The 72,089-nt window shown below is 40.6% G+C and overlaps 1 protein-coding gene across 1 annotated transcript; it reads right to left on the bottom strand.

The window, feature by feature from the left end:
* Window positions 1-34,481: 34,481 nt before the first annotated feature.
* Window positions 34,482-69,597, bottom strand: LOC134354251 (coiled-coil domain-containing protein 34-like). Its single transcript, XM_063063152.1, has 8 exons — window positions 69,524-69,597; window positions 62,850-63,180; window positions 60,546-60,788; window positions 58,499-58,640; window positions 57,113-57,220; window positions 39,518-39,676; window positions 39,000-39,141; window positions 34,482-34,850 (listed from the first exon to the last, which is right to left on the bottom strand). Exons 2-8 carry the CDS (start codon window positions 63,161-63,163, stop codon window positions 34,633-34,635), a joined length of 1,326 nt encoding a protein of 441 aa, XP_062919222.1. The 5' UTR covers window positions 63,164-63,180; window positions 69,524-69,597; the 3' UTR covers window positions 34,482-34,632.
* Between the last annotated feature and the right edge of the window lie 2,492 nt (window positions 69,598-72,089).

Raw genomic sequence — 72,089 nt, 5'->3', positions numbered from 1 at the left:
ATACTGGTTAGTAGGTTAATTGACTATTGTCTATTGTTCCACAATTAGGCTAAGCTTAAATCAGTGGGTTGATGGTGGCACAGTTCTATGTGCTGGAAGGGACTGTTCCATACTGTGTCTCTAAATAAAATAAAATAAAACTAAGTAAATAAATACTCCCTTCAGAATAGTTCTTCGTTTTTGGGACGTATCCATCCTCCTGAACTTCAGAACTGCTTCCAGAAACTCCAGTCATTGCTGTTCTGCAGTGATCCGTGCTACTGCTATGTTGTGTATTTAATATTTCAGTAACATTTGAGTAATATTGTAAACATATTGTTTGATTAAGCATTCTTTGTTGTTTACATCATTCATTAAAGGTTATATGTAAAAGTATGTGAATGGCATACGTCACCATGCCACCACATCATATATGTGTGTCACTGCACCACCATGTCATAAGGGCATGCTAAAAGTAAAACTAAACTAAGAGTGGACACGTTATTCCCAGCTCCTTGTTTTTCTTTCAATTAGTTTATGTTCTGGAGTCACAAATGCTAATGAGTTTCAAAGGTTTCAAAGGTGCATTCAGAATAGAGAGCTGTCCTTTTAGAACGAAGATGAGGAGGAATTTCTCTAGCCAGAGGGTGGGGAATCTGTGAAATTCTTTGCCACAGGCAGCTGTGGAAGCCAAGTCTTTATATGTATTTAAAGCAGAGGTTGATAGATTGTTGACTGGTCAGGGCTCGAAAGGTTATGGGGAGAAGGAGGAAATTGGGGCTGCGAGAATAACTGGATTAGCCATGATGAAATGGTGGAGCAGACTCGATGGGCCAAATGGCCTAATTCTGCTCTTAAATCTTATGGTTTTATGGTCTTATGGTCCCAGTAGTCAAGAAGAATTGGTCTGTCAGGATCTGTGGTGACTTTAAAGTCATCATCTGCCCAAAACTGAAAGTAGTTCAATATCCTCTGCCCAGGATAGAGGATATCTTTACAAACTATTCTTGAGGCAAGATGGAGTTGGAAGAAGAGTCCAAAGTGTTTCTCATTCTAAACACTCACAAAGTGTGTTATTGCTTTCACTGACTTATTCTTGAAGTGGCATCTGTACCTGCACTGTCGGCGGGAGGAGAAGATGGCGGCGTGACGCAGCTCGCAGCGGCCACTCCGGTGGTGATGTCTGTAATCTGTCAAGTAGGGTGCCGTGCACAATCCTGATTTGATGGAGACAGACGTGAGAGCACGGAGGAACATCTGGTGAAACTTCTGAAATGCCTGCTTCGCTGCTGCTGCTACTGTGTGGTCCAGAATCTCCAGAGGGGAAGGCCCCGAATCCTCGGCTTTGCTTGTCGCTCGGCGGCCGGGGCGGAGTCGAAGCGCTTGGCAGAGGATGGTGCTCAGTGTTGGAGGGCTGGTCGGAGACTCGAAGTTTTCAGACGGACTCAGGGTCCACTGCAGTCGGGTGCTTCCAATGGTGCGGCATCGGCAAGTTTGCGGTGCTGGAGATTCATGGCAGGGAGAGTTTCTCCCTTCTACCGTCCGCGTGAGATGATGGGGCTATCAGAACTTGGTGACTTTTTTTTTTACCGTGCCAATGGTCTGCTCTTTAGCAAATTACGGTAATTGCTTTGCACTGTTGTAACTATATGATATAATTATGTGGTTTTGTCAGTTTTAGTCTTGGTTTGTCTTGTGTTTCTTGTGATATCATTCTGGAGGAACACTGTATCATTTTTTAATGCATGCATTTCTAAATGACAATAAACGAGGACTGAGTGTCCTCATAATCTAAAATATGGACCAGGTGGTGCAAGGCTGCCCAGGAACTCAGTGTTACCTGGATGACATCATTGTTACCAGTGAGGATAACAAGGAACATCTCCAAAAACTCAAGACAGTGCTATAAAGATTAGAAGATTATGGGCTCAGAGCATGAATGCAGCAAGTGCAAATTCTTCAAATCAAGTATTACTTACAGTAGTCACACCATTGATGCACAAATTACACAAATGTGCGAAGAACATTCAAGCAGTGGTAGATGCCCCAAGGCCAAAGGATGTGTAGGAGTTGTGGTCCCTTTTTTGGATTTGTCGATTACTATATCAGGTTCTTGCCAAATCCATCTACTGTCCTCCACCCATTGAACACATTACTGCAGATCAGGAAGAAATGGCAATGGACAAGGCAGTGTGAGGTGGCTTTCCAAAGTGTAAAAAAAATGATAATGTTAAACACTGTACTCACACATTTTGATCCACATTGTCCAGTGAATTTTACCTGTGGTGTGTTGCCTTATAGTATAGATACAAGTGTTGGAGCTACATGCCTGTCATCTGGGCACGGCCAAAATGAAATTGCTGGCTCGAAGCTTTGTCTGGTGGCCTGGAATGGAGCAGCAGATAGGGCAGCTTGCCATGCAATGTTCAGGATGCCAACACGTGCAGAGGGTGCCAAGAACAGCACCTCTACATCTCTGGGAATAGTCTGCATTGCCCTGAGAGAAGATTCATGTGGATGCTGCCAGACCAAATTTCTTGGTAGTAGTGGATGCAGCTACAAAGTGGCCAGACGTGTTTCCAATAGCCCCCACTACTGCCTTGCACACTGTTGATGTGTTGAGAAGCCTCTTTTCAAGGACTGGTGTTCCAGAATACTTAGTGACAATGTGGAACAGTTCAAGTCATTCCTGAAAATGAATGGAATAAGATATATTACACCTGCACTGTATCACCCAGCAACAAATGCCTTGGAGGAAAGGTTTGTCCAGAGTCTAAAGAATGCACTGTCAACAATGTCAGCAGAAAACTCTACACAAATGCTGAATAAGAAGCCCAATTTCCTCCTTGCACATCACACAGCTGCACACTCCTTAATCTACACCTCATCAGCTACACTGTTCCTGGGTCGTCCCTTGCTTGGATCTGCTCAAACCCAGTTTCGGAAGGAATATACAGGACAAACAGCTAAGACAATTTGAGAGCTCCTCAAACAGGGAGGTTCGATGCTTCACTCCTGGAGAAGCAGTCCTGGTGATGGACTGTAGAGGTGGTCAAAAGTGGGTACTTGGAAAGATTAAGGACAGAGCTGGACCACTCTCCTACACAGTGGAGATTGCATCCGATGTCATCTGGAGTTGACACATTGGTTAGTTGGAGAGAGCAGAGTCCATTGTCAGAGAAGAAATGTGTCCAGAGCTGTCAGAATCACATCCTACAGAACCAGAGTCAACTCCTACAACCACCATGGACAAAGCCCTAAAAAGTGAGATTGCTTCAGGACCATATGTCTCAGCTGCCACGCAAAGTGAACCCCCTTGTCAGCGAAGATATTATCCCACAAGAACAAGAAATCATCACAGCAATTAAATCTTCAGACCTGAATGGGACAATTTAAAGCTTACTATTCTTCAGATGTCTGTATAGTAGTTGAATTATATAGTATACTGTGTATATAGGTGAGATGCATCCTGTATTGAGTTGGAGTTTATATTTAAGCGGGGGGGGGTGTTATGTATTTAATATTTCAGTAATATTAGAGTAATATGGTAAATATATTATTTAATTAAACTCTCTTTGTTGTTTACACAATTCATTACAGGTTATATGTAAAAGTATGTGAATGTCATACATTATTACACCAACACATCATAAGTACGTGCCTTGCCAAAAGTAAAATTACACTAAGTGTAGATATGTAATTTCCAGCTCCATGTTTTTCTTTCAGTTAGTTTATGTTTTCAAAACATAACATGCTAGTGAACCCTTCCAATCATCTTTGGCCAGGTCCTCTCTCATGCCTCTATAACTCCCTCTACTCCATTGTTAGTCAGATACATCTGATTTTGGCTTCTCTCTCTCTAACTGCAGGGTGAATTCTATTATATTATGATCACTCTTCTAAAGGTTCCTTTACTTCAGCTCTTTAATCATATCTGTTTCATTACATAAGAACCTAAGAACATAAGAAATAGGAGCAGGAGTAGGCCATCCAGCCCATCGAGCCTGCCCTGCCATTCAATAAGATCATAGCTGATCTGTCCGTAAACTCAGCTCCATCTACCTGCGTTTTCCCCATAACCCTTAATTCCCTTACTATGTAAAAACTTTTCTAACTGTTTCTTAAGTATATTTAGTGAAGAAGCCTCAACTGCTTCCCTGGGCAGAGAATTCCACAGATTCACCACTCTCTGGGAAAAACAGTTTCTCCTCATCTCCGTCCTAAATCTTCTCTCCCAAATCTTGAGGCAATGTCCCCTATTTCTAGTCTCACCTACCAATACCTAAAACAGAATTGCCTTTCCTCCAGTAGGCTCAACCACAAGTTGCTCTAAAAAAGCCATCTTGTAGGCATTCTATAAATTCTCTCTTGAGATCCGGCACCAACCTAATTTTCCCATTCTACCTGGATATTGAAATGTCCTATGACTATTGTAACATAGAAACATAGAAAATAGGTGCAGGAGTAGGCCATTCGGCCCTTCGAGCCTGCACCGCCATTTATTATGATCATGGCTGATCATCCAACTCAGAACCCCGCCCCAGCCTTCCCTCCATACCCCCTGATCCCCGTAGCCACAAGGGCCATATCTAACTCCCTCTTAAATATAGCCAATGAACTGGCCTCAACTGTTTCCTGTGGCAGAGAATTCCACAGATTCACCACTCTCTGTGTGAAGAAGTTTCTCCTAATCTCGGTCCTAAAAGGCTTCCCCTTTATCCTCAAACTGTGACCCCTTGTTCTGGACTTCCCCAACATCGGGAACAATCTTTCTGCATCTAGCCTGTCCAATCCCTTTAGGATTTTATACGTTTCAATCAGATCCTCCCTCAATCTTCTAAATTCCAACGAGTACAATCCCAGTTCATCCAATCTTTCTTCATATGAAAGTCCTGCCATCCCAGGAATCAATCTGGTGAACCTTCTTTGTACTCCCTGTATGGCAAGGATGTCTTTCCTCAGATTAGGGGACCAAAACTGCACACAATACTCCAGGTGTGGTCTCACCAAGGCCTTGTACAACTGCAGTAGTACCTCCCTGCTCCTGTACTCGAATCCTCTCACTATAAATGCCAGCATACCATTCGCCTTTTTCACCGCCTGCTGTACCTGCATGCCCACTTTCAATGACTGGTGTATAATGACACCCAGGTCTCGTTGCACCTCCCCTTTTCCTAATCGGCCACCATTCAGATAATAATCTGTTTTCCTATTTTTGCCACCAAAGTGGATAACTTCACATTTATCCACATTAAATTGCATCTGCCATGAAGTTGCCCACTCACCCAACCTATCCAAGTCACTCTGCATCCTCTTAGCATCCTCCTCACAGCTAACACTGCCACCCAGCTTCGTGTCATCTGCAAACTTGGAGATGCTGCATTTAATTCCCTCATCCAAGTCATTAATATATATTGTAAACAACTGGGGTCCCAGCACTGAGCCTTGCGGTACCCCACTAGTCACCACCTGCCATTTTGAAAAGGTCCCGTTTATTCCCACTCTTTGCTTCCTGTCTGCTAACCAATTCTCTATCCACATCAATACCTTACCCCCAATACCGTGTGCTTTAAGTTTGCACACTAATCTCCTGTGTAGGACCTTGTCAAAAGCCTTTTGAAAATCCAAATATACCACATCCACTGGTTCTCCCCTATCCACTCTACTAGTTACATCCTCAAAAAATTCTATGAGATTCATCAGACATGATTTTCCTTTCACAAATCCATGCTGACTTTGTCCGATGATTTCACCGCCTTCCAAATGTGCTGTTATCACATCTTTGATAACTGACTCCAGCAGTTTCCCCACCACTGACGTTAGGCTAACCGCTCTATAATTCCCCGGTTTCTCTCTCCCTCCTTTTTTAAAAAGTGGGGTTACATTAGCCACCCTCCAATCCTCAGGAACTAGTCCAGAATCTAACGAGTCTTGAAAAATTATCACTAATGCATCCACTACTTCTTGGGCTACTTCCTTAAGCACTCTAGGATGAAGACCATCTGGCCCTGGGGATTTATCTGCCTTCAATCCCTTCAATTTACCTAACACCACTTCCCTACTAACATGTATTTTGCTCAGTTCCTCCATCTCACTGGACCTTCTGTCCCCTACTATCTCTGGAAGATTATTTATGTCCTCCTTAGTGAAGACAGAACCAAAGTAATTATTCAATTGGTCTGCCATATCCTCGTTCCCCATAATCAATTCACCTGTTTCTGTCTGAAGGGGACCTACATTTGGCTTTACCAGTCTTTTCCTTTTTACATATCTATAAAAGCTTTTACAGTCAGTTTTTATGTTCCCTGCCAGTTTTCTCTCATAATCTTTTTTCCCCTTCCTAATTAAGCCCTTTGTCCTCCTCTGCTGAACTCTGAATTTCTCCCAGTCCTCAGGTGAGCCACTTTCTCTGGCTAATTTGTATGCTTCTTCTTTGGAATTGATACTATCCCTAATTTCTCTTGTCAGCCACGGGTGCACTACCTTCCTTGATTTATTCTTTTGCCAAACTGGGATGAACAATTGTTGTAGTTCATCCATGCAACCTTTAAATGCTTGCCATTGCATATCCACCGTCAATCCTTTAAGTGTCATTTGCCAGTCTATCTTAGCTAATTCACGTCTCATACCTTCAAAGTTACCCCTCTTTAAGTTCAGAACCTTTGTTTCTGAATTAACTATGTCACTCTCCATCTTAATGAAGAATTCCACCATATTATGGTCACTCTTACCCAAGGGGCCTCTCACGACAAGATTGCTAATTAACCTTTCCTCATTGCTCAAAACCCAGTCCAGAATAGCCTGCTCTCTAGTTGGTTCCTCGACATGTTGGTTCAAAAAACCATCCTGCATACATTCCAAGAAATCCTCTTCCTCAGCACCTTTACCAATTTGGTTCACCCAATCTACATGTAGATTGAAGTCACCCATTATAACCGCTGTTCCTTTATTGCACACTTTTCTAATTTCCTGTTTAATACCATCTCCAACCTCACTACTACTGTTAGGTGGCCTGTACACAACTCCCACCATCGTCTTCTGTCCCTTAGTGTTACGCAGCTCTACCCATATTGATTCCACATCTTCCCGGCTTATGTCCTTCCTTTCTATTGCGTTAATCTCTTCTTTAACCAGCAACGCCACCCCACCTCCCCTTCCTTCATGTCTATCCCTCCTGAATATTGAATATCCCTGAACGTTGAGCTCCCATCCTTGGTCACCCTGGAGCCATGTCTCTGTGATCCCAACTATATCATAATCATTAATAACAATCTGCACTTTCAATTCATCCACCTTATTATGAATGCTCCTTGCATTGACACACAAAGCCTTCAGGTACTCTTTTACAACTCTCTTAGCCCTTATACAATTATGTTGAAAAGTGGCCCTTTTTAATGCTTGCCCTGGATTTGTCGGCCTGCCACTTTTACTTTTCTCCTTAGTACTTTTTGCTTCTTCCCTCACTTTACACCCCTCTGTCTCTCTGCACTGGTTCCCATCCCCCTGTTGTGAACTAACCTCCTCATGCCTAGCCTCTTTAATTTGATTCCCACCCCCCAACCATTCTAGTTTAAAGTCACCTCAGTAGCCCTCACTAATCTCCCTGCCAGGATATTGGTCCCCCTAGGAGTCAAGTGTAACCCATCCTTTTTGTACAGGTCACGCCTGCGCCAAAGGTGGTCCCAATGATCCAAAAACTTGAATCCCTGCCCCCTGCTCCAATCCCTCAGTCACGCATTTATCCTCCACCTCATCGCATTCCTACTCTCACTGTCGCGTGGCACACAGTGCCCTATTTACATGCCTTTTCTATCTCCCATTGTAATTTGTATCCCACATCCTAGATATTGCTCACAATCCTGAATATAACTCGCAACAGGCTGTTTACATCCTTGTGGTTTCTGAACTCTACCTACAAGGACTCTACATCTCCTGATCCTATGTCACTTCATTCTAAGGATTTGATTTCATTTTTTACCAACAGAGCCACACCACCCCCTATGCCTATCTGCCTGTTCTTTCAATACAATGTGTATCCTTGGGTGTTAAGCTCCCAACTATAATCTTTCAAATATACCAACTTCATTTATGTATTCAATACCCTTTTCAATTTTGTCCCCATGTTACACTTCAATTCATACCACTGACTGTAATTTTGCCCTATCATCTGCCTGTCCTTCCTCACAGTCTCACTACGCACTGCAACCACTTGTATACCAGCAGTACCTTTGTACAAAAATTGCCATATTTCCTGGAAACAAAAAACCCAACCATTCTAGATTAGAATGGCACCAGCAAATGTTTGGTTCTTGGCCCAATGATTACTTTTGATTACAATTTTACACACAAATATTAGGAGGAAACTCCAAAGTAATCAGTAGCTGCTTTTGTGAACTGCATGTTAACTTGACATGGAACTTTTTTTTCGGGTTTTTGAAACTTGTAACAGTTTACTTAAAGTTATTTACTTAAACTGTGCTTATTTACAAGGATTGCAAAATAGTTCTAAACTTCCTTTAATTTTGTCCAGTATGGGGAAACGGTGATTAAATTATTGCACTGCCATCCAGAAATCTGTAGGATTAACCGGAGATTCAAATTCAAGTCTCCTGAGAGCAGCTGGGAACTTAGCTAAGAACATCTGGAAAGATGACGCAGCATGGCGATGGAGAAACTACTAGACTGTTGCAAAAATATATATCTTGTCAACCAACTTCCTTCTGTATTCAACCTGGCCTTTGCATGACTGCATTGTGGTTGACATTTAACAGCTCCCCAGAATGGTTTAGGGAATCATGATGTTTGAGAGCACTTAAACAAGGACAGTAAATTAACTTGGCATAATATTCAACTAGCAAATTCCTTGCCAACAACATCGATGCATCATGAATAAATTAAATTTTAAAACTGTCTAAGGTGGTTTTCCAGCCTTGCTGTGGCCCTTTTACATTATTTTTACCGGCCAGGTTTTGACCCGAGTACCCCACATGGATGCTCCTTTAGATACTAGCTCAGGAGCACTGAAAGTGTTTCTTTGCCGTACTGGAGGTCTCTAGGATGCTTCAAGTTAATAACTCCTCCTCGTCCATACCAGAGAAATGTACACTCAGTGGCCACTTTATTAGGTACACTTGTACAACTGCTTGTTAATGCAAATATCTAATCAGCCAATCATGTGGCAGCAGCTCAGTACATAAAAGCATGCTAACATTGTCAATATGTTCAGTTATTTTTCACACCAAATATCATAATGGGGGAAGAAATGTGATCTCAGTCGCTTTGACCATGGAATAATGGTGCTAGTCAGAATGGATTATGTATCTCAGAAACTACTGATCTTCTGGGATTTTCATGCACAGCAGTCTCTAGAGTTTACAGAAAATGGCATGAAAGCAAAAAAAATTGAGTGGCAGTTCTGTGGGTGAAAACACTTGGTTAATGAGGGAGGTCAGTGGAGAACAGCTAGAATAGAATAGTTAAAGGTGACAGTAACTCAAATAATCACACATTACAACAGGGGTGTGCAAAAGAGCATCTCTGAATGCACAACACGCCAAATCTTGAGGTGGATATCTTACAGCAGCTGAAGACCACAAGCATAAACTCAGTAGCCACTTTATTAGGTGCTTTTGATAACATTAGGCGGAGATTTGGGAGGGACCTACAGAGGCTGCCCTCACTTTCTTACATGGAAACTAAAGGCTTTCCTTTCATGGGTGTCAGTTCTGCTGCTGGATTCAGCAATGAACTGTATTAACTGATATGGTGCCAAAGGCTGTTCAGTAAGTTCAGAACTTCCCTGTTTGTCAATCGATATGCAAAGGTCCTCGGCTTGCTGTCGTTTATAAAGCTAACTGCTGGCAGTTCCATTCAGATCCACCAGCAGTTGGCAGTGAGACCTAGCCCATTGTGAAAGGGGTAGATTCTAAGCTGAAGAAATCAAGAAGGGGTGAAAACCCAAAGATTATAGCCCAACAGCTGAAGGCATGGCCTTTGATGGTGGGCTAAGGTTACTGGAAATTGCACAGGACACTAGATTCTATACCCTGAGAAAATAAATAATTTCACAAAATATAATGCAGGAAACTGTTAGCGGAGTTTCTTTAGCCGGAGAATGGTGATCTGTGGAATTCATTACCACAGGCAGCTGTGGATGTCAAGTCATCGGGGTATATCTAAAGTGGAGATTGATTGATTCTTGATTAGCGAGGGCATCAAAGTTACGGGGAGAAAGCAAGAGAATGGGGCTAGAGGGAAAGTAAACCATTCATGATCAAATAGTGGAGCAGAGTTGATGGGCCAAATGGCCAAATTCTGCTCCTGTGTCTCATAGTCTTCATGTAGACCACCCATTAGCTCTCTCCATACTCTGTACTCTATTCGGAAAAATGGTAAATGACCCAGCAGAATCCTCTTGACACATTAGTTGCTTTTAATTTAATTTAAAAAACATACCCAAGACCAAAGGCTAAGAAAGGTTATTTCTGCAGAATCTTTTAGAAAATGCTCCCTTTGTATGCTCACTCTGAGCTTTACATTAATGACATGCAGAAATCACACACTTTAAAAAGTTTAATGATTTACAAGATAGGCAATGAATAAGTTAAGTAACCTTCCCTGTTTAGCCATTCCTTCCCCGGTTTCAAAGCAGATTTTAGTTCAAGTTTAATGCATCAGACTTCTGACTATTCATAAGAATGGTTTAAAATTGAAGCCAAAAATAACTTGGGGCTTGATTTGTAAGAGCTATAGATATAAAGAGCAATTTGCTGGAACTAGTAGTTACTCACCTACCAACATGCTTAAAAAAGGAAGTTACATTCCAAATCACATTTCTGATATAATATTTAATCCAGCCAAAAGCAAAATAACAGAAATCATTCATCTTTGGATTTCAAAGTACAAAAATAAGACACTTGTCCTTTCTAATTGAACAAAAGATGTCATAGTTTGACAGTGAGGTCACAAAACAGGAAGCCCAAGGCTATACTACGTGAATTATTTGCAGTTTATTTGATCTGAAGAAAGGTTTCAGATTGCATCTCTACACTACCAAGAAAAAGTTGATTTCCACCTGCTATACCTGACTCCACACTTGCCTCACCAAACCTGCTGCTGAAACCTTTATGTTTTCGACACTGACAAATCCAGCGATAAAAGCTTTCTTTTCATTTGCACCTTTCGATCTTTATCAGTCATCAAACCTCTTAGACTAAAATATTTAATTAAGGCACAGTGAATTTACTACTGTTATCATATCCTAACCAAACCCAGCAATAAATTGCTTATTAGCAACCTATAAACAAACTAGAGTGATTAGGAGGACCAATAAATGTTGGCATTGATAGTGACACCCCTACACTGAGACTTTGTTCTTGGACTAACTTTTCAACTGTATTATGAATAATGTTACACCTTGTTTTTGGTGTTCTATACCTAGAAAACACAGTTAATATTCCATGGTTATGACCATCTTAAAAATATTTTTTCAACACTTTTCCTTTGAAGTAACAAAATTCAAAACCATTAAAACCACACTCCGTCAATCATGCTTTACGATCAACATTCTTAGAAATATATGTTGTATAGGTCATATAGGGTGACATACTGTATATGTACTTTGATAATAAATTTACTTTGAACTTTGAAAAGAGATCCAACACATTTTTGAAAATTGTGGGGACAGGTAGATTTTGGGTGCTGTAATCTGATGGTTGGAGCCTCATTTATATTCAATGTTCAGACTCTGAACAAGGGTGGAATTCATTACTTATCTCGAATTGCCCTCGCAGAGATTGTGATGAACCACTTTCTTCAACAGCTGTAGGCCTTCCAGTGGAGATACTATCACCAAGTCATTGGGTAGGGAGTTCCAGATTTTAGATTTGGCAATGATGAAAGAGCATTTCCAAATTAGACTGGTGCATCACTTGGAAGGGAACTGGTGGTGTTATTGTATGTGTAGTGCATTCTTCCTTCTTGGTGATAGAGGTTGTGAATTTGGGAAGAGGAATTGGAGTAGCCTAGGGGAGTAAGTGCAGTAAAGTTTGCAGACAGCACACACTGTAGCCATGACGTACCAGTGAGAGAAAGAATGGATATTTTTACTTGTAGATATAGTTGCAATCAAAAAGGCAAAACCAAAACATTGGCATTATGGAGAGATGATTGTAGAGTAAATCTAGTTTGATGACACCTTCTAACACTTTCTAATGATAAGGAGTAGTTTGGTCAGTAATTGTCTTGCTTCTTGTGAATGGGATATACTTGGGGAAATCTCCACATTGTCAGTGCTGCCATTGTACCAGAGAAATTTAACTACATTAGGTCTGGTCCTTTGCTGCATTGGTACTCTCAAACTTTTCTTAGTTCACATGGAGTATATTGAATTGGCTTAAGGCTGTTGGACTCAGAGAAGGAAGCCAAGTTGGATTACTTACACAATTCTTCTGACTGAACACTTCAGTGGATGCTTCTGCAGGAACATATTGGGCCTGCCTATAATTGAAAATAGAAAGTTCTGGGATCCTCCTTGTCAAGTTAGCTGTTTAATTGTCCACTATCAGTTTCGAACCAATGCAGGACTGCAGAGCTTTGATTGGATCTATTCTGGTGTGCTTGTTTGTTCCTGAATTGCAGTTTCATGAGATTAACCCCTTTTTAAATTTACGTATGCAAAAAATATTTCTGACATACCCTTCTGACTCCTCATTGGGGCAATGTTGATATACAGGATTGATAGTAATGGTAGCAAGAATAAACAGCATTGGCCATAGAAGCCAACGATGGACTTAAATGGCCATTTAGTTATCAACTAGACAGTATCTCAGATGAGTATCTCAGAAGCTGCTGATCTCCTGGGATTTTCGTGCTCAACAGTCTTTAGAGTTCACTGAGAATGGTGTGAAAAACAAAAATAAGATACTAATGAGTGGCAGTTCTGTGGGCAAAATGCCTTGTTATTGAGAGAGGTCAGAAGCCAGACTGGTTCAAGCTGACAGGAAGGTGGCAGTAACTCAAATTACTATCTATGAATGCACAACACATCAAACCCTGAACTGGATGGGCTACGCAGCAGAAAACCACACTGGGTTCCACTCCTGTACCTCATAAATAGGCCAATGAGTGAGTGTGTGTGTGTGTGTGTGTGTGTGTTTGTGTGTGCGCACGCGCACACGCATATATATAGTCTTACAAACTGTTCATACAGATAAATTAAATGGTGTACTGAGTTAGAATAAGGTAAATAATAATAATGTGGAATAAAGTGTAAATACTGTTAAAAAAGTGCAAAAAGTGCAGTGCAGGCAAACAATAAAGTGCAAGATCATAATGAGGTAGATTATACACACACACGTGCAATCTACCTCATTGTGTATACACACACACACACACACACACATATTTTATTCCGTTTCACTCCTTGTGGCACTTCGGGTGGCAAACTTCCTTTTACTTTAGCATTTTTTGTCTATATTTTATGAGACCGAGTTGTTAACTTAACACTCAGCCCAGCAATGATGGAAAGCATGCAAGGAGCTGGCTGGATTCGAACCCGGAACCACTCACCTCAGAGCTCAGTGCTAATGCCACTATGCCACTACACCACATGCACACATAAATAAATAAAAGAGCTGGTTATTGACTTCAGAAAGGAGGATGGTGCACATACTTCTGTCTACATCAATAGACCTGAGGTTGAGAGGGCTGCAAGCTTCAAGTCCGAGGTGTGAACTTTACCAATAGTCTGTCCTAGATTAACCATGTTGATGTTGCAGCCAGGACAGCTCACCAACACCTCTATTTCCTCAAAAGGCTAAAGAAATTTAGCATGTCTCTATCAACCTTACCGATTTTTATCAATGCACCACAGAAATCATTATCAGGTTCTTGAATGGCTCTTATATGATGAGATTGAATCTTAGCCTCACGATCTACCTCATTATGATCTCACACATTGTTTACCTGCACTGCACTTTTTCTAAAGCATTTACATTTTATGTCACATTGTTATTATTTTACCTTAGTCTAACTCAATACATCATGTAATGATTTGATCTGTATGAACAGCATGCAAGGCAAGTTTTTCATTGAATCTTCATACATGTGACAATAATAAATCAATACCAATATAGCAGCACCATCTCCATGACACTGCACTCTCCAATGTGAAATATCCCAGCAAATGTGTCACTTGACTATTTCTTCAATCAGTCATTCACGCAGTGCTGATGTGTCTTGGCTCCCCTAGAACTGAATTTGCAGAGCCTGGCTGCCACCTTCAGATCCAAATTCTGCAGCAGTAGTTGTTGGTAACCAACACTAACAAACAGCACAGGAAGCAGGTTGAACGCAGCCTGACAAGACACTCAGGCTGTGTAGCAGGGGCATTGTAGGGCTTAGGGAGAATGAGTAGAATGAGAATGTTAGCCAGGGAGCCAGGTTTGTGCAAAAGTAGGGACAGGTCACTGGAAATGCTGCTTATATACAATAGGACTGGTTGTGAGTTACAGAAAGCCCAATGATTTTCCTGGCTTGGAAAAATACTGGCAAAATTCACAAGAGGTCACCCGGAAGATACTTGTGGACAACCTCGACAGAAGATTGGATGCCAAAGACCATAGAGTAGATTAACCAAACAGCTGGTAATCCGTGGTTAGGGGCTCGCGGGCTGTCAAGACCAAGCAGGGCACATTCCTTGCTAGTGTTCCATGAAGAAACAGCATACCCTTAGGTGGGATGTGAGTGGAAAATCAGCCATGTTGTCAACTTTAAGCCTTGTAATTGTTCATGTTTCTAAGCCTTCTTATTGACAGTATTGGGGTGGAGGAAACAAGCTGCTGTTGATAAAAGGTTGCAAAAAAATTCTTTAGAAGAAATTAATTGACAGGCTTTTGATCATTTATTAAATTTTGATTGTCACATATTTGATTTTCACTTTTTTTTCTTATTGGTATTTTGTTTCAACAGCTTTACTTTGATTTATTTGCTCCTGGCATCTTTATATGTGACTCACAGCTGTCCTCTGAATGTCAAATTTTACTTAATCACTGTAATGATACATTATGTATTGTTGAAATATGATAAAGGATGGATTACTTGATAAAGAAAGTACCTCAGATTAAGGTATGAAAATGTTTGTGATAGGGTGGAGACCAAGTAAAACTGAATGATGCAAGAGGCGGTGCTGCTGACTGAGAGAAAAAGAAAAAATGTTGCTAATTGAAGTTGATTTACTTGACAGAAGGACAAATATGAGATGAATGGGAACAAAAGAAAACAATACTGGAACTGTTACATCAGATATGATTGATTCATCTGGAAAAGGTGCACATTTGGCAGATTTGGCAGATTAAATTTACTAATTAATGTATACACATCAGCAAGTGAACAAAGGTGTGGCATTAAAATGGCCACACCTTAGACAGTCACAATCCAATTCCCACACCAAACAGCAATAGCTGCCATGGATATGGTAAGATTTCTGTACTAATTCAAAACATAGCAGCAAGCATTCAACAATAATCAAGCTCTCTGCTGTCATTGTCTGTCACCTTAAGTCTAATCTATTTTTCAGTTGACAATCCTCAAAGTGTTCTCACGTTTACACTTCTCTGTCACTGAATTATGATACTGTACTGGTCAAACTTTGATGCAAATTCAAGAAAAATCTGAAATACAGTAGGTGTGTGTATATATTTGTTTTCAGAAATCTGATGGCAGAGGGAAAGAAGCTGTTTCTGGATTGTTGAGTCCTGCACTTCCTATACAGGCTCCTGTACCTCCTTCCTGATGGTAGCAATGAGAACAGTGCATATCCTGAGTGACGGGGGTCCTTGATGATGGATGCTGCCATTTTGAGGCATTGCTCCTCGAAGATGTCCAGGATACCACTGAGTTTGATCACCTAGTTGTACTTCTAATTCCTGAGTATCTAAATTAAGAACCAAATGTTATCATTTTGCAGAGTGTGATTTGCAGGCCACCTAACTTTTAATAAGAAATAGAGGAGGGGATATACAGGCAAAAAAAAGAGAGATGTGAATAGGGTCTAACATATTAATGCAGTTATGAAAGGATACACTAGAGGCTATATTTCATTAGGAATTTGAGGAGAATTTTCACCAAACACTCCAGCAAATTTCTACAGATGTACCATGGACAGCATTCTCATTGGTTGCATCTTCATACTGGTATGGCAGCACCAATGGACAGAATCAGAAAAAGCTGCAGTGTTGTAAACAGTGTTGTAAAGAATGCATCCATCATTAAGAACCCTCACCATCCAGGACATGTCCTCTTGACATTCCCAACATCACACAGGAGGTACAGGAACCTGAAGACACACACTCAACATTTTAGGACAGTTTCTTCCCTTCTGCCATCAGATTTCTGAACGGACCATGAACTCATGAACACTACCTCGCTATTTTGCTCTACTTATTTTTATATATTCCTTATTGCAACTTAAAGAATATTTTTATAGATTACATTGTACTGATACAGACAACAAATTTCATGACATACACCAATGCTGTTAAACCTAATTCTGATTCTCAATGGGAATATAATACTAGATTTGAATTTTCCAAATGATAACCAAGATTGTCTTAGCATAATGCTCAGAGGAGGCAAGTACCTCAAAATATCCAAAGTTCAAAGCAAATTTAATATCAAAGTACATATATGTTACCATATACTACCCTGAGATTTATTTCCTTGTGGGCATTCACAGTAAATACAAACCCAATAGAATAATATAGTTAACGGAATCGACAAATTTGCAGATAACATGAGTGGGCATGTATAAGGAAAAGTTGAATTGGTTAGAACTTTATTCCTTAGAATATAGAAGATTGAGAGGAGATTTGATAGAGGAATACAAAATTATGAGGGGTATAGATAGGGTAAATGCAAGCAGGCTTTTTCCACAGATGTTGGGTGGGACTACAACCAGAAGTCATGGTTTAAGAGTGAAAGGTGAGAAAGTTAAGGGAAACATGAGGTAAAACTTCTTCACGCAGAACATTGTGAGAGTGTGGAATGAGCTGCCAGCACAAGTGGTGCACGCGAGCTCAAATTCAATGTTTTTGGATAGGTACAGGGATGGTAGGGGTATGGAGGGCTATGCTCCCGTGCAGGTCGATGAGAGTAGGCAGCTTAAATATGGCCTTTTTCTGTGCTGTACTTCTCTATGACTCTGATCAATGACAACAAATAACCAATGTGTGAAGGACAAAAAATTGTGCAAATAATAAAAAGAAAAAAAAACACAAAAATGTAATAATAATGAATAAATAAGCAATAACTATCAACCACATGAGTTGAAGAGTTTTGGAAAGTGAGTCCATAGGTTGTGGTAACAGTTCAGTAAATGAATGAAATTAACCCCTCTGGTTCAAGACCCTCTTGGTTGAGGGTTCATAACTATTCCTGAACCTGGTAGTGTGGGACCTGAGTCTCCTGTACTTCCTTCCTGATGGCAGCAGTGAGGAGAGAGAATGGCCTGGATGGCGGGGGTCTTTGATGATGGACGTTGCTTTCTTGTCACAATACTCCATGTAGATGTGCTCAATGGTGGAAAGTGCTTTATCCATGAAGGAATGTGCCGTATCCATTACTTTTTGTAGGATTTTCCTTTCAAAGACTTGGGTGTTTTCATACCAGGCTGTGATGCAACCAGTCAGTGTACTCTCCACCACACAGCTATAGAAGTTTGACATGCTGAATCTTTGCAAACCTCTGAGAAAGTAGAGGTGACAACCAAGCCTCCTATGTAATGGCACTTACATGCTAAACCCAGGACAGATCCTCTGAAATGATAACACCTAGGAGTTTTAAGTGTTGACCCTTTCCACGTCTGATCTCCTCATGAGAACTGGCTGATGGACCTCTGGATTCCTCCTTCTGAAGTCATAATCAGCTCTTTGCTTTTGCTGACATTGAGTGAAAGGTAGTTGTTGTAACACTATTCAGCCAGATTTTCATTCTCCCTCCTATATGCTGATTCTTCACCACCTTTGATTCAGCCCAACAACGGTGGTGATGTCTGCAAACTTAAATGCAGCATTGGAGCTGCTCTTGGCCGCACAGTCATAAGTATAATGCGAGCATAGTAGGGGGCTAAGCACACAGCCTTGTATGGCAACTGTGCTGATGGTGATCACGGTGAAGATGTTGTTGCCAATCCACATTGACTGGGGTCTGCAAGTGTGGAAATCGAAGATCCAGTTGCACAAGGAGCTGTTGAGGTCTAGGTCTTGGAGCTTATTGATTAATTTGAGAGAATAAAAGTGCTGGATGTAGAACAGTTCTGAATAAAGAACATCCTGATGTATGAATCATCGCTGTCCAAATGTTCCAGGGTTGATTAAGAGCAAATAAAATAGCATCCTGTTGTGAAGGTAGGCAGGAGAGCTATTTTATACTGTAATTAGTTAAAACCCTCATCGGGACTTGACCAAAAATGTTGACAATCTATTTCCCTCCACAGATGCTGCCTGGCCCATGGAGTTCCTACGACAATGCAATTTTTACTCCAGATTCCAGTACCTGCAGTCACTTGTGAATGCAAAAGACATTGATGGTTGGATAAAGGAAAGAAAGGAAGCCTAACAGCAGCTATAGACAACCAAAGCTGGGGGAAGCCCATCAAGAATATAAAAAGTGCGGAGTGATGCTTAAAAGGGAAATTAGAGCAAAGACTGATCACAAATTATCACTGGCAGACAGGACAAAGTCAAATCTTGATTTAGGATACTAAGGACAATAGTATAACCATGGATTAGACACAAAGTTTGTGAAGGAAATGGAAAGGAAGAAAGATGGACTTCTGGAAAATAAACAGGAAGAAACCATTTCTTATTTAAACTGTAAAGGACTTAAAACATGCATACATGAATATACAATCAGTGGCCCCTTTTTCAGGTACACCTGTACACCTGCTTACCTGCTTGTTAATGCAGATATCTATCAGCCCATCAAGTAGCAGCAACTCAATGCATAACCAGAGAAGAACGGCCACACTGGTTCAATCTGACTGGAAGGCAACAGTAACTCAGAAACCACATGTTACAACAGTGGTGTGTTGAAGAGCATCTCTGAAAGCACAACATGTCAAATCTTGAAGTGAATGGGCTATCGCAGCAGAAGGCCATACTCCTGTACCTAATAAAGTGCCCACTCTGTGTATATAAATGAAGGGTGATCAAACTGAGATGCCTGGATCAATAAGCATTGAAAACAAGGAGACATAATCTTAGGACTACAACCATGTCATTGAGGAGTAAAATCCACATGTGCTCCTGCACACAAAAGTATGTGTGAAGTTTGGTACCAGCTGCATTGCGGGAGTTGCCTGTCAGTGTTGAGCTCCATGTAGGACTGCATGAGGATTTTTCCCTCGGGGTTTGCTCCTGAAACCTTCCCCATGAGTGGGTATAGCCGCAAGGCAGTGAAGGTTTGAGATCAAAGTTTTCCTTCTCCTAAGTGAGTTGCCAATCACAGTTGACAGGCCCCATCTGTCCAAAGTGACTGGTTTTAAGGGACCAGTAACCTGTCTTTGCCCTTCTCCTGTCAGTAGGAATGGTTCCAATAGGCTTAGTGGCTAAGCCACACATAAAGGCCAGGAACTGGACTTGGTTGTCAGAGGCTATTTGAAGAACACGCCATTGGGAGCATTTAATAAGTAGTGCAAGATTATCCCTACTACCACCCCTGGCTATAACAATCTTAAGAACCAGAGTACACACTACATACAGATTTTACAACACGATGCATACATATATATTTAATATATTTAATTCAAAATGATGAAATAAATCATTATGATAACTTTCTTGGAAATTTCTCTCAATGTTTAAATATTCATCTCTGGGAAAAATGTTTGACTTCAGAAGCATTCAACAACCATCAATGGGTCAGCAGAATGAGCAAGTATACATCAGTGCCAGTCCAGAAGAGGGTCAGCAGGGAGAAATATGCCATTTCTTTTACATTATATAATGCTTTATTATCTTAGCAAGACAAGTATCTTAGTATCTCCACTGGTACTTGGTTTAGCACTCAGAATGCATTCCCAGGAACAGCAGCACATTTGCAAACAGCACTAAAAGAAGTCATTACGGCATTATATAAAGAGATGCATATTACTGCCATGGTACTATGTTGGGAACCTAGCAAGCACTCTTGCCCCACATAATGCTGTGCACTGTGGTGTCAGGGACCAACTGCTAATCCAGCAATGATTTGATGTGGAGAGGCTGCCTGCGATGACTGGTGCTGAGGGGTCCAGGCTGATGGGTAAGGCCACTCAGTGCTAAAATGTAGAGCTTAGAGCTGCACCTTGACTGGCAGAGTACCAATGCAGTCAGTTGACAGACTGCTGGATCTCATCACCTCCAGTTGCATCTGATAGAAACTGCTGCCTTCCCCTCTTTACTTTACTGCGCAGCTCTCCCGAACATGAAGATTTCTCATTGGTCAGTGATCCAACAGCAGCTTCCAACAGGAAGCGATGTGAATATAGGTTCTGGGCAGTCCGACAACACTTGAGAAGGGACTACCAATCCCCAGCAATGGCCTAGAGTTTAGCAAATAAATTGAAATGAAAGGTGATGTATACACATGTACACAAGGGGAATTCTGCAGATGCTGGAAGTTCAAGCAACACACATCAAAGTTGCTGGTGAACGCAGCAGGCCAGGCAGCATCTCTAGGAAGAGGTACAGTCGACGTTTCAGGCCAAGACCCTTCATCAGGACTAACGAAGGGTCTCGGCCTGAAATGTCGACTGTAGCTCTTCCTAGAGATGCTGCCTGGCCTGCTGCGTTCACCAGCAACTTTGATGTGTGCTGGTTGTATACACATGTATCATTGCTTACTCTACTGATTCTCAGGAAAGCAAACAAACACTTTTTTCCCCCCTTGGTAATGCTTCTGGCTCAAATAATAATAACATATATCTATTTTATGCTGTAATGTTACAATTCCTACAGAACAGTTCCAATTCTGTAAAATATTGTTTTATTGCTTAGCTTTTCCTGGAACACAATCAATATAACGATTAGTTTTCCATAGTTTAAATTATGCCTTTAATTTATATGACCTCTTTTCTCCCAGTTTGTCTCTACATATAGTTCGGAATAATGCAATTTCAAGCGAATACGGGAAAGACAAAAACATGAATTAATGCAATGCTAATTTATAAAACTATGTTAGCTAGTGCATGAACATATTAGAAGCAAATATCTGACTGAAACTATAGAAGACAAAACTGCAAGTTTCTCACAGAAAATTTGCACCACTAGTCACTGGCAACCAATCAGAAAAGGCCCCCTTTATTCTTTGACTCCTGCCAGTCAGCCAATCTTCTATCATTTCTAGTATCTTTGCTTTAATACCACGGGCTCCTGTTCTTTCAAATCTTTTTATTGTTATATTATACAGAAAAATAACATGATTACATTGAAGTAACAACACTTACAATGTCTCAAAAAAGACATTATCTTAAAGATTGAAAAAAAAATTTTGTGATAACAAAAAAAACCTACTAAGCAGAAAAGTGAGAAAAAAAACCATTAGGTGTACAACCCCAGAGTCATGCGTCATACAAAAAGCTTCTAAAATATACTAAAAAATTTACAATTAGATCGTGGAAAAATTATATCAATTAACTCAAATGATAACGGGCTCTTGTTAAACAGTCTCATGTGTAACACCTTGTCAAAGGCCTTCTGAAAATCCAAGTATACAACATCCACTGATTCTTCTTTGTCTATCCTACTGTTATTTCTTCTAAGAATTCCAATGGATTTGTCAGGCAAGATTTTCCCTTAAGGAAACCATGCTGACTTTGGACTATTTTGTCATGTGCCTTGCAGTACCCCGAAACCTCATCATTACTAATTCATTCCAACAACTTCCCAACCAGGCTAATTGGTCTATAATTTCCTTTCTTCTACCTCCTTTCCTTCTTAATGAGTGGAGTAACATCTGCAATTTTCCAGTCCTCTATATCCATTCCGATTCTGGTGATTCTTGAAAGATCATTACTAATGTCTCCACAATTTATTCTGCCACCTCTTTCAGAACCCTGCGGTGTACACCATCTGGTCCAGGTGACGTAACTACCTTCAGGCATTTCAGCTTCCCAAACACCTTCTTTTTAATAATTGCCTCTACACTCACTTCTGCCCTGACACTCTCAAGCTTCTGGCATACTGCTAGTGTCTTCCACAGCGAACACTTACACAAAATACTTATTACACTCATTTGTCATTTTTTGTTCCCCATTACTACCTCTCAAGTGTCAATTTCCAGTCTTCCAATATCCACTCTTAACCTCTATTTTACTTTTTATAGTATTAGCTTCATATTTTATCTTCTCTCTCCTTATGGATTTTTTAGTTGCCTTCTGTTGTTTTTTAAAGCCCAATCCTCTAACATTCCACTAATTTTTGCTATGTTATATGCCCTCTCTTTTGCCTTTATGCTTTCTTTGACTTCCCCTGTCATCCATGGTTGCCTAATCCTCCTTTTAGAATACTTCTTCACCTTTAGAATCTATCTATCCAGCACTTTCCAAATTGCCCCCAAGATCTCCAGCCATTGCTGTTCTGCTGTCATCCCTGATAGTGTCCCCTTCCAGTTAGCTTACGTCCACTCCTCTCTCATGCCTCTATCACTCCTTTTACTCCACTGTAATACCCATACAGCTGACTTTATCTTGCCTAACACCAATCTGATTTTCCAAATTTATATGCATATTGAAATTATCCCTATCAAAACATGTTTTTTTCCATCTCCCGTTGTAATTTATATCCCACTTTCTGCCTACCATTCAGTAGTCTGTATTTAACTCCCATCAGGGTCTTTTTGCTCTTACAATTTCTTAACTCTACCCAAAGGATTCTACATCTTCCAATCATATGTCACTTCTTTCTAAGGATTTGATTTACTTTTATACCAACAGAGCAACCCCATCCCTTCTGCCTATCTGCTTGATACAATGTGTATCGTCAGACGTTAAGCTCCCAACATCATCTTTCAGCCACAACTCAGGGATGCCCACAACATCATATCTAACTGCGGTACAAGATCATTTACCTTATTCCATATTCTGTGTGCATTCAAATATAACATCTTCAGTCCTGTATTCATCATCATTTTCAATTTTGTCCCCATGTTAATCTTCATCTCATCCCACTGAATGCAATTTTGCCCTCTCATCTGCCTGTCCTTCCTCACAGTCTCACTACACAGTACTGTATATCAACTGCCCCACCAACAGCCCTATCACTCCTGCTCCCATTCCCCTGCCAAATTAGTTTAAAAACGTCACCAACAGTTCTAGCAAACCTGCCCACAAGGAAGTTGGTCCTCCTCAGGTTCAGGTGTAACCTGACCTTTTTGTACAGATCATACCTGAAGCTGAAGTTGGGTGCACTTCCTGAAGATGTAGTCATCAGGAAGACTGCTAAGTACACAGCAATGTCACAGGAGGCACATTCCACTGTCTTACCTACCATTCTGCCTACACTTGTACCTTCGACTCTAACTTCTTAAGCTTAAGTTCTACAATCAACTAGATGATTTCAAATGACTCAGCACCCTTAGCCTCCAACTGATCTCACTGAAGCCTGCTTAGCCAAAGCCTGACCACTCTAACAGTGGCCCATTCACACTATGACCATTCCAACAAAGGCCACTCATCATTGTATATTCTACAGCATCTTCTACATCATCTTCTATATATTGGCGAGATCCGACGCAGACTGGGAGATCATTTTGCTGAACACCTATGCTCTGTCCACCAGAGAAAGCAGGATCTCCCAGTGGCCACACATTTTAATTCCACATTCCATTCCCATTCTGATATGTCTATCCACAGCCTCCACTACTGTCAAGATGAAGCCACACTCAGGTTGGACGAACAACACCTTATATTCCGTCTGGGTAGCCCCCAACCTGATGGCATGAACATTGACTTCTCTGACTTCCGCTAATGCCCCACCTCCCCCTCGTACCCCATCCGTTATTTATTTATATACACACATTCTTTCTCTCTCTCTCCTTTTTCTCCCTCTGTCCCTCTGACTATACCCCTTGCCCATCCACTGGGTTTTTTCCCCCCTCCCCCTTTCCCTTCTCCCTGGGCCTCCTGTCCCATGATCCTCTCATATCCCTTTTGCTAATCACCTGTCCAGCTCTTGGCTCCATCCCTCCCCCTCCTGTCTTCTCCTATCATTTTGGCTCTCCCCCTCCCCCTCCCACTTTCAAATCTCTTACTAGCTCTTCCTTCAGTTAGTCCTGACGAAGGGTCTCGGCCCGAAACGTCGACTGTACCTCTTCCTAGAGATGCTGCCTGGCCTGCTGCGTTCACCAGCAACTTTGATGTGTGTTGCCACCCATCATTTCTCTTTATTGGCCTTTGCTAAGTTACTAATAACCCCAGCAATCTCATGCTTGACGGATAAGTAATGACAGGACTTGGTTGCTTGTTAAACCTGGTGCATAAAGTCCACAAGAAGCTGGTTCGAACTCACTCCACAATATTCCACTGCACAGACTATTCACTTATTTATATCATATAAACTTAGTGGCCACTTCCTGTACCTGATAAAGTATGTTCACGGTCTTCTACTGCTGTAGCCACTTACTTCGAGGTTCGATGTGTTGTGCATTCAGAGATGTTCTTCTCTACACCACTGTTGTAACAGCTTGTCAGCTTGAACCAGTCTGGCAATTCTCCTCCACCTTTCGCCCACAGAACTGCCACTTGCTGGATGTATTTTGTTTTTCGCACCATTCTCTGTAAACTCTGGACACTGCTGTTTGTGATTAGATATTTGCATTAACGAAGTGTACAGATGTATCTAATAAAGTGGCCACAAAGAGAAAGTGTATGCACAAACAGAGCTAAACAAAAAAAAACTTTATTTGCAAAAATTATTAGGCCAATTAAGTTAAAATGATGATCTATAGAAAATGCTGTATCCAATTCAAAAACAAAGTTTCTTTTGTAACCATCCCCATAGTAATATACAAGTTGCCTTCTGGAACAATTAGCTTTAATACCATAAATTAATTCAGAAAGAAAACTCACTGATAGCTTTTCAAGGCATATAACAAGTTTGCCTGCAATGTTTACTTTATGTTATCATGTATTATCATGGCATAGCAAATACTGCACAGGTGTGAGCTGAAGAACAACATTCATTTTTAGTATAATTATTGATACAAATGTGTATATCAACAGTGATATAAACATGCTTTTCTGTATTGCTGTGACAAGGTATATAATTTGCATTATTTTGCCTTCAGTATTGTGAATCAGCACTGAAAGATTTCTACCCAGCAATACTGGCTTACTCTAGACATAAAAATTCTATGTGTAGGAATTCATCTTTCTTTCTTTTGCCGATTACGCTGCTGGTGTTTAGGCCAGTAATAAAGGTCCGTCATCCTTGGCGGTGTTCGTAGCTTCCTTCATCATGCTGGTAGCTTCCTCTTGGATTTTCACTACTGTCAGCCATGCAAGTCCCAGGTGGAGACTCAGGAATACCATTGCAACAGATGTAGAAAGAATTTTCATTGAGGTTTTCGTAACAGTTTTGTTTTACCAATCAGGATTGTTAGCTCTGAGCCGAATTCCCGAACCTGGAAGATCGATGGACCATTTGGCTTGTTCAGCATGGGTGACCCTGTCAAGAGCCAAAGCATAAAGCCCTGACTCCAGCCAGTCTAGCTCTCCGGGACATTGAAGCATGCAAGCCTCCAAACCTCGAAATGGTTGTGGTCATCTTGGAGGCTGGAATTCATGGACTTTAGATAAATCAGGAATTCGCACTTGGAACACAGTGAGAGAATTTGGGTAATTAGGTACAGTTCAGAGGGAATTCCTAACTACATTTGTTATGCAAATCCAGATATGAGATCCAGCATTCCCAACAGTGTTCTGAGCAGGAACATTGTCAAAACCAGTAAACCCTTCACACACAAATTTTCATTCCTGCACTGAGAAAGTAATGTTCAGAATAGGAAAACTGAGGCAACACGTAAGAATTCTTAAGGCCCTTTCACCCAATGCTCTTCAATCATTGATATAAATTCTCTTTTTCCAGATGCTGCCTGACAAGTATTGCCAACACTTTCAAACTACAGGATTTTGCTTTCTTACATCAATGTGAAACTGAAATCACATACGTACACGCGCGACTAGCTAGGAATATAGGCTTCCCTGTCTAAAGAACATTGTTTTATTTTCATTGGCAGCTTTATTGCCATTGCTTTTTTAAAGTATATATATTTTTAAGATTGGCTTGTATTAACCATCCCAAATGGCCCGCAAACGGAATGCCTTGCTGTACTAGTTCAAGACAGCTGGGAGTCAACCATTCTGTTGTGTAGGAAGTCACAGATAATGGCAAATTTCTTTACCAGAGCAACACACCATGGAATTCTCTAAATTTCTTGTGCTTAAAATTTCCTTGCCTCCCTGATGAATTTTTTATAACTATCTATTTCATGGCTACTATTACCAATATTAGCTTTTCCTCCCACATGTTTATTCCATTACTGTAAATTTAAGTTCTCCAGCTACTTAGGATTTGAACTCTGGTTTCTAGATCAATAATCTGGGTGCTCGCCTAATTAAACATCATGATTCTATACATTCATGTTTAATGAATTAGTGATAAATTTGTTTCGGTGAAGAATAAGGACACCTCTGTGGAACGTCCCATGAGAAGGAGAGGACTAGGTGTCCCATAGAGTTTAATTTCAATGAAAGTAACAACGGTTGTTATGCTGAATATTGGTGGACAAATGTTTTAAATGCACTGATGCCTCAGTTAAATTTTCAGCATGTTCTAAACTACTTGTACTTTTTCCAGTGAAGTCAGTGTTAGTCTGAGCAAACATGGCAGCCAAACTTTGCACAGAAAGTTCCTATAAACACCACGAAAATAAATAACCAGTTAATTTCTATTTGTGACATTTGAGACATAAATGTTGGCCATCATATTTAATTTTCAAACAAAAGTAAAATGTATTTAGATTTAACAACACATTTTAGTCCAATTTTTAGTTCAATTCCAAACTTACTACCTGCGATCTACTTCCATATTCAACTAAGTCATTAAAGTAACATAAAATTCTATTGGAAAAAAAATGAATTACTGCCAAAAATTTGCAGTTATCTTTAGTGAACTATTTTCCTGCAATCTAATCAGATGACTTTAAAATTCCAATTTTGGTTCAGAATTTGATGTAGAATGAGTCTCCACAAAAGCTGTTTATAAGATATAAATGTAGCTTTTTGTCTGAAAGTAAATTAAATAAGGAAATGGATAATTGCTGCCTGAGGGCACACAGGAGATGATGTGGCAGAACTAGCTAAAACAGAATTGTTTAGGAGCAATTGGGCTCTAGACCCAGTTCCATACACAGAACAGAGCAATTTTAATTTGTCAGCAGTGTTATTTTAAAAGGAAGTTATAAACCGAGCAAATGTCTCAGTAAATAAACTGAAATAAACCGTGTGGTCCCAGTATGTTCCAGTATCAATCCTCGATGTGTGTTAGCCTGGCTGTTTCCAACTTGCTCACCATTCACCTTCCCAAAGATCACTTTTCCTTGATAGGCAGGAAGCTTATGACTACCTGAACTGGAAATGTAGGGTTTCAACAAATGTTTAAGTAATTAAATTATCATAAATAATAGTACTGCACTAATATTTCAAATAGCCAGCTGTATTGAAATCTGATTCTTCTAGTTACCAAATTCTGCTATTAATCTTTTCTTGATCTCTTAAATCCTCAATAAAATCACAGCCAATTGCTTCCAAGGTTGCTTCAGGCTTAGAGCTTCCATTTTGCAGATCACTATTTATTTTTGCTATTGTGTACAAATGTATCTTACCCTTACTAATATTTAGAAGGTTTTCACTATTTAACACTTGCCATTGTATACTTCCTATGAAACTAGACCTTTGCAACTAATCATAAATTCCTATTGTCATCTGTGCAATCAAACAACACTCTCAATAGACTCTTAATCACAAACACAAGAGATTCTGCAGATGCTGGAAATCACATGCATGAGCTTACGTGTGTGTGTGTCTTAATCACACATCATTTTGTTTATTCCACTTTGAAGACAAATTATTTAACATCTCTCCCAGTTGCTTAACTCCCATGTATAATAATTTGATCTGTATGAACAGTATTCAAGACAAACTTTACATTGTGTCTTGGTACCTGCAACAGTAATAAACCAATAACAATACCAATACCAATTCATCCTTAAGGATTAATTTCACTCTGCATCAGGTATTTGATCCAGGGATGCTAGCACAACAATTGGTATTGACACTCTACTGCAGGACTTTGAGATGAGCCAATAAAACAAGAACCCATGTGCTCCCTCTGAGTGCTTACAAAATCCCATGGCACCATTTGAAAATCAGGTATCCCTGGTGTTGTATTCAGTAGCCTTCAATCAACTTGCCCAAAGTCATTTTCAACCTTATTCGTTGGAGACTTTATGTTGACTTTCACTGATCTCTTAGTTATTTCATCGTTGCAGAAGATGATGAGAGACATTGATCATGTGGATAGTCAGAGGCTTTTTCCCAGAGCTGAAGTGGCTAACACGAGGGGACATAGTTTTAAGGTGCTTGGAAGTAGGTACGAGGGATGTCAGAGGTAAGTTTTTCACAGAGAATGGTGGGAGCGTGGAATGCACTGCCAGCAAAGGTGGTAGAGGCAGATGCAGTTGGGTTTTTTAAGAGACTCTTAGATAGGTACAGGGAGCTTAGAAAAATTGAGGGCTATGTGGAAGGGAAATTCTAGGCAGTTTCTAGAGTAGGTTATATGGTCGGCACAACGTTGTGGACCAAAGGGCCTGTAATGTGCTGTAGATTTCTATGTTTCTCTCACAATCTGCTTTTATGGCTCTAAAATTTGAGATTTCTAAGTATAGTGGTGGAGTGGCAGTTAAGTTATTCAACTAGTAGAGCTCCAGATTAAGGTGCAACATGACAGCTGTAGAATACAAATTTAATTAGTAATCGTACTTAAAGAAACACTACATACTAGATGTTGTATAAACCTACCTGTTTCACTGATGTCCTATACGTGACACTGTCTGTCTGTCTAGGTACCATATCCGATGCGGACTTTGGTGACCATGGTTTTCCATATAGATCTATCCTTTGTTTTTTTGAATGACTTCCATTTCCTCGATGTGTAGCCACCTGGCTATGCTTTTGATGTGCGTAAGCTGAGGTCTTCCTCTAGGTTTGCTCCCCTCAATCTTTCCAGAGAGTGTGAGTTTTTCTAGTTCATCTTTCCGCACGATGTGTCCTAGGAATCTGAGTTGTCTTTCTCTTATTGTTGGTATGAGTCGTCAAACTGCTTGGGCTCTTCTGAGAACTTCTTCATTTGATGTGTGTGTGGTCCATGATATTTTTAACATTCTTCTGGAGAACGATAATTCAGCTGCTTCTAGTCTCTTTTCCATTGCTGGAGAAATGGTCCAGCATTCACTTCCATAAGTCAGGATAGAATAAATGTAGCACTGCAGTATTCTGTTTTTAGTGTACATGCTCATCTTTCTGTCTGTTAATATGGTCTTCATTTTTTGGAAAGCTTCTTTGATACAAAGATAGGTGGAGGAGCGGGTAATGTTGAGGAAACAGAGAGTCCTCAGAGAGACGTAGATAGTTTAGGGAATGGGCAAAGAGGTGGCAAATGAAATAGAATGTTGGAAAATGTATGGTCATGCACTTTGGTGAAGAAATAAACGGGCAAACGATTATTTAGATGGGGAGAGAATTTAAAATGCAGAGGTGCATTTACGTGACTCTAAGGTCCATAACATAGTTGAATCTAGTGCACCTTATAAAATTGCCAAGAAAGCTATTGAGATTCAGGGTAATTAGGAATGGATAATAGATACTAGTTTTGTCATCAAACTCCAGATCTCAAAAACATGAATAAGGAATAAGTGTGTGCATACATGTATACACATGCACACAAGTATGCACATGCACACATAAAGTTTGGGGTGGGCAAATGGCACAGCCAACAGAGTTGCTTCCTCACAACACTGGTCACCTGGACATCAGCTCCTGTCCGTATAGAATTTGCATGTTCTCCCTGTAACCATGTGGGTTTCCCTCAAAAGCACACAAATCAAAGACACTCAGGTTGTTCGATTAATTGGCCACTGGCGTTCAAATGCCCTTAGTGTTGATGTGAATGTCAAATTCTGAGTTTAGTTGATGAAAATGTGCAAAAAAATAAAAGAGCAGCTGGAATTAATATAGGTGGGTGCTTGATGGTCAGTGTAGACTCTGAAGACTGGGGGGCTTGTTTCGGTAATCTGTGCATGACTCTCTGACAAATACAGAAACCAAAGCATACTCATTGAATCAAGTAGTTCCAGAGTGAGGGGCAGCAATTCACCTATAGCAAAAACCTATACTACATCTCTATTCATCTGTGAAAAAAAGCGGCTATGTGGTTGACCATAAGATATAGGAGCAGAAGTGGGCCATTCAGCCCATTGAGTCTGCTTCGCTATTCAATCACGGGCTGATTCAATTCTTCCAGTTATCTCCACTTCCCTGCCTTCTCCCCGTACCCTTTGATGCCCTGGCTAATCAAGAATCTAACTATCTCTGCCTTAAATGCACCCAATGACTTGGCCTCCACAGCCACTCGTGGCAACAAATTTCACAGACTTACCACCATCTGACTAAAGTAATTTCTCCACATCTCTGTTCTAAATGGACGTCCTTCAATCCTGAAGTTGTGCCCTCTTGTACTAGACTCCCCTACCATGGGAAATAACTTTGCCATATCTAATCTGTTCAGGCCTTTTAACAGTGGAATGTTTCTATGAGATTCCCCCTCATTCTGATGAACTCCAGGGAATACGGATGTTCCTCATATGGTAACCCTTTCATTCCTGGAATCATTCTTTGTGAATCTTCTCTGAACCCTCTCCAATGTCAGTATATCCTTTCTAAAATAAGGAGCCCAAAACTGCACACAATACTCCAAATGTGGTCTCACGAGTGCCTTATAGAGCCTTAGCATCACATCCCTGCTCTTATATTCCATACCTCTAGGAATGAATGCCAACATTGCATTCGCTTTCTTCACCACCGACTCAAACTGGAGGTCAACCTTTAGGGTATCCTGCACAAGGACTCCTAAGTCCCTTTGCACCTCTTCATTTTAAATTCTCTAAATAATAGTTTGCCTGTTTATTTCTTCACCAAAGTGCATGACCATACACTTTCCAACATTCTATTTCATTTGCCACCTCTTTGCCCATTCCCTAAACTATCTACATCTCTCTGAGGACTCTCTGCTTCCTCAACATTACCTGCTCCTCCACCTATCTTGGTATCATTGGCAAATTCAGTCGCAAATCCATTCATCCCATAGTCCAAATCATTGACATACATCGTAAAAAGCAGCAGTCCCAGCACCAACCTGTGTAGAACTCCACTAGTAACCAGCAGCCAGCCAGAATAGGGTCCCTTTATTCCCACTCTCTATCTGCCAATGCTCCACCCATGCTAGTAACTTCCCTGTAATTCCACAGGCTCTTATCTTATGGCACCTTGCCAAAGGCCTTCTGAAAATTTAAGTACACCACATCTACTGTATCTCCTTTGTCTAACCAGCCAGTAATTTCCTGAAAAAATTGCAGTAGGTTAGTCAGGCAGGATTTTCCTTTCAGGAAACCATGCTAGCTTTGGCCTATCTTGTCACGTGCCTCCAGGTACACCGTAATCTCATCACTAACAATCTATTTCAACAACTTCCTAACCACTGATGTCAGGCTAACGGGTCTACAGTTTCCTTTCTGCTACCTCCCATCCTTCTTCAATAGCGGAGTACCATTTGCAATTTTCCAGGTATCCAGTATAATGCCAGAATCTATCGATTCTTGAAAAATCACTGTTAATTCCTCTGAAATCTCTCCAACTACTTCCTTCTGAACTTGAGGGTGCATTCCATCAGGTCCAGGAGATTTGTCCACCCTCAGATCATTAAGCTTCCTGAGCACCTTGAGGTTCCAAGTCTTACTTAAACTGCATTTTTACTTATTTGCTTGTACAAAAGTGTAGTTCAATGCTCTTATTATAAAAATACCAATACTAAATATTCTTTTTATAAAAAAATTCTTTTTACTTTTGGACTATTTAAGAGTCTGATTAGTCAGGGACTGTGGCTCAGCAAGATGTCCACTAAATCTTCTTCAGTTTTGCTCTAACCTCTCATATAATGACATATACACATGCAAGTCCTGACTTTATTCTGGGCTTCATGGTTGAGGATCATGTCAATGATTGCAGGAAATTGATTCAACCGATCTGCAAAACCTAAATTCAGACTTACCACCGTAAGGCAACTGCCAAGCATGGGCCACTCGCTGTTGGCAAGGAATACTGGGCCATTATTTCTTGACAGGAAGTAAACAAAATATAAAAATAAATCATCACTTCCTTGTTCATCCTTTACTTATTTCTAAAGTCCTGCCAATTGTACTAATTTGTCTTTTTAGCAAGCCTGTAAGCCTCTTAATTTAACAAACTACTACCTTCAATCTTGCTAATAAGTTACAAATGTACTATTTTTCAAGGAAATTTTCATTCAACATGGGAAATATTTACTCAGAGTAAGTTATTCCTTTAAATATTTTCAGTGCTTAATGACCATCATATCTTTCAATCTAATTTCTCAATCTAACTGGCCAACTCCTGTTCTAAACAGTTCACATCATGCAATTAATCCAACTATCATGTTTAAGCAACAATCTATTTCACTTCACTATCTGCTAAAAGCAAAATAGTAAATGCAAATAACATACATCAAAGTTGCTGGTGAACGCAGCAGGCCAAGCAGCATCTGTAGGAAGAGGTGCAGTCGACGTTTCAGGCTGAGACCCTTCGTCAGGACTAACTGAAGGAAGAGTGAGTAAGGGATTTGAAAGTTGGAGGGGGAGCGGGAGATCCAAAATGATAGGAGAAGACAGGAGGGGGAGGGATAGAGCCGAGAGCTGGACAGGTGATAGGCAAAAGGGGATACGAGAGGATCATGGGACAGGAGGTCCGGGAAGAAAGACGGGGGGGGGGGTGACCCAGAGGATGGGCAAGAGGTATATTCAGAGGGACAGAGGGAGAAAAAAGAGAGTGAGAGAAAGAATGTGTGCGTAAAAATGAGTAACAGATGGGGTACGAGGGGGAGGTGGGGCCTTAGCAGAAGTTAGAGAAGTCGATGTTCATGCCATCAGGTTGGAGGCTACCCACATCGGGAGCACCGGACGCAGTATATCACCCCAGTCGACTCACAGGTGAAGTGATGCGATGTGGCCTTTTATATATTGGCGAGACCCGACGCAGACTGGGAGACCGCTTTGCTGAACATCTACGCTCTGTCCGCCAGAGAAAGCAGGATCTCCCAATGGCCACACATTTTAATTCCACATCCCATTCCCATTCTGACATGTCTATCCACGGCCTCCTCTACTGTAAAGATGAAGCCACACTCAGGTTGGAGGAACAACACCTTATATTCCGTCTGGGTAGCCTCCAACCTGATGGCATGAACATCGACTTCTCTAACTTCCGCTAAGGCCCCACCTCCCCATCGTACCCCATCTGTTACTCATTTTTACGCACACATTCTTTCTCTCACTCTCCTTTTTCTCCCTCTGTCCCTCTGAATATACCTCTTGCCCATCCTCTGGGTCACCCCCCCCTTGTCTTTCTTCCCGGACCTCCTGTCCCATGATCCTCTCGTATCCCCTTTTGCCTATCACCTGTCCAGCTCTTGGCTCTATCCCTCCCCCTCCTGTCTTCTCCTATCATTTTGGATCTCCCCCTCCCCCTCCAACTTTCAAATCTCTTACTCACTCTTCCTTCAGTTAGTCCTGACGAAGGGTCTTGGCCTGAAACGTCGACTGCACCTCTTCCTACAGATGCTGCTTGGCCTGCTGCGTTCACCAGCAACTTTGATGTATGTTGCTTGAATTTCCAGCATCTGCAGAATTCCTGTTGTTAGTAAATGCAAATGATAAGTACATAGAACATGAAAGTTATAGAACGAATTTGCAACCATAAATCAATTAATTTCCAATTTCATGTCCCTCAGGCAATTTCATTTGCTTAAATTTAAAACTCTATTTTAAACTTCAACTCTTAAATTTAATGCAAAAGTCTAGATGATTTTTATTATTCTTGTTCAATAGTTCTTCACTTTAAGATTACTAATTAGCCATCTCATTATATAATATTGGACCTAAAATAGACCATTCCAAGTTTGTTGAAACTTTTTCAGTCGGTCTAATGATGATTTGTGAATGCATCAAAAGCTAATTACCTTGCAACTTTATATTAGTTGATACTTTAAATTATCTAATTAAAAGAGACACAAATAAAACTGTATTTCATTCAACATTTATTGGACATTAGATATTCGGAGAGCACATGCAACTCTGGCAATACCGAACAAGGAATATAAAATAATCTTTTAATTCAAATATAAATACAGAAAAATATGTACCTGATAACAATTCCAGAAAAAAGAAAAAAAAACAAAAAGTGGAATATACTGACGCAGTCAATGGAAGTCACCTTGCTTTCCTCCAACCATTTCCAACAACAAGATTGTCCTTTGGTCTGAAAGCCACATTAGAATGTGGGATATATAGGGATGTAGATTTTGGTTTCACTTTTTCCTTACAGGTTATCTTTTTAATGTTATCTTCTGAACATGGCACAGGGATGGGTTTCCATGGAATTGGATTGAAGTAGCTTGGAGCTGGATATGAACTTCCATCATAATATCCTATATTAATTACAAAATCAGAGTAAGGATTACATTATTCAAGATACCATTGAAAATAGTTAATACACTAAAGAAATTTTGTCTCTTCAATTTAAACTACATGTGAAACAGTAGGTAATTTAATCTTTCCAACAGCAAAGACAATGAATTGGTCAAATGAAAAGCATTAAAAGATAATAGTGATGGTATTGTGCAGCACAGAAACAAGCCCTCAGCCCCATCACATCCATACCAATAATCTTGTCCATCCATACTAATCCCATTTGCTATATTAGGCTTGCATGCCCTACCATTTAAGTGGTTGTCTAAATGTCTCTTAAAATTGGTGATTGTTATCTGACACCTTCAACATCTCTAGAAATTCTAGATTTGAACCACTTTGTGTAAAAAAAATCTCTTCAAATTTTCTTCAAAAATCCTTCCTCTCAACTTAAACCTATGCCCTCTGTTTTGATACCCTTACATGGGTATACGTTTACGACTATCTACCCTATCAATGCCTTTAATACCATTATCAGATCACCCCTCTGTCTCCTTCACTCCAAGGAAAACAAAACCAGCCAGTCCAATCATTCAACATAACTAAAGTCCTCCAATAAAATAGCAACATCCTGGTGAATCTACTCTGCACTCTCTCCAATTACAATTAATCTAGCCCTCACTTTTATGGAACAACTTTATATAGTGTGGTGACCAACAGTCTAACCAGTGTTTTGTAAGGTGCAACAATGTTCCTTCTTTCATATTCCATACCTTGACCTCTGAAGACAAGCATGCCATCTAATTCTTCACTAACCTGTCTATGTTACAAATACAGATACAAATACAAATACAAAATTCAGATACAAAATCCCCCAAAAGTGGCGTCATAGGTAGATGGGGTCGTAAAGAGAACTTTTGGTACATTGGCCTTTATTAATCAAAGTATTGAGTATAAGAGCTGGAATGTTATGATGGTGTTGTATAAGGCATTGGTCAGGCCGAATCTGGAGTATTGTGTTCAGTTTTGGTCACTAAATTACAGGAAGGATATTAATAAGGTTGAAAGAGTGCAGAGAAGGTTTACAAGGATGTTGCCAGGACTTGAGAAACACAGTTACAGAGAAAGGTTGAATAGGTTAGGACTTTATTCCCTGGAGCGTAGAAGAACGAGGGGAGATTTGATAGAGGTATATAAAATTATGATGGGTATAGATAGAGTGAATGCAAGCAGGCTTTTTCCACTGAGGCAAGGGGAGAAAAAACCAGAGGACATGGGTTAAGGGTGAGGGGGTAAAGTCTAAAGGGAACATTAGAGCGGGCTTCTTCACACAGAGAGTGGTGGGAGTGTGGAATGAGCTGCCAGACAAGGTGGTAAATGCAGGTTCTTTTTTAACATTTAAGAATAAATTGGACAGATACATGGATGGGAGGTGTATGGAGGGATACGGTCCGTGTGCAGGTCAGTGGGACTAGGCAGAAAAGGGTTCGTCACAGCCAAGAACGGCCAAAAGGCCTGTTTCTGTGCTGTAGTTTTTCTATGGTTTCTACGGTTACCACTTACAGGGAACTATGGAATTGAACCCCCAAGTCCTTCTGTTCATTAGGATTCGTAGGTGCCCTAGAATTTTCTGGAAATACTCTTCCAATTGGATATAACATCAGTTTCTTCAACCCATATATTTTTCAGCAATTTATAGAACATAAAACAGTACAGCACAGGAACAGGCCTTTCGGCCTACAATGTTATGCTGAAGCCAACTATTCTTGGAGGCAAACTATTTCAATTTTAATTGCCATTCCCATTCTAAGATGTTGGTTCATGACCTCTTCTACTTTCATGTTGGAGGAGCAACACCTCATATTCCATTTGGGTAACGTCCAACCTGATGGCATTGAACATTGATATCTCTAATTTCTGGTAATTTTACCCCTTCCCACTTCCTCAATTTCCCCATTCTGGTTCCCCTCTTACCTCTACTCTTCTCACCTGCCTATCACCAACTCCACCCCCCCATCCCTTTCTCCCATGGCTGACTCTTCCCTACTATCAAATTTCTTTTTCTCCAACCCTGTACCTTTTCTACCTTCCATCTGATTACTTCATCCCCCCTCCCCCACCCACCTTCTAGCTTGTTCTCCACGCTTGATCTCACATGGTCTGTACATACTGGCTGTGTGGTGAAAAAGGCACAACAGCGCCTCTTTCATCTCAGACGGTTGAAGAAGTTTGGTGTGGGACCCCAAATCCTAAGAACTTTCTATAGGGGCACAATTGAGAGCATCCTGACTGGCTGTATCACTGCCTGGTATGGGAATCATGATGCAGTCCCTCAATCGTAGGACTCTGTAGAGAGTGGTATGGACAGCCCAGAGCATCTGTAGATGTGAACTTCTCACTATTCAGGGCATTTACAAAGACAGGTGTGTAAAAAGATCCTGTAGGATCATTGAGGACCCGTCACCCAACCACAAACTGTTCCAGCTGCTACCATCCAGGAAACGGTGCTGCAGCATAAAGGCAAGGACCAAAAGACTCTGGGACAGCTTCTTCCACCAGGCCATCAGACTGCTTAACTCATGCTGACATAACTGTATTTCTATGTTATATTGACTATCCTGTTGTACATACTATTTATTATAAATCACTATAAATTACACATTTTGACAGAGACGTAACATAAAGATTTTTACTCCTCATGCATATGAAGGTTGTAAGTAATAAAGTCAATTCAATTCCATTCAATCCCCCCACCTGCTTATTCTGGCTTCTTCCCCTTCCCTTTCCCGTCCTGATGAAGGGTCTTGGCCGGAAATGTCAACTGCTTATTCATTTCCATATGGTGCTTGACCTGCTGAGGTCCTCCAGCATTTTGTCCGTGTTTCTATAGAAACTTAGATATTTTTACCAATATTCACGGAAGTTGGAGAATATAGATCAGACTTGAGTAGGTTAAACAGGAATTTGTTCTAGTTGCTAATCAAACAAGGGATGACAACACTCTATAGCAACAAAGCACTGTCATGGCACAGGCTTACTTCTACACAACGCAACAGCAAAACTAACTGCAAACTACTGACTGAAACAAATGCTACTGATAAGTCATCATATGGAGAGAATACCAAAATACAAAAGGAACAAACACAGGATCCTTGTAATAAATATAATGGTATCTTCTGGACTGCCCTCTGATATCCGATATGCATGAGAAGCAAAAGCCTACAGAATGCCAAAAGACTGCAAGGAGAGAAACTTCTACTGGGTATTTGTTAAATACTTTCTGAGCCTTTCTGTTATTCTGTTTATACTTATGCTGTTTACTTGCAAGTAGAATTAACACCTAACTTAACACAGTGAAGATTTTTCCCCCTTTTTTTGACTATTAGTACTCATCCGTTTAAATTTAATGCCTAACTTACCACAGTGAAGAAATTCTCTTTTTTCCGATTGTAATTTTTGCTATTCATATCAGACAAGTTTGCAAATATATTAAGTGTACACCAAAAAAATATCAAGGACCACATTTTCACCCCCTCTGCTCCCTGCCCCCAGTAATTTCTGTTCACGCGATTATTCTCTATTCCATTTTCTGCTTTGCATCATGGAAAAACAAAACAATGTACATGCATAATATATACAACTACTAAAAATAATGGAATTCACTTCCAGCCACAAATAAAATTACAACTATTTTACTTCTAACCTAATATATACAAACAAAAGCCATTTAACTTTTGTTGCAACCGACAGCACTCCATTATGATGACAACACATAAAGAAGAAAGCTTGTTTACTTCCATTTATTTTGCAGATTATATACATGGAAATGTGTTATAAGTCAGCAAAGTACGTCAAGGTCAACATGTTCGAGAATTATTAAGTGCTGTGTTTGGTGTGTTATCTCAGACTTTCAACATGATACTTCTAACATACTCCAGACTCCAAATTTAAAATAGTTTTTTTTTGAGTATTAAGGCTTTACAGGGTTCATATGATAAATTTTAGAACAATTTACAAATTTCTGTGTTTTCCCCATCAATAATAAGAGCACTGTACTTAACATGAGTTTTATTTGAATTTAACTGTGCAACATATACTGTAGCTTCAATGAGAGGGGCATTGTTGTGGTATTGTTTAATTTTTTGTATTTTTTTGTAAATGGTACAAACCTGTGAGTTTACCATTAGCATAAGCAAGGCTGCTCGGAACAATCCGTGGTCTGTTTTTCACTTTTTCTAACCACTCTTGGAAAACTTTGTCTGCTTTTTCTCTCCTTTCCTGCAATTCAGCGATTTTCTTTTCTTCAGCATTCTGAATGTATGAAGTAAATGTTATTCACAATATCACAAAACTACTGCTTACTGATCCAAACTAGAATTGGTAAAGCAAGCAAATATTCTCCTCAGTGAAATAATGTATTGATTATACAGGAAGAGTGCTAAAAGAACATTTCAACACTGTAATTTAGTAGCATACTGCATAATTCAGATTATGGACTTAATGAAGTTAACTTTATCCAAACCAAGTCCTATTAATAGTGCAGAAAAATTACATTAAATATTCAGTTGTATTATATAAAAATAGGTAATTGTACCATGGGGTATAGTTAGGTGGCTACAGTTTAACCAACTACTTGCCAACGTTATCAGAACAATTTTTTGAGAATTAACAGAATTAATTATCCTACCTTTTCCTGTTTCTTTATCTCCATTTCCTGAAGCTTCTTTTTCTTAAGCCATTCTTGAAATTTTTTACCTGACCTTTCTGCAGCACGCTCTCGTTCTTGTTCTTTGGCATTCTTTTCCTCCTGCTCTTTCTGAAGTTTCTTTTCTTTTTCCAGTTTTTCCTACAGTCAATAAATTATCCACAATAAGCTTATGTACAGATTCATATAAATCTTTACCTTGCTCAAGCAGGTTAGAACAAATAACAGATGGATTATGATCTTACATTCAAAAGTGATATACACTAATTTACGTCAATAATGCCAAACTTCTTACTTGCAAGAATTACTCAACAATGGACAACGCTTATAGTCATAGTCATACTTTATTGATCCCAGGGGAAATTGGTTTTCATTACAGTTGCACCATAAATAATAAATAGTAATAAACCATAAATAGTTAAATAGTAAAAAGTAAATTATGCCAGGAAATAAGTCCAGGACCAGCCTATTGGCTCAGGGTGTCTGACCCTCCAAGGGAGGAGTTGTAAAGTTTGATGGCCACAGGCGGGAATGACTTCCTATGACACTCTATGTTGCATCTCGGTGGAATGAGTCTCTGGCTGAAAGTACTCCTGCGCCCAACCAGTACATTATGTAGTGGATGGGAGACATTGACCAAGATAGCATGCAACTTAGACAGCATCCTCTTTTCAGACACCACCGTCAGAGAGTCCAGTTCCATCCCCACAACATCACTGGCCTTACGAATGAGTTTGTTGATTCTGTTGGTGTCTGCTACCCTCAGCCTGCTGCCCCAGCACACAACAGCAACCATGATAGCACTGGCTACCACAGACTCGTAGAACATCCTCAGCACCGTCCGGCAGATGTTAAAGGACCTCAGTCTCCTCAGGAAATAGAGACGGCTCTGACCCTTCTTGTAGACAGCCTCAGTGTTCTTTGACCAGTCCAGTTTATTGTCAATTCATATCCCCAGGTATTTGTAATCCTCTACCATGTCCACACTGACCTCCTGGATGGAAATAGGGGTCACCGGTGCCTTAGCTCTCCTCAGGTCCACCACCAGCTCCTTAGTCTTTTTCACATTAAGCTGCAGATAATTCTGCTCACACCATGTGACAAAGTTTCCTACCGTAGCCCTGTACTCAGCTTCATCTCCCTTGCTGATGCATCCAACTATGGCAGCGCCATCAGAAAACTTCTGAAGATGACAAGACTCCGTGCAGTAGTTGAAGTCCGAGGTGTAAATGGTGAAGAGAAAGGGAGACAAGACAGTCCCCTGTGGAGCCCCAGTGCTGCTGATCACTCTGTCGGACACACAGTGTTGCAAGCACACGTACTGTGGTCTGCCAGTCAGGTAATCAAGAATCCATGATACCAGGGAAGCATCCACCTGCATTGCTGTCAGCTTCTCCCCCAGCAGATCATGGCGGATGGTGTTGAACGCACTGGAGAAGTCAAAAAACATGACCCTCACAGCGCTCACTGGCTTGTCCAGGTGGGCGTAGACACGGTTCAGCAGGTAGATGATGGCATCCTCAACTCCTAGTCGGGGCTGGTAGGTGAACTGGAGGGGATCTAAGTGTGGCCTGACCATAAGCCGGAGCAGCTCCAGAACAAGTCTCTCCAGGGTCTTCATGATGTGGGAGGTCAATGCCACCGGTCTGTAGTCATTGAGGCCGCTGGGGCGCAAAGTCTTCGGCACAGGGACGAGGCAGGACGTCTTCCGCAGCACAGGAACCCTCGGGAGCCTCAGGCTCAGGTTGAATACATGGTGAAGTACTTCACATAGCTGAAGGCACAGGTTTTGAGCACCCTGGTACTGACACCATCCAGTCCTGCAGCCTTGCTTGGGTTGAGACATTTCAGCTGTCTTCTCACCATTATGTGCTAATGCTACCTCCCCACACGACCACAAAGTAATCTATTTTTTCAACTCACTGATTAAAATCAAGATTATGGGGACTATTTATATTTCATTTATAGCAGAAAACAATTCTCTTATCACAGTAACAGCCCTATGGTAAGATATGATTGCAGTAGATTCAAATCCTTCACTATTATGTTAGATTTTTGCAGAACTTTCACAATTAAAAAGGCATTATTCATAACTACATATGTACTTAATGGATGATAGAACAACTAGTTTGCAATTATGGTATCTCCAGAAAACCAGACTGAAGTTCAACATAACATCCCATCTTCTGTACTCAATAATTGATTTATGAAGGTAAACATGCCAAAAGTTTTTGTTACGACCCTATCCACCTGTGACATTGACTTTCCAAGAATTATGTACCTGTATTCCCAGATCCTTGTGTTCTACCACACTCCTCAGTGCCCTACCATTCACTGTGTAAGACCTACCCTGCTTGTTCCAACCAAAGTGCAAAACCTTACACTTGAGTACATTAAATTCCATCTGCCGTTTTTCACAGCTGATGCCGGTCCCTCTGTAGTATTTCTGCTAGGGTCCCAGCAATTTCTGCACTTGCTTCCTGTAGGGTCTGAAGGAACATCTTGTCAGGCCCTGGGGATTTATCCACCCTGATTTACCTCAGGATAGCAAACACTTCCCCCTCTGTAATCTGTAGAGGGTCCATGAAGTTGATGCCACTTTGCCTCAATTCTATCCACTCTGTATCTGTCTCCTGTAAATACAGATGCAAGGAATGCATTTCAGATCTCCCCCATCTGTTTTGGCTCCACACATAGATTACCATTCTGGTCTTCCATAGGACCAATTTTGTCCCCAGCAATCCTTTTGTTCTTAACATAACTGTAGAATCCCATAGGATTCTCCTTTAGCTTGCCTACTAGAGCAATTTTATACCTTCTTTTAGCTTTCCTGATTTATTTCTTAAGTGGTCTCCTGTATTTCTTGTACTCCATAAGCACCTCATTTGTTCCTACTTACCTACACCTGCTATGCACTTCCTTTTTTCTCTTAACCAGGGCCTTGATATCTCTTGAAAACTAAGGTTCTCCACACTTGGCTTTACCTTTTATTCTGACAGGCACATACAAGCTTTGACTCTCAAAATTTAGTTTTTGAAGGCCTCCCACTTTCCAAGTACAGCTTTGCCAGAAAACAACTTGTCCCAATCCACACTTGGCAGATCATTTCTGTTACCAGCAAAACTGGCCTTTCTCCAAGTTAGAATCTCAACCTAGGAACCAGACCTTTTTTTTTGCATATTTACTTTGAAGCTAATAGCATTGTGATTGCTGGATGCAAAGTGTTCCCCTACACAGACTTATGAGATCTGCCCCGTCTCATTCTCCAATAGCAGATCCAACATCACATGCTCTCTCATTGGGACATCTACAAACTGATGAAGGGAGATAATAGATCTGAATGTGTGGCTGAGGAACTGGTACAGGAAGCAAGAATTTACATTCTTGGACCACTGGGGTAAGTTTCAGGGCAAGGATGAATTGTACAAAAGGGACGGGTTGCACCTTAATAAGCGGGGCACCAGCATTCTGGCAGGCAGGTTTGCCTCTGCAACACGGGTGTGTTTAAACTAAGTAGTGGGGGGGGGCGACAATCTGGAAACATAAGGATGGAGATAAAGGGAAAGTGAGAATAAGAAAAGTTAAGAATGACAGCAGAATCAACAGAGCAGAAAGCTCAAGAAGGGATAGTACAGTATGACCAAGTGAAATAGGAATTGATACGGGAGGCGAGGGGAGTAATGAATTAAAAGTATTGTATATGAATGCACGGAGTATAAAAAAATAAAGTGGATGTGCTTGAGGCACAGTTGGAAATTGGTAAGTATGATGTTGTGGGAATAACAGAGACATGGTTTCAAGTGAACAGGGCCTGGCAAATGAATATTCAAGAGTATACGTCCTATCGAAAGGACAGACTGATGGGCAGAGAGGGTGGGGTGGCTCTGTTGGTGAGGAATGATATTCAGTCCCTTGCGAGGGGGGACATAGAATCAGGAGAGGTAGAGTCAGTATGGATAGAACTGAGAAATTCTAAGGGTAGAAAGACCCTAATGGGAGTTATCTACAGGCCCCCAAACAATAGTCTGGATGTAGGGTTAAGTTGAATCAAGAGTTAAAATTGGCATGTCGCAAAGGTAATGCTACAGTTGTTATGGGGGACTTCAACGTGCAGGTAGACTGGAGCAATCAGGTTGGTACTGGACCCCAAGAAAGGGAGTTTGTGGAGTCCCTCCGAGATGGATTCTTAGAACAGCTTGTACTGGAGCCTACCAGAGAGAACGCAATTCTAGATTTAGTGTTGTGCAATGAACCGGATTTGATCAGGGACCTCGAGGTAAAGGAGCCATTAGGAGGTAGTGACCATAATATGATAAGTTTTAATCTACAATTTGAGAGGGAGAAGGGAAACTCGGAAGTGTCAGTATTACAGTTGAACAAAGGGAACTATGGTGCTATGAGGGAGGAGCTGGCCAAAGTTCAATGGAACAATACTCTAGCAAGGATGACAGTGGAACAGCAATGGCAAATGTTTCTGGGAATAATGCGGAAGGTGCAGGATCAGTTCGTTCCAAAGAGGAAGAAAGATCCTAAGGGGAGTAAGGGGAGGCCGTGGCTGACAAGGGAAGTAATGGACAGTATAAAAATAAAAGAGAAGAAGTATAACATAGCAAAGACGAGTGGGAAGCCGGAGGATTGGGAAACTTTTAAAGAGCAACAGAAGGTAACTAAAAAGGCAATACGCGGAGAAAAAATGAGGTATGAAGGTAAACTAGCCAAGAATATAAAGGAGGATAGTAAAAGCTTCTTTAGGTAAAGAATAGTTAAGACCAAAATTGGAAAAGAATAGTTAAGACCAAAATTGGGCCCTTGAAGATAGAAGCAGGTGAATTTATTATGGGGAACAAGGAAATGGCAGATGAGTTGAACAGGTACTTTGGATCTGTCTTCACTAGGGAAGACACAAACAATCTCCCAGATGTAATAGTGGCCAAAGGACCTAGGGTAATGGATGAATTGAAGGAAATTTATATTAGGCAGGAAATGGTGTTGGACAGGCTGTTGGGTCTGAAGGCTGATAAGTCCCCGGGACCTGATGGTCTGCATCCCAGGGTACTTAAGGAGGTGGCTTTAGAAATCGTGGACGCATTGGTAATCATTTTTCAATGTTCTATAGATTCAGGATCAGTTCCTGTGGATTGGAGGGTGGCTAATATTGTCCCTCTCTTCAAGAAGGGAGGAAGAGAGAAAACAGGGAATTATAGACCGTTTAGCCTGACGTTGGTGGTGGGTAAGATGCTGGAGTCAATTATAAAAGATGAAATTACGACACATCTGGATAGTAGTAACAGGATTGGTCCAAGTCAGCATGGATTTACGAAGGGGAAATCGTGCTTGACTAATCTTCTGGAATTTTTTGAGGATGTAACTATGAAAATGGACAAGGGAGAGCCAGTGGATGTAGTGTACCTGGACTTTCAGAAAGCCTTTGATAAAGTCCCACATAGGAGATTAGTGGGCAAAATTAGGGCACATGGTATTGGGAGCAGAGTACTGACATGGATTGAAAATTGGCTGGCTGACAGAAAACAAAGAGTGGCGATTAATGGGTCCCTTTCGGAATGGCAGGCGGTGACCAGTGGGGTACCGCAGGGTTCAGTGCTGGGACCGCAGCTGTTTACAATATATATTAATGATTTAGATGAGGGAATTAAAAGTAACATTAGTAAATTTGCTGATGATACAAAGCTGGGTGGCAGTGTGAAATGTGAGGAGGATGTTATGAGAATGCAGGGTGACTTGGACAGGCTGGGTGAGTGAGCAGATGCATGGCAGATGCAGTTTAATGTGGATAAATGTTAGGTTATCCACTTTAGTGGTAAGAACAGGAAGGCAAATTATTATCTAAATGGAGTCAAGTTAGGAAAAGGGGAAGCACAATGAGATCTACGTGTTCTTGTACATCAGTTACTGAAAAAAAAGCATGCAAGTACAGCAGGCAGTGAAGAAAGCTAATGGCATGCTGGCCTTCATAACAAGGGGAATTGAATATAAGAGCAGAGGTCCTTCTGCAGCTGTACAGGGCCCTGGTGAGACCACACCTGGAGTACTGTGTGCAGTTTTGGTCTCCAAATTTGAGGAAGGACATTCTTGCTATTGAGGGAGTGCAGCATAGGTTCACAAGGTTAATTCTTGGGATGGCGGGACTGTCATATGTTGAAAGATTGGAGCGACTGGGCTTGTATACTCTGGAATTTAGAAGGCTGAGAGGGGATCTTATTGAAACATATAAGATTATTAAGGGATTGGACACGCTGCAGGCAAGAAGCATGTTCCCGCTGATGGGTGAGTCCAGAACCAGAGGCCACAGTTTAAAAATAAGGGGTAGGTCATCTGGAGCGGAGTTGAGGAAAAATTTTTTCACCCAGAGAGTGGTGGATATATGGAATGCTCTGCCCCAGAAGGCTGTGGAGGCCAAGTCTCTGGATGCTTTCAAAAAAGAGATGGATAGAGCTCTTAAAGATAGCAGAATCAAAGGTTATGGGGATAAGGCAGAAACTTGATACTGATTGTGGATGATCAGCCATGATCACAGTGAATGGCGGTGCTGGCTCGAAGGGCCGAATGGCCTACTCCTGCACCTATTGTCCATTGTCTATTGAAACTTTCCTGAACATATTTGACAAACTCTATGCACCTAGTCTTTTTACAGTGTGGGATTTCCCGTCAATATGTGGAAAGTTAAAATCACCCACTACCTTATGTTTTTTACAACAGTCTGCAATGTTCTTTACAAATTTGTTCCTCTAAATCCCTAGGACTGCTGGGTGGCCTGTAATTAATGTGGTCATACCTTGCTTATTTTTCTTTTCCATCATAACACCTCACTAGTCGTGTTCCACAGTCTGTCCCGACGGAGCACTGCCGTGACATTTTCCCTGACTAGTAAAGCCACCCCTCCTCCTTTAATCTCTCCCGCTCTGTCACATCCAAAGGAACAGAATCCCAGAATACTGAGCTACCAGTCTTATCCCTCCTGTAACCTAGTCTCACTAATGGCTACAATGTCATAATTCCAGGTGTTGATCCATCCCCTGAGCTTATCCGCCTTTCCTACGATACTTCTTGCATTGAAATACAGGCAGCTCAGGACACTAGTCGCACCATGCTGAACCTTCTGATTCCTGACTTTGTCTAAGTTCTTACCACCATCTGCCTCTTTAACCTCTCCATGAACTGTTCTGGCACTCTGGTTCTCATCCTCCTGCAACTCTAGTTTAAACCCCACCATGCAGCACTAACAAACCTTCCTGCTAGGATATTAGTTCCACTCCAGTACAGGTGCAAACTGTCCCTTCTGTACAGATCCTACTTTCCCTGGAAGAGATCTTATGCCCTCCTTCCTACATCAACTCCTTAGCCATGCATTAAACTATATAATCTTCCTAGTTCTGGCCTCACTAGCACATGGCACAGGTAGCAATCCTGAGATCACAACCCTGGAGGTCATGCCCTTTAACTAAGAAGCCTAACTCCCTAAACTCCCAAAGCAGAACCTCGTCACTTGTCCTATCCATGTCATTGGTACTTACATGGACCACGACCTCTGGCTGTTCACCCTCCCACTTAAGAATGCTGAGGACTAAATCCAAGATGTCCTGGGCCCTGGCACCCGGGAGGCAACATACCATCCTTTAATCCTGTTCTTGCCCACAGAACCTTCTGTCCACTCCCCTAACTAACAAATCCCCTATCACCACAGCATGCCTCTTCTTCCCTCTTCACTTCTGAGTCACAGAGCCAGACTCAGTGCCAGAGACCTGGGTCTGTGACTTTCCTTTGTTAGGTCATCGCCCCAACAGTATCCAAAGTGATATATCTGTTGTTGTGGAGGATGGCCACAGGGGTACTCTCCACAGGCTCCTTAACCCCTTTCTAACTGTCACCCAGTTTCCTGTGTCCTGCATCTTGGGTGTAACTCTCTATATGCCCTATCTATCACCCCTTCAGCCTCCCGAATGATCCAGAGTTCATCCAGCTCCAACTCTACGGACATGTGGTCGATGTTTAGAGATCTCTTGCGGGATGTAAGGGATAAATTTGTCCCGGTGAGGAAGATAAAGAATGGTAGGGTGAAGGAACCATGGGTGACAAGTGAGGTGGAAAATCTAGTCAGGAGGAAGAAGGCAGCATATATGAGGTTTAGGAAGCAAGGATCAGATGGGTCTATTGAGGAATATAGGGAAGCAAGAAAGGAGCTTAAGAAGGGGCTGAGAAGAACAAGAAGGGGGCATGAGAAGGCCTTGGCGAGTAGGGTAAAGGAAAACTCCAAGGCATTCTTCAATTATGTGAAGAAAAAAAGGATGACAGGAGTGAAGGTAGGACCGATTAGAGATAAAGGTGAGAAGATGTGCCTGGAGGCTGTGGAAGTGAGCGAGGTCCTCAATGAATACTTCTCTTCGGTATTCACCAATGAGAGGGAACTTGATGATGGTGAGGACAATATGAGTGAGGTTGATGTTCTGGAGTATGTTGATATTAAGGGAGAGGAGGTGTTGGAGTTGTTAAAATACATTAGGACAGATAAGTCCCCGGGGCCTGACGGAATATTCCCCAGGCTGCTCCACGAGGCAAGAGAAGAGATTGCTGAGCCTCTGGCTAGGATCTTTATGTCCTCGTTGTCCACGGGAATGGTACTGGAGGATTGGAGGGAGGCGAATGTTGTTCCCTTGTTCAAAAAAGGTAGTAGGGATAGTCCGGGTAATTATAGAGCAGTGAGCCTTACGTCTGTGGTGGGAAAGCTGTTGAAAAAGATTCTTAGAGATAGAATCTATAGGCATTTAGAGAAACATGGTCTGATCAGGGACAGTCAGCATGGCTTTGTGAAGGGCAGATCATGTCTAACAAGCCTGATAGAGTTCTTTGAGGAGGTGACCAGGCATATAGATGAGGGTAGTGCAGTGGATGTGATCTATATGGATTTTAGTAAGGCATTTGACAAGGTTCCACACAGTAGGCTTATTCAGAAAGTTAGAAAGCATGGGATCCAGGGAAGTTTGGCCAGGTGGATTCAGAATTGGCTTGCCTGCAGAAGGCAGAGGGTGGTGGTGGAGGGAGTACATTCAGATTGGAGGATTGTGACTAGTGGTGTCCCACAAGGATCTGTTCTGGGACCTCTACTTTTCATGATTTTTATTTATAACCTGGATGTGGGGGTAGAAGGGTGGGTTGGCAAGTTTGCAGACTACACAAAGGTTGGTGGTGTTGTAGATAGTGTAGAGGATTGTCAAAGATTGCAGAGAGACATTGATAGGTTGCAGAAGTGGGCTGAGAAGTGGCAGATGGAGTTCAACCCGGAGAAGTGTGAGGTGGTACACTTTGGAAGGACAAACTCCAAGGCAGAGTACAAAGTAAATGGCAGGATACTTGGTAGTGTGGAGGAGCAGAGGGATCTCGGGGTACATGTCCACAGATCCCTGAAAGTTGCCTCACAGGTGGATAGGGTAGTTAAGAAAGCTTATGGGGTGTTAGCTTTCATAAGTCGAGGGATAGAGTTTAAGAGTCGCGATGTAATGATGCAGCTCTATAAAACTCTGGTTAGGCCACACTTGGAGTATTGTGTCCAGTTCTGGTCACCACACTATAGGAAGGATGTGGAAGCACTGGAAAGGGTACAGAGGAGATTTACCAGGATGCTGCCTGGTTTAGAAAGTATGCATTATGATCAGAGCTTAAGGGAGCTAGGGCTTTACTCTTTGGAGAGAAGGAGGATGAGAGGAGACATGATAGAGGTGTATAAGATAATAAGAGGAATAGATAGAGTGGATAGCCAGCGCCTCTTCCCCAGGGCACCACTGCTCAGTACAAGAGGACATGGCTTTAAGGTAAGGTGTGGGAAGTTCAAGGGGGATATTAGAGGAAGGTTTTTTACTCAGAGAGTGGTTGGTGCATGGAATGCACTGCCTGAGTCAGTGGTGGAGGCAGATACACTAGTGAAGTTTAAGAGACTACTAGACAGGTATATGGAGGAATCTAAGGTGGGGGCTTATATGGGAGGCAGGGTTTGAGGGTCGGCACAACATTGTGGGCCGAAGGGCCTGTACTATTCTATGTTCTATGTTCTAACTCCTTAACATGAATTGCAAGAAGCTGCAACTGGATGCACTTCTCACAGTTGTAGTTGTCAGGGACACTGGAGGTCTCCTTGCCTTCCCACATCCTGCAAGATGAGCATTCAACTATCCTGCCTGGCATCTTGACTGTCCCAGCTGAGCAGTTGTAAAGAAGGGAAGGGAAAAAAATTAACCTGGAGCTTTTCTTTTCTTTTCTTTCCTTTGCTTTCTCTGACCAAAGCCTCAAGATCACCACACTGACTCTGCCCATTCAGACAATGGCCACTGTGACGATGGCCACTGCGACGATGGCCACTGCCTTCCTTTAATTCATTCTTATTAAGCAATCACAAACCCAGATTGGTTGCTGGTCCAAGTTCTATTACGCTGCCGTAACACGCTTGCTGCTGAATTTTTCTAGTCGGGCAGTGGACCTAAATGAAAATCCTTCCTCTCACACTTCCAATGTCCAGAGTGGTCGTTCGTCAAAACTCTGTTATGCTTTAAATACTGGCCACTGCCTTCCTTTATAGTGGCAGCTTTTAACACTGCCACTATAATCTGAGAAAATACCTTTAAATGTAAAAATAAATGATTGCTTTTGAGAAAATGCAGTCTCAATTCCTGACAATAGCTCTTTATGATAGAGGGTCTTCCACACCATAAAAGTTATAAACAGGCAGAGTAAAGTGAGTGCTGACCTTAAAATTGCAGGGAACATGTTTCTTAACTTTAATTGGCCAAAGGAAGGTGTTCATAAAATTGAATTTTATTCTAACACTATATTTCCCCCCAAAATATAGCCAGAATATTCCAAATTATTCCATCGAGCAGACCACCAATAAGACAAAATAATCCAGCTCAAAAATTTGATTTTATGGCAAACTATTATGATTTAATTAGATAATTCTATAATAGTAGATCTATTGAATTCCGGGAATTCTGGAAAACGTGTTTCTATTTGAACAAAGTATGGGATACACTTCTATAGATCCCTCAAAGTTCAAGAGATAATGTCGTAGCTCTACAAAACTTAGATTGGACATCACTTGGAATATTGTATTCGGTTCTGGTTCCTCATTATAGGAAGGATATTTAAGCATTAGAGAGGATGCAGAGGAGATTTACCAGGATGCTGCCTGGATTAGAACACATGTCTTATGAAGGTTGAGTGATTGAGTGAGCAAAAGAGATTGACAGGTGACTTGATAGAGGTGTACAAAAGGCTAAGAGGCCCAGATCAAGTGGATAGCGAGAGACTTCTATCCTGGGCGGAAATGGCTAATACCAAGGAGCATTAACATTAAGGTGATTGGAGGAAAGTATAAGGGAGATGTCAAAGGATTTTTTTTAACACAGAGAGTGTTGAGTGCATGGAACCTCAGGGGTGGTGGTAGAAGCTGATACATTAAGGGCATTTAAGAAACTCTGTCGAACCTACAGTACTTGGATGATAGAAAAGTAGAGGTATAAGTAGAAGGGAAGGGTTAGATTGATTTTAAAAGGTCAGCACAATATCATGGTTTGAAGAGGCCTGTACCTTGCTGCAGTGTTTTATGTTCTGTGTAATTCATGCAGAAGACACTTAAAATACAACATACACCAATAAACTGCATTTTGCTTTCAGTTAAATAAAAGCAAATTAAGTATGAACTTTTTCATCTCTAACCTGACGACTACATTTGCAGGAAGTGCACCCAACTTCAGCTTCAGACTGACAAAGTCAAGAAAGTGGAGCTGGAGCTGGATGCACTTAGGACTATCCAGGCGGATGAAAACCTCAAAAATGAAACTTTTTTTGAGGGAGCCACATCCAAAGTGGGGGCTTCAGAAAGTAGATGGGTGACCACTTAGAGTAGTAAGGGGAGTAAGCACTCCGTGCGGGGTTCCCCTGTGGCTATTCCTCTCAGCAATAAGTGTACCCCTTAGGATTCTGCTGGGAGGGATGACCTGTCAGGTCACAGCAGCAGCAGCCAGGCCAGTAGCACTGTGGCCATTTCTGAGGCCTAACAGGGAAGGGTAAAGTCAGGCAGAGCAATAGTGACAGGAGACTCAATAGTTAGGGGAACAGACAGGAGATTCTGTAGCTGGTAACAGAGAAGCCAAGATGATGCCATCCATGTGCTGGGATCCCGAATATCTCAGAAAGGTTACAGAATATTCTCAGGGGGAGGGTGAGCAGCCAGAGGTTGTGGTGCACATTGACACCAATGACATAAGTAGAAAGGGGGAAGAGGACCTGTGCGGAGTATAAGGAGTTAGGAGAGAAGATGAAGAGCAGGGTTTCAGGTTCTTGGATCACTGGAACCAACTCTGGAACAGGGGTGAGCTGTATTAGAGATGGCTTGCACCTAAACTGGAGAGGAACCAATATTCTGTCTGGGAGTTTCACTAGTGCTACTCAGGAGGGTTTAAATTAGTTCGGCAGGGAGGATGGGTACCAGAGCACCAAGTCAGTAAGTGGAGGAATAGAGAGGAAAGTAGATGTCAGGACTAGTAAAGCCAGTCAGGAGCAAAGTAATAGATACGATGGGATGGACTGTTTGAAGTGTGTGTATTTTAATGCTAACAGTATAATGGGCAGAGGTAATGAACCTAGAGCATGGGTCAATACATGGAATTATGATGTTGTGGCCATTACAGAGACTTGGTTGAGTGTTTAATGCTCCAGAGTTTTGATTTCTTAGAGATAGGATTTGAGTATTTGGAAATCCATAGCTTAATTAGAGAGAGCCAGCATGACTTTGTGCAGAGCAAGTTATGTTGTTTTAACTTGACTGACTCTTTTGACAAGGTGCATGGGTGACTAATGAAGGTAGAGCTGTAGGTGTTGTATACATGGATTTTAGTAAGGTCCTTGACAAGGTGCATCATGGGAGGCTCATCCAGAAGATTAAGATGCATGGGATCAATGGTGAATTGGCCATTTGGATTCAGAGGTCATGAATTTAAGGTGAATGGGGTAATTTCAATGATGTGAGGGGCAGGTTTTTTGTTTACGTAGAGAGTGGTTTACTGCCTGAGGTGGTGGTAGAGGCAGATACATTAGAGACTTTTAAGAGACCTTTAGATATGTGAGGAAAATGGAAGGATATGGACATTGGGTAGGCAGAGGGGATTAGATAAATTGGCCATTTGATTACTGATTTTTTCGGTTTGGCACAACATTGTAGGCTGAAGGGCCTGTTCCTGTGCTGTGCTGTTTTATGCTTGTTTGTTTGGTTATGTGTATATTTATTTATTTATTTAGCAATACCGCAGAGAACAGGCCCTTCCGGCCCACCGAGACACACCGCACTACAACCCACCAATTTAACACTACCCTAATCACAGGACAATTTACCTACTAACTAGGTTACCAATGAGCCTACTAAGTAGTAGATCTTTGGAGGAAACCAGATGACCAAGAAGAATCACAGGCACAAACTTTCTTACAGAGAAAGTCAGAATTGAACTCCGAATTCCAACATCCCAAGCTGTAACAGCATCATGCTAACTGCTACAGTACTGTGGCACCCATGTTCTATGTTCAACAGTTCTTCATTTCCAGTTTGCACAGAAACCAACATTAGGTAATCAGGCATTATTTGAAGAAATTTGCAAAACTGTGAAGGGCACTGTACCATTAGCAAACTGGGCAAAAATACCAGATCACCAGGATATTGTGAAAGCTGATTAATAAGTTTCAATGCTTTGGCCAGTTACTGTAATGTTATTTATGTTCTGATTGCAACATGAAAAGACAAACATGTTCAAAAATTTCTACCAGTAAACTAAATGGTTTTAAGTATTTAATATTCATGGCATAAACTAGAAGCTTGAATAGTTTGGGTTATTATGAAGAAAACAGTTAAATTAAAACTTCAGGGAAGTTTAAAAGACATGTAATCTATTACAACTATAGACATCAGTCTTGGGAAAATTTATTGCATATTGAGATTTAAACAATGCCTGGACTAGGACGAAAAAGAAATGTGTAGAACAGTGGTGTTATTTTAAACAGAAATACATAGATGATCCTACAAAAAACCATTTAAACGGGGTCATAGTTCAAAAATAAACTGGATTTGCATCTAAATACATGAATACTGACTGCTAAAAGGTCATCGCTGACACGCACAACACGCTGGAGGAACTCAGCAGGTCGGGCAGCATCCGTGGAAACAAACAGTCAACGTTTCGGGTCGAGACCCTTCATCAGGACTGAACAGGGAGGGGGCAGGGGCCCTATAAAGAAGGTGGGGGGAGGGTGGGAAGGAGAAGGGGGAAGGAATTACCAGAAGTTGGAGATTTCAATGTTCATACCAAGGGGCTGGAGACTACCCAGACGGTATATGAGGTGTTGCTCCTCCAACCTGAGTTTGGCCTCATCATGGCAGTAGAGGAGGCCATGTGTGGACATATCCGAATGGGAATGTGACGCAGAGTTGAAGTGGGTGGCAACCGGGAGATCCTGTCTGTTGTAGCGGACGGAACATTGAATTCTCCAACTTCCAGTAATTCCCTCCCCCTCCCTGTTTCACTCTGCCCCCTTCTCCAGCTGCCTATCACCTCCCTCATGGTTCCGCCTCCTTCTACTACCCACTGTGCTTTCCCCTATTCCTTCTTCACCTTTCCTGCCTACCCCTCCCTGCTTCCCCTCACCCACCTCTTGATCTTTCCCCTTACTGGTTTTCCCCTTACAGTAGAAGGAGATGAGTTATACAGCTCTTGTTACATGCACGTGCAGTTCAACTCTTTGAGTGATTCTGCAGAAAGTTTGAAGTTAATAACTCATCTCCTTCTACCTTAGGCCACAACTAGCTACAACTTTGGTTTGAACGAAGTAGGATGAGCCGAAGGACAAATTATTGAGAGTGAGGACCAGTTCCACCAGACAGAGGACAGTGTTGGTGAGAGAGGGTTTCACAGAACTCCCATAGAAGAGAAGATTTAAACTTCTTCAGATTATGCATCCCTGGAAGAGACTTTGCAGTGTTGTAGTAGTAGTGCAAACATGAGAAAATCTGCAGATGCTGGAAATCCAAGCAACACACACAAAATGCTAGAGAAACAGCAGGCCAGACAGCATTTATGGAAAAGAAGAAATACAAAATGCTTTACTCTTTTCCATAGATGTTGCCTGGCCTGCTAAGTTCCTCCAGCAGTTTGTGTATGTTGCTTGGATTTCCAGCATCTGCAGAATTTCTAGTGTTAATCTGTACTGAACTATTACTCTGCCTAGTCCCACTGACCTGAACCCGGACCATAGTCCTTTATACCTACCCCATCCATGTACCTATCAAAATTACTTTTATATGTTGAAATCGAACCTATATCTACTACTTCCACTAGCAGTTCGTTCCATACTCTCACCACCCTCACGCTCTCAGTGAAGAAATTCCCCTTCGTGTTCCCCTTAAACATTTTACCTTTCACCCATGACCTCTTGTTCCAGTCTCAGCAAACTTCGTGGAAGAAGGCAGCTTACATTTACACTCATAATTTTGTACATCTCTATCAAATCTTACCTCATTCTCCTACGCTTTAGGGAATATAGTCTTAATCTATTCAACCGTTCCCTACCACTCAGATCCTCAAGTCCTGGCAACATCCTCGTAATTTTTTTCTGCACTCTTTCAATCTTATTGAAAGCTTTCCAGAAGGTGTGTAGAACAGCACATAAAAATCCAAATTGGGCCTCACCGACTTTTTATATAACTTCAAAATAACAACACAAGTCCTGTACTCAATATTTTGATTTATGAAGGCTAATGTGCCAAAAGCTCTCTTTACAATCCTATTCACCTGTGACACCACTTACAAGGGTTTATGGATCTGTATTCCCAATTCCCCATGTTCTACTGCACTCTGGAGTGCCCAACCACTCATTATGTAAGTTCCACTGTGGCTTGTCCTCCCAGAGTACAACATCTCACAATTGTCTGCATTAAATTCTATCTGCCATATTTCAGCCCATTTTTCCTTGGCGTCATCTGCAAATTTGCTGATCTAATTTACATTATCATCTAGATCATTGATATAGATGACAAACAACAAGGAACCCAACACTGATCCCTGTGGTACACCACTAGACACAGGCCCCCAATTCGAGAGGCAACCATCTATTACCACTTCCCCAGATATTTTGTGTGTGTTGTTCTGTATTCCAGCATCTGCAGAATCATTTGTGTTTACGATCACCTTAGGAAAAAGTAGCATATTGAGTTATACTCAAGAGACAAGATTAATGTTCCAAGCAAGCTATAATTCTAAAAGGGTAAATGAGTTTCAATGTATTATTTAACTAGACTGACCCTAAAGAGCCATCATCTCATTATAAGCAGGGAAAGAAATCTGCTGTTCTCACTTCGTCTGATCTTTTGCATTCTGTGTCATACAGTGAAAAGCTTAGTTTTGTACGCCATCCATATAGACCACTTCAAAACATAAATACACTGAGGTAGTACAAGGGAAAAGCAATAACAGAATGCAGAGCAACAACAGAATGTGGAACACAGTGTTACAGAGAAAGTGCATGGGCCATGACAAGATAGATTGTGAGGTTAAGATCTCACCCTTAAACTACAAGACATCTGTTTTATAACAGTGGAACAGACTGAAGGACCATTGGGCCACTGTGTTCATGCTGACCATGAAATCCTTATCTATACAGATCTAATTTTCCAGCAATTGGCCCACAGTCTTTAATATCATGTTTTAAATGCTTATGTAAATACTTCACAAATGTTATGAATGTACCTGTCTCCACCATCCGCTTAGCTTCTATGTTCCATATTCAAACCACCCTCTGGATGAAAAGAATTCTTCTTAAATTCTCTTGCCCCTCATCTTGAACTTCTGCTTACAGATACATCTATTAAGCAGAATGGTTTCATACTATCCCTGCCTTCTCATTTTTTTTATACCTCAGTCAGGTCCCCTCCTTACCTTTCTCTACTCCAAGGAAAACAAACATAGTTTATACAGTTTCTCCTCATTTCCATGTCAAATGACCTCCACATAGACTTAAAACGCTGCTCTCAGTTCACTTTCGAAAGACTCTATTTCATCATATTAAAACAACTTCTCCAGTTAAAGACCTTAGTTTTAAACCATCTCCATTACAATCTTAAAATCTAGTATCTCTCTAAACCTCACTATTTCTCACTTGCCAGCTCCATTACCAAAGATTAGGTCCAGTACTACCCCTTCTCTATTAGGACTATCCACATACCAGTTCAAAAAGCTCTTCTCGATTAGTTTTAGATATTTAGCTGAAAATTCTACACCCTTCAAGCCTTTCATACTCAGGCAATCTTAATTGATATCGGTGAAGCTGAAATCCCTACTACTATTAAACTGTTATTTTCATACTTCTCTGTGATTTGCCAACAAGCATGCTCCTTTACCTCTCTCTCTTTGGATGTACAGCACAGCTCCAAAGTAACTACAAATATGGAGTTCCACCTGCTCTGCATTCCAGGATGTTCATGAGTGAACTCTTTATAAATTATCCTGAAGAAAGCTAATTTATATGTCTTACCTTTTCATTTTTTCTCTGCACCCAGTGTCTATGCTCTTCTTCTGCACGAGCTTTTTTCCTTTGAAGTTCTTCTTGCTCTTTTAATTTTGCTTGTTTCAATAACACCTCCTGTAGGATACAGAATATTTCTTGGATACATACCTTCCTCCAAAATGATTAATCCTTACTATATTTTACTTGTGGGAAAATTTAAAGTTTTAAAAAAATTTTGACTGCCTCAATCTAAACTGCAGATATAAACATCACAAGATGTAGTTAGCACAACATTTTACAGTACAGGTGACCCGGTTTCAATTCCCGCCGCTGCCTGTAAGTACGTTCTCCCTGTGACTGTGTGGGTTTCCTCTGGATGCTTCAGTTTCTTCCAACAGTCCAAAGACGTACAGGTTAGTAGGTTAATTAATCACTGTAAATTGTCCCACAATTAAAATAGGATTAAATTGGGGGATTGCTGGATGGCATGGCTCGAAGTTCTAGAAGGGCCTATTCCTTGCTGTATGTCAATAAATAAAGATTGTGATAGGCGAGAAAGGCTGTATAGCTCATAGTAATTCGTCAATACAGAAAATTACCAAAAATCTCAGTCCTTAATACAATTACTTCTTAAAAGATTCACAAGATCTTGTCTCCACTGCTGTCTCTATTCTTTTGAATTGATGCATAAGTTAAATGATTAGGTTTCTTAGTATCAAATATGTTGAATATCAGAGAGCTAATGATCTTTCATTTATGGTGATTGCTGAAGCATATAAATATTATATGCCAAATAATGTAGGAATTAATATGATAACTTTACAATAATAGTTAATAATTAATTGTCACTTGACTTTCTACATTCTGTTTAGCAATTATACCTTAAAACATCAAAGACTTTTTTTCAGGTTATAAATACACAAGCAAGAAATAACAGTTTCAACTATACTAGAATGAATTTCTACATATCTAACTTTATTGTTATACATTATACTGTACAACAAGATTATGAGAAGATGTCAGAAATACTTGTCAAGTAACAGAACAATCAGCACCAAATCAGATTACTACCAGTCTTAAGTCAATTTATCACAATTACTTGTTTATTTGTCACGTGTACATTGAAACATAAAATGAAATGTGTCACTTGCATCAACAACCAATAAAGTCCAAAGATTGTTGTGGGGGCAGCCCACAAGTGTCGCCATGCTTTCGCCGCAAACATAGCATGCCCACAACTTACTAACCATGAACATCTTTGAAATGTAGAAGGAAACCTGAGCACTTGGATTAATTGAGTATGAAAGCAAGAAAATGAATCTCAGGGTTGTAGATGGTGATGTATATGTACTTTGAAATAAATTTACTTTGAACTTCAAATGTGAAAACATTAACACATACTAAACTACTTACTTGCTGAGATTTTTTTTGCACTTCAATGCGTTCTTCCTTTGCTTTCTTGATAAGCCATGCCTCCCAGGCAGTAAGCTCAACTTCCTTTAAATGCTGCTCCTCCTCTTCACTCTGTTTTGCCTTTCTTGCAGAAGTTCTAAGCCTTTGGAACACATATATTACTTTATCTCAAAATGTATTCAGTTCACTGCATCAGATATTAAATGGAAGAGCATAGAAACAATGCAAAGGTCAAATTGATAAACAATAAATAATGACATATAACTATGTCCAATTAAAAACTGATTTACAAAAATAATGGTATTTCTGCTATAGTTACAATTCGATGATCTATAGATAACCAGCCTGACAGCAATACAATTCCATTGGTTGGCTCCAGCTCAAATTAGTCAGCCTCACAGGAACTCTGTACATACACAATTCTCTATTAAACCTCTCAAACTTCTGGTAATGTCCCCCCTTCACTATTCCCCATTCCCATTTCCCTCTCTTGCCTTATCTCATTACCTGCCCATTACCTCCCTCTGGTACTCCTCCCCCTTTTCTTTCTTCTATGGCCTTCTGTCCTCTCCTACCAGATTGTCCTTTCCCCAGCCCTATATCTCTTTCATCAACCAACTTTCCAGCTCTTCACTCTGCCCTATCACCTTATGTTTCCTCCTCCCCTCCCTTCACCTTATTCTGATTCCTCATTGTTTTTTCTCCAGTCCTGATGAAAGAGTACTGGCCTGGAATGTTGACTGTTTACTCTTTTCCATAGATGCTGCCTGGCCTGCTGAGTTCCTCCAGCATTTTGTGTGTGTTACTTCACTGCTCAGTTGGAATCGCTGGACTCTAGGACTCCTATATGATGAACTTTTGTATACTAACTGGGTAAGCAGGAGTTTGAGGACTGTGGCTGTCAATGGCATTCTGCAAATGGGCAAAATCTATACAAGTCTTCATTGGAAAAATTTAGGAAAGCTAATAGCCACAACTCCAACCAAGTTTACACTGAATTAGCAAAGTGTTGCTAGAGTTAATCAACAAGTTACCCCATATGTTTCTTTGGATCTGTGAACATCTTAGTTCAAAGTTAACATTTTGTAGAAATTACTTTACGCTTAAAGCCAGTGTATTTAAGTGCCTATTCTAAGGGTCAAAACCAAGCAGTGTCTTTAGACCTGCCCATGTATATTCTATATCAAGTTTAATTAAATTACCTGTGCTAGTAACAGTAAATTTCACAACAATCCAATTACAGATTTAGTTTGGTGGTTTCTGAATCATAAACTACTTGAGTTTGAAGTACCAGACTAGATGATGTAATCAATTAAGACAGCTACATTTTATATTTACAGTTTAAGTAATTTTAATGCAACTACACACTAACTTGCAAACTTTTACAGAAGTATCATTTGAAGACTATAAATTGACCTTTGTTGGCTGGACCACAATTACATTAAGTTTATGTTGCATAATACTTAGATTATCTGTACAACCATTTTTCGTTAAATTTTGTTCCCATCTTTCAACAGTTTCCCTTGCTATACTTAGCAATTTTCTCTACTTCTGAAAGTATTAACTCTTCATAGAATTTAAAATATTAAGGGTTATTCTCTGAAACCATTCTCAGAAAATCATTCTGCAATGTTTATTCCACGTAATAGAACTTAAGTATAATAGTTCATGTGTTTTTTTATGAATAACTCAAATTAGTGAGTATCATTGGCTGGCAGAAATAGAATTCAGGGATATGCCAAATATGTGAAAAACAGTTGAAATTGTGATTAGTAGACACAGTTAGCAATCAGAATACCTCATCAAAGAGAAAGGCAGAATCAGTTTTGATGTGCACAGTGCACCAAACTATCTTGCTAAAATGTTCCCAGTAGCTTAGGTTGCTCAGTTAGCCAATAAGTACTTCAAAAACCTTAATCAATGATACAAATAAACATTTTACTTTATAGTTTAGTTGCAGAAGAACTAAAAATATAACTTCTAAAAAGGTCCAAAGATGAACAAATAAACTATAACAGTTGTTACAAATCTATGATGCAACATGTACCTAGATGTTTTTGATTTGACTGGAGTGCACATTGTCAATTTCTTTGACACAGTTTTGTTTGTAGTACATGCTATTTCTCTGTCTGAAATACTGCTTGTAGGTGTTTTGGAAGCCGCTGTCTCACCATCCTCACTTTCATAGCTGTCATGGTAAATAGGAGAGAGCAGCAACGTTGTGGATTCTTTGGAAGGCTCCAAAGTACATCTCTTGCACAGTGTTTCTCTTTTCAAGCCAACGTTCTGCCTATATGAATTCAAAATTGCAGTTTAGAAATTTCAAAATTTAGATCAAATCACACTTACTACGTAAGAAAACATTTTGTTTTGCAAGCACTGGTTAAGTAAAAACCTTCAGAACAGGTCTTCCCTGTCATCCATCACCTCTAATATGAAAGGTACTGTACCAGTAATCCATAATACTGTCAAAAGTTGATGCAACTTTAATCAACAGATTTCTAACAGTAAACACAAAGCCCCTCAAGAATCAAACTACAATTGAACCGTTTCCAGGCCATGGATTCCCGTAAGGCACTGTGCTTAATCATTTATGGACCAATTCTGAACAATTTAATTGCAACATAACAGTAAAATTAAGTAAGAAAAAACAGCTTTATTATAAGACAGAACCACCCTGCTGCTAAATTACACATTCAGTCAAGCATTGAATATCAAAAGACAAATTAAACCTTAGGTCCAAATGAAAATTACAACACCAATACACATTACAGTGCAATAACAAAAGGAAAAAAGACACCCTAATGAGTGAACATTACCAATTTGCAACCTCCAATAAGAAATAAACAGGAGGTTGTTATAAACCAAAACTATTTCAGCGGTGAAATGTTTAAAAAGCTCACAAATAAAAAACTTGAAAGAAATTGTGGAGAAGTACAGCATGATGAGGGCTGGTGTTCAGCTCACTTTCCAGCAAGATTTACTTGTCTCTGTGCTGAACTGACGCTGTGGCCTGCAACTATCAGGCTCCTGGATCGGCTTCAGTGATACTGGCTTAGTTTAGATTGGATTATGAGGACACACAGTCCTCTTTAATTATCATTTAGCAATAGTTTAGTGGCTGTGAACTCCACTTTCGTGAACTTTAGTTCTGAATGTTATTTACTTATTTTTTATTGTTTGCATGATTTGTTCTTTTTTGCACACTAGGTGTTTTTTTTAATGTGTCCTATGACTTTTGTGGCTGTTTGTAAGGAGATGAATCTCAAAGTTGTATATAGTTTGACAATAAATGTACTTTGAACTTTGAAATGCTGCCTGATTTGCATGCCAGCTGCACAAAATGAATGAACAAACCAACAAAGGTACCCAGGGTTGAAATCTCTAATACCAGAGAGCATGCATTTAAGGTGAAAATGGGGTAAATTTGATGGAGATGTGAGAGGCAAGTTTTATTTTACAGAGAGTGGTGGATGCCTGAAATGCACTACCTAGGCTGGTTCAGAGGCATATACATTAGTGATTTTAAAGAGGCATTTGAGTGTGAAGGAAACAGAAGGATATGGATAATATGTAGGTAGAAGGGATTAGTTTATTTGGCCATTCCATTACTAATTTATTTGGTTTGGCTAAACATTTTGGCCCAAAGAGCCTGTTCCTGTGCTGTACTGTTCGATGTTCTTTGTTCTATACCTTAACAACTCCTTCCTCGAATTATCACTTGCAAATGATTGATCCTACGCCCAGTCTTTCAAACCAAATTTCTTTTGGTGAGAAGCCCTCACTTGTCATCAAGGAAAATATATTTTATCAAAGGGACAAAGAGGTCAAAATAAGAATGAGGAGATGACTGCTAGGTAACTTCTGTGCTGCACTTAATTTCTACTTTGTATCCACCAACAGTGAAAGGAACACAGTGAGCAGTAAACACAACATAGATCAGAGAAAGTCCAGGTAAATTATCATTCATAGAAGCGGACATAAATTCATGAAATTAAATAAGCAGATGGTGGACTTGCTATGGCTGTACAGGAAAAACTTCAGAGTAAAGTCAGCAGAAAATAGAAGTCTTCCTGAGAAAAACAGTTCCTCTTGGGACTAAAACTAGGTAGTGAACATTTATTTTGTGCTGGTTTGAAAGAACAGGTGATTAAAAAATAAGACAGATGGAAAGAAATATGACAGAAGATGAGAACAAGGGTAACTCAAGTCACAGTTATAATGGAGGAGGAGGTACTTGTAGAAGTATAGAAAATAACTAAAATTCTGAGAGTTTCTTCAAACATTGTTGGAAGAAATCTAACAGAGAAAATAAATATTAATCTGCAGGTGCCAAAATGCAAAGATATACCTGGATTTCTTTTGTCCACTCGGAGTTGACACTACTGGTGTTTTTGAAAAACTATCTACCTTTTTACTTGGGGTGGATTCTGATTTTCTTCTTGAAAGTTTGTCTGTCTGCTTGTTTAATGACTCATTTTCTTCATCTTCACTTTCGTAACTTTCATGGTAAATAGGAGACAGCAGAGAGGAGGTGGAACCTGATGAAGAGGATAATTCACAACTCTTGACCTGAATCTCATTTTCCAACCTGCTATCCCGTTGATATTGATTCAAATGAGAATTTATTTTCATATTTTCTTCCTCACTGGATTGTGAAGACATTCTTCGCAGAAACCTTTCTGGTCAAAGCAAAACATAAATATCAGGCCTTCAAAACAGACACAAAACTTTATTGGAGATCTACACAAAATTATTTTACAAATCATGCATTGAAAATTATCTTGTCTCCTTTTCAAAGCTTCTTTTCACTGGTGAAAGGAAGGTATGGAAAGGAAATTTAATTATGATAAAATCAGCCCTATTGAGCATATGGAAACAATTACTTGAGAACTACTGACCGAGTTGTAGCGTTATGTCAAAATCATTTTATTAATTTATAATTTCAAATTAGTTTCACTATTAAAAACTGACAACCTTTAAGCATCAATACTTGATGCTGAGTTATACAGGTCAAAACACTTCTAACTGTGACATGAGTTTGGATGGCAGACATAGGCATTAGCCACTCACATCCATTCCATAACATAAGTGATCCATTCCAATATTTGATATGATATACTTACAGCCCAGCTCAATAAGGGCTCTTCTCCTTGATATTTTGAATATTTGTTAACCAATGAATCTCATATTTGAAACTAACTCACTTCCAATCACTGTAATTTATGGAAGAGTTCCAAACATCAAATATCCTTTGTATTTAGAAGTATTTGATAGCTTTGCTTGGATTGGCATGTTTACATCATGTCTCTTATCCTTAACTAGAGAAAATCAATTACTATCCACCCTACCACTAGGACTCCTGATGAAGGGTCTCGGCCCAAAACGTCGACTGTACCTCTCCTAGAGATGCTGCCTGGCCTGCTGCATTCACCAGCAACTTTTATGTGTGTTGCTCAATATATTTACGATATTACTCAAATACTACTCAAATATTAAATACACGACTCTCCTCCCTGCTTACCTATAAACTCCAATTCAGTATAGAATTAACATATTGCTCTCTAGTTATCATATACATATATATAAAATTACAAGATACACACACACAGTATATTACATAACACAACTATTATATAGACATCCACAGCACAGTAAATTTTAAATTGTCCAATTCAGGCCTAAAGACTTCATCAGTGTGGAGGATTTCCTACTCTTGTTGGTAGCTTTCTGGATGGGGGTGGGGCAAGTCACTCTGTTTGGCAGGTGAGAATTGTGGCTGAGAAACAATCTCTGGTTCTAGGGCCTTCTCCACAGTGGTTGTAGGCGTTAACTCTGGGACTGCAGGAGTAGTTTTGAATGGTCTGCCAAAATCCACAGGAATCCCTTGCCAAGGCAATGCAGGCCATTCACAGGGATGTAGAGGCACTGCTCTTGGCACCCTGAACAGTTCATGGCAAGCTGCTGGATCTACTGATCCATCTCAGGCTACTAGATAAAGATTGCATAAGACTATAAAACATAGAAGCAGAATTTGACCATTTGGTCTATCTAGTCTGTTCTGCTATTCAATCATGGCTGATCTTTTTTTTCAGCCAACGCTTTCATTTTCACTATGCCTAGCTCCTCTAACACTTCAGCTCTCAGCTTGGATGGTACAACAATTTTCAATCCACATTTAAGGCAACCCTGTCAAGGCCAAGTTCATCCTGGGGCCGGTAAAAATGGAGGAACTGGAATTTCTGCAGCACATCCTGGCTATTTTGGGTAGCCATGTAGACCTGAGGCAGTGTGGGGTCTTTTCTGGTTTTCTTTTGGATCATCACGACCGAAATGTAAAGAGTTTCAATTTGCATTAGGAAGAATTTATCAAAAGGAATATCCTCTTTTATCAATTTCTCAGGTATTGCCTTTTCCAAGGGTAAACAGGACAATCCATCAGAATTTCCATTAGTTATCCTCTTGAATTTGATCTTTAATTGTGTCCTCTGAGAAACACAGCCCATCACTGCAACTGTCCTGCTGTTAGCGAAACACCATTGTGGATTGAAATGGACACCAGCGGTTGATGATCAGTAATGAATGTAACCTCTCTCCTGTACAGGTACTGGTTGAAACACTTAACACCCCAAACCAAACTCAAGGCCTCTGTTAATCTGTTCATAATATTTCTCTGCAGCAGTAAGGGAACATGATGCAAAGGCCCTGGGGTGTTCACTTCCATCACTCATAACATGTGGAATGACTGCACCTATACCATAAGGTGAGGCATCACAGGCAAGCTTCACTGGACAATGTCGATCATAATGTTTGAGTACAGTGTCTAATGTGACTATTTCCTTTGCCTTTAGGAAAGCCACCTCACAGTGCCTTGTCCATTGTTATTTCTTCCCGATTTGTAGTACTGGGTTCAATGGGTTGAGCACATAGCCAGCTTTGATAGACAAATCCAAAAAAGGACTGAAACAAAAACACGTCCTTTGGCCTTGAGGCATCCACTACTGCTCGCATTTTCTCAGCACATATGTGTAATTCTTGTGCATTAATGGCAAGACCACAGTTAAACAAGTCACACGTCACCTTGTGCTCTGGGCCCATAATCTTCTAATCTTTTTAACACTGCATTAAAATCTTGGAGATGTTCCTTGTCATCCTCATGGTAACAATGATAACATCAGGTAACACTGAGTGCCTGTGCAGCCTTCACCTGGTCCATAGCTTTCTGCCAGAATGCAGGTGCAGATGCCACTCCAAAAATGCCCATTATAGCAATAAAGCCATTTGTGAGTGTCTTTAGTGATAAACATTTTGGACTCTTCTTCCATCTCCAACTGTAGATGGTCCACTTTGTTGAAGTGTTTCCCTCCAGGAAGGTTTGCAAAGATACCCTCTATCCTGGGCAGAGGATATTGATCTACTAGCAGTACTGGACTGATGACGTGAAAATCACTGCAGACCCTTTCAGGCCTTTTCTTCTTGGCTACTGAGAACACGGGTGTTTCCCTTGGGTTCCACTCAACCTTGGAAAGAATTCCTTCAACCGCACTGCGATCTAGCTCACTGACTACATTATCACAGATGACATAAGGAACTAGGTGGGCTTGTAGAACTTGGATATGGCCTTTGCATTTAACACTATTTTACCCCTAATATGCTTGCATTTTCCAATGCCATCTTTCAACACTGCTGCAACATCATCCAGAACCTTTCTTAATTTGCTTTAAGATGATTATATTGCAGGGAATGAGGCATACAAATAGTGGATGGATCTCCAATCAAGTTGCAGTTGTCTCACCCAATCACAAGTCCATAATATTGACCCTCTTGTTTTTCCACTTACAGGCCCAATAAGGCTAGTTGGTGGTTGTATTTCATTGTTATGAATGCTATTCCCACAAGGGTTATCTTTTCTCCAGTATAAGTTCATAGTTGGATATCTGCAGACTTCAGTTCAGTATCTTTGAAATGCCATTTAAACTCATTTTGTGGAATGACTCAAACAGCCGAGGCAGTGTCCAATTCCATTTTAATTAATTTGTTGTTCACTTCTGGTGTAGGCCATATTGTTCATCTCCTGTCAGTTCTCACATTGTAAATCTCAAAGCTATGCAGTCCTGTATCATTCTCACCATTCTCAGATCTTTCATCAATAGCATCCAGGTTACTACTGTTTTTGAAATACCACTTGACTTTTCATCCTTTTCTCTTCCCTGTTTTAGTTTTGTCTGACCAACATGATCTTTGCATGTGTCCTATTTTGTGACATTTACTGCAAGTTTCACCTTTAAAACTGCATTCGTCTGCCACAGTGGTAACACAATTTGTTCAGCTAGGCAGGATTCTGTTTAAACGTTGCGATTTTGCTCTTGCTCACTTTCATTCCTGACTGCAATTTAATTGCACCTCTGGCTGCTGTTTCCACTGATACAGCGATTTTAACTGCTCTTTAAAATGCGAGTTGTTCGTAAGTTAGGAGCCGTTTCTCAATACTTTCTTATAAGATTGCACAAACAAAATGATCTCTCAGTGCATCATTAAGCCTATCGCTGAACTGACAATGCTTAATTTCTTCGATTCAGCAACATCTGAAATGGACTGCCTTTCCCTTTGATTCCATTTATGAAACCTAAAGTGTTCTGCAATCAAGAATAGTTTTTGTTCTAAATATTCTTGCATTACATTCACAAAATCAAAGCACATTTCAGCTGTTTTAGTTGAAGCAGTTAAATTTCTAAGCAAACTGTATGCTTTTTCACCTATTGCATTCAGTAACAATGACACTCACTTTTCATTGGCTAGTTCATTTGGTTCAAAATACTGTTCAATTCATTCAGTATACATCATGCAATTATCTGTTGTGCAATCGAATGTGCTTATCTTTCTGATGTAGTCAGCGATTTCTGCATTTTGTAAAATTCATTATTACCCAGTACTCAGTTTATGAACCTGTGAATTTTATCCGTTTTCTGCCTTTTTTTAAACTCAAACATTTCATCTTCCAAAGAAACACGTGCTGTGCTTTTTTTTAAAATCTTGAATGTTTCTCTCCCCTTTCGAAGAAAAACGTGCTGCACTTCAACAGGTAGGTAGTCGTTTTGGGTTTGTTTTAAAATGTCTTCATTGTCACTGTTACGTTTTGTAATTCCAGAAACTAATTAGAAGGAAAACACAGGAGCCTGGACATGTTTTGTCTACTTAGTTCTTCTTTAGTGAGGTGCTCACATATGATGTGTGTCATTCACATACTTCTTGTATGATTTATGTATAGAAACAAAGAATACCTACTCAAGCAATATATTTACAATATTACTCAAATATTACTTAAATATTAAATACACTACAACAATCACCTCTATTGTCTTGTTCACGTTGAGACTCAGGTTGTTGTTCTCATGTCACTTGACAAGCCTCTCTACCACATCTCTGTATGCTGACTCATTAGTCATAGTCATGGTTATACTTTATTGATCCCGGGGGAAATTGGTTTTCGTTACAGTTGCACTATAAATAATTAAGTGGTTGACCAATAAGATCAACCACTGTTTTTATCATTGGCAAATGTGATGACGCAGCTAGGGCTAGACCTGGCAGTGCTGTCGTAAGTCAGCAGCATGCACAGTAGTAGGCAGAGCACACAGCTCTGGGGGAGCACTCATGATCAGCGTGACAGAGCTTGAGATGTTGCTGCCAATTCCAAATGACTGGTCTTTTTGTCAAGAAGTCCAAGGTCTAGTTACAGAGAGAGGTGTTGATTTCCAATGAGGACAGTTCATCCAAGTTCATCCACCTGCTTCTCAGGGATGATCATGTTAAGCGCTGATCTGAACTACCATTTGAAACTATGATCCCATTCCTTCATCAGTTTTCTACTGCATTAGCTTCTACTCTAACAAAGCCTGTCCTTGCATTTAAGACCTTACGTGACCTCATCCCTCCCCTTCTCTGTATTCAGACTGACCACACTCCTCAAATTATGGCCCCCAGTGGTTTCCAAATTTTAATGCATTCCAGCAATGACACCTGTGTCTTTTTAACACCGAGCTCTGTAATACCCTCCTGAATTTATTACCTCAGTATTCATTTTTCTAAACATCTCATCATGTACAGTTAGCAATGGATAAACAGCTGGCAGAACTGCAGTCTCATTGCTCCGGCAACCAGGTACAATTCTGACCTACGGTGCTCTTTTTGTGGTAATTGTACTTTAACCACGTGACTCTCCACTGGGAGGTCCAGTTTCCTTCAACTTCCGAAAGGTGTGCAAGCTGGTTGTTTCAAATTGCCCCTAGTGTATAGGTGGGTGGCAGTATCTAACAGGAGAAGTTGATGGGAATGTGGGAAAACTACAACAGGATTATTGTAGGTTAGGGTAAACAGGTCCTTGATTCAGTGAGTCAGAGGGCCTTATCTTCGTGGTGCTTATCATCTCGTGCTTTGTTGTTAAATCCTTTTGTAATGGTTTTGGATAATTTTTACTGCATTAATAACTTCATATGAATTAAATTGTTCTCTTTCAAGCCTTGGAACAAATATGCACTGGAAGAACAACTAACAACAAAACATCATTTTACTGATAGCCAAGCCTTTGAACTATTTAATCATGAAATCAGTGGGTTTCTCCTCCTGATTCAGCATGTCAAAAGTTGTTTCATTGTGTATATGTCGCAAACTCAAAGGATGGGAAAACAACTGCAGATGATGAAATTCTAAAATAAAGATCAAACAGTTAACCTGTCAAATTGATAAGCAAAATTATGCTTATTCCTCTTTACATCGCCTTTACGAACTAATAGCCCATCCACTACAGGACGAATGAATTGCACACAGTTGTCCTGCAGAACCCTTTCCCACATTATTTATTACAATTTTATTTTGCAAAGGACCCTCCTGTTACTCAGTGTGGGCCGTGCAGAGCTACTGAACTTGGTCCTGTGGGATTGGCACTTCTGCAAAGCGTCGCTGCCATTCACCCAAACCACGGTTGGCTCACTACCCTCCCATCCCACCGCCAGGTCACATCTTTACCTTTACTCGCATCGGCTTGTGCCTCGGCAGCCTTAAACCTCCCGCCCGCCGCAAACTCGGCCTCCTCCCGGGCCCGGCCGCTACCCACAATCCACAGCGCCAGGCTCCGTGTCTACCAATCAAGGCTGAGCAGAGGCTCGGAGGGACGCGGTGGCGTTGTCTCCATGGCAGCGCGTTGGCCCAAGCGTCCAGGGGCTGTTGCCAGAGCTGGTCGGTTGTGGACAAGTCTGCGTAACAAAACCGCGTCGTGAAAGCAGCTTTGCAATTCATGTTTCATACCAAACGGTTAGCCATTCTTTCTTTGTTCCAAACAAATGATCCTCAGTTTGTAACCGGACTCCTATCCGGAGGTGGGAGTTTTGTAAAGAAGATAAACACTGTGTACCCACATGACTTTTGGTATCTTGACAAAGGAAAGGGGCATTGATCTGTATCTCTCTCCGCCCATACTGTTCGACTAATTGAGTATTTGCTATTTTTTTATTTCTAATTTCTAGCGTATGTAGATTTGTGTTTTTTTAACCTCAGTTAAGCAGAAGTTTTGGTACATCCGTGAGTTTAATCCTGCAACTGCAAACTTGTAAAAGTTTTACAGATTCACTGATGAACGAAGTATGCTATAATCACGCAGACTGTTTATATATACCCTGCAAAATTATGGTGGAAATTTAACTTTCCTTGAAATTAAATGGACAAAAAATTGTAATGATGTCCAAATTCTGTAAAGAAATATAAGTCACTAATATACCTCATGGTGACCACGTTTACCTCATGCTTGACTACAAATCGCAGGTCAGGACAACCTAGGTACACAGCTTCAACAAGAACAGCTACAGTTTTTCATTCTTAATTGGTTGTCATCAAAGTCAATGGGGGTTGGGGTTGTGTGGTAAAAATGTATCTCAGCAAGATGTGTCATACACCTGGACGGAGGTCATAATTGTAATCAATGTGAAAATTGGGAGGAGGAAGAAAAAATACAACAAAAACAGCTTCTCATTTAATTGATGTTGGGATATACAAAACTTGCAATCTTTCATTTTTGCATGGAATATAGTCTTTTTTTTATCAATTTATTGTTGACAGTTATTTCATAAGAACATAAGAAATAAGAGCAGGTGTAGGCTGCCAAGCCAACTGCTTCATTCAATAAGATCATGGCTGATCTGGTCATGGACTCATTTCCACCTACTTGCCTTTTTCCCATAACCCTTAATTCCCCTACTATGCAAAAATCTATCCAACCTTGTCTTAAATATATTTATTGATGTAGCCTCCACTATTTCATTGGGCAGAGAATTCCACAGATATACCACTCTCTGGGAAAAGCATTTCCTCCTCAGCTCCATCCTAAATCTACTCCCCTGAATCTTGAGATTATGTCCCCTAGTTCTAGACTGACTCACCAGTGGAAACAACTTCCCTGCCTCTATCTTATCTATCCCTTTCATTATTTAATATGTTTCTATAAGATCTCCTCTCATTCTCCTGAAATCCAGTGAGTTCAGTCCCAAGCAACTCAGTCTCCTCATCGTGTATCCCTTCATCCTCTGGATTCAACCTGGTGAACCTCCTCTGCATCGCCTCTAAAGCCAGTATATTCTTCCTCAAGTGAGATGACCAGAACTGCACACAGTACTCCAGGTGCGGCCTTACCATTACCCTGTACAGTTGCAGTATAACCTCCCTGCTCTTAAATTCAATCCCTCTAGCAATGAAGGCCAACATTCCATTTGCCTTCTTGATAGCCTGCTGCATCTGCAAACCAACCTTCTGTGATTCATGCACAAGCAGTTCCAAGTCCCTCTGCACAGCAGCTGCAATTTTTTATCATTTAAATAATAATCTGCTCTTTCATTTTCCCTTCCAAAGTGGATGACCTCACATTTATCAACATTGTACTCCATCTGCCAGATCCTTGCCCACTCACTTAACCTATTATTATCTCTATGCAGACTTTCCATACCTTCTGCACAATTTGCTTTTCCACTCAATTTAGTATCATCAGCAAACTTAGATACTCTACACTTGGTCCCCTCCTCCAAAGCATTAATAAATTACGTGTACAGTTGCAGGCCTAGCACCAACGCCTGTGGCACACTGCTCACCACTAATTGCCAACCCGAGTAATACCCATGTATTCCGACTCACTGCTTTCCGTTAGTTAACCAATCCTCTATCCATGCTAATGAATCACCCCAAATCTATGCGTCCTTATCTTACGGATACATCTTTTATGCGGCACCTTATCAAATGCCTTCTGGAAATCCAAGTAAATACTGTCTATCTATTCCCCTCTAACCATTGCGCTCATTATATCCTCAAAGAACTCCAGTAAATTTGTCAAACAGGACCTGCCTTTGCTGAATCCATGCTGTGCCTGCCTGATGGATCCATTTCTTTACAGATGCCTCACTATTTCTTCTTTAATGATAGCTTCAAGCATTTTCCCAACTACAGATGTTAAACTAACTAGCCTATAGTTACCTGTCTTTTGCCTACATCCTTTTTATGAATATTGGTGTAACATTCACCATCTTCCAATCTACCAGGATCTGCCTAGAGT

Source organism: Mobula hypostoma, chromosome 11, assembly GCF_963921235.1.
Source record: "Mobula hypostoma chromosome 11, sMobHyp1.1, whole genome shotgun sequence".
Lineage (NCBI taxonomy): Eukaryota > Metazoa > Chordata > Chondrichthyes > Myliobatiformes > Myliobatidae > Mobula > Mobula hypostoma.
This window is presented reverse-complemented; position numbering and strand designations above follow the sequence as displayed.

Coding starts and splice junctions, on each gene's coding strand:
- LOC134354251 (XM_063063152.1), bottom strand. CDS start 63,163: ATGTCTTCACAATCCAGTGAGGAAGAAAATATGAAAATAAATTCTCAT. Junction 58,641..60,545: donor GTCAAATCAAAAACATCTAG/GTACATGTTGCA, acceptor TGTGTTCCAAAG/GCTTAGAACTTCTGCAAGAA. Junction 39,677..57,112: donor TGCAGAGAAAAAATGAAAAG/GTAAGACATATA, acceptor TATTGACTGTAG/GAAAAACTGGAAAAAGAAAA.